The sequence below is a fragment of the Artemia sp. Qi Xiang Cuo genome, chromosome 6 (assembly GCF_049724085.1).
Source record: "Artemia sp. Qi Xiang Cuo chromosome 6, ASM4972408v1, whole genome shotgun sequence".
Lineage (NCBI taxonomy): Eukaryota > Metazoa > Arthropoda > Branchiopoda > Anostraca > Artemiidae > Artemia > Artemia sp. Qi Xiang Cuo.
This window is the reverse complement of record NC_142799.1, coordinates 83,259,167-83,331,255: the sequence shown is the minus strand read 5'-3', so window position 1 is coordinate 83,331,255 and position 72,089 is coordinate 83,259,167. Positions and strand designations below refer to the sequence as shown.

General features: G+C 35.9%; 3 protein-coding genes and 1 long non-coding RNA gene across 4 annotated transcripts in view; 2 read left to right on the top strand and 2 right to left on the bottom strand.

Moving 5' to 3' along the window:
• The window catches only part of LOC148951682 (rap1 GTPase-activating protein 1-like), a 166,674-nt gene extending 163,242 nt beyond the window's left edge, over positions 1-3,432 (bottom strand). The window contains exons 1-2 of the mRNA XM_089091185.1: positions 3,332-3,432; positions 750-807 (exon numbers count right to left, since the gene is read on the bottom strand). Of these exons, the coding sequence (XP_088947311.1) occupies positions 750-807; positions 3,332-3,432 (159 nt within the window). The remainder of the gene's footprint in view (positions 1-749; positions 808-3,331) is intronic.
• A 688-nt stretch (positions 3,433-4,120) lies between these two features.
• Positions 4,121-10,794, bottom strand: LOC148951681 (uncharacterized). The gene is made up of 3 exons (XR_016141880.1): positions 10,704-10,794; positions 6,517-6,650; positions 4,121-5,238 (listed from the first exon to the last, which is right to left on the bottom strand). It is a non-coding gene; the product is annotated as an uncharacterized LOC148951681 (long non-coding RNA).
• A 34,164-nt stretch (positions 10,795-44,958) lies between these two features.
• On the top strand, positions 44,959-45,456 carry LOC148951680 (uncharacterized). The gene has a single exon (XM_089091183.1). It carries the CDS (start codon positions 44,959-44,961, stop codon positions 45,454-45,456), a length of 498 nt encoding a protein of 165 aa, XP_088947309.1.
• Positions 45,457-45,957: 501 nt separating this feature from the next.
• Vps25 (vacuolar protein sorting 25) lies at positions 45,958-71,305 on the top strand. Its single transcript, XM_089091182.1, has 5 exons — positions 45,958-45,986; positions 48,864-49,075; positions 59,430-59,517; positions 66,233-66,363; positions 71,113-71,305. The coding sequence occupies exons 1-5, from the start codon at positions 45,958-45,960 to the stop codon at positions 71,226-71,228; spliced, it is 576 nt and encodes a 191-aa protein (XP_088947308.1). The 3' UTR covers positions 71,229-71,305.
• The last annotated feature ends 784 nt before the right edge of the window (positions 71,306-72,089 follow it).

The window sequence follows — 72,089 nt, the reverse complement described above, 5'->3', positions numbered from 1 at the left end:
TCAGGAGGAATTTAACTGTTGGTTTTTTTTACTGGCTTTAAATTTCACACAGAAAACCAATCGGGAGGAATTTAACTCCTCGTTCTTTTTGCTGGATTAAAACTTCATCCAGGAGATTTTAAAACCAATCAGATTTTAAAAGGTGGGGTTAGTTGTCTCTTCACAAATAAGGAATAATGTCTAACAAAAATATATCACAGACGGGAATTAATTATATTAAAGCACACTTTTTATCATTCCATTAATTGAAATAATCTCTCTTTTTCTTTTTCAGTATTTTCTATATTCCTGCCTAACAACTATTTGCAGGGTTTACAAACAGGCCTGGATTTACCATTAGGCCCGGGCCTAGGATTGCACAATGGCAGGGGCGACATAAATTACAACTGAGTGATTTTTTTTCGTAACAAAAACTGTACTGATGTGATTTATCGTCAAAGTGCCAGGTACACTCCGGCACAGCGCAGCCTATTTACAAAAAAGTGATTTTAAAACAACACTGGAATTCCGTAGCCACTTATAAATTGTCAGATGTCTCTGAAGAATGGCAGCTGAGAGTTCGGTGTCATCTCTCTCTTTCATTACTTATGGCTCATCAGTTGCGTTCTGTTCAGTGCTTCCAATATCCACGAATTTTTGGGGATTTCCCCGAAAATATCACAAAAACGCTTGGGCCTAGAAGTGTCAAAGCTTTAAATCCGGCCCTGCGTTTAAAAGTATTTTTACGCTTATGCTCCAGAATATATTACTCGAGATCCTGAGGGATCGCCATATTTCAAAGCTGTCTTAGCTCGAGATGGCTTCACTCTAATAAATACTTTAATAAATTGAAGCTTACTGCTTCAAACATTGATTAAATTGGAAGAACCTAGGTAAAGGGCAGGGAACAGCAGCACAGACCCTACCGCACAGGCAAAATCCCCTTCACACGCAGAGTAATTTCTGTTCATTAAAAATTTCGTCCTAAATAAGCTAGTGTTGGCTATTCTGTTTTGTGTGTAAAAATACGTTTTTTATGGTTTTAATTTGTCTTCTATGTTTCAACAAAATGAATCAATTGATTAATTTATCTAATAGCCCATTAAAAATACAAGGCAAAATGAGTGATGATATATTGTACATCCTTTGTATGTATAAAATATAGTAATCAAATAAAATATTCAATTTCAAATTTCAAATAAATACAACTACACAGAGTCACTTTTCTTTCTTCGCTTCCTTCATAACTGCCAAACAGGACATCCACGTTTTTTTTTCTTTTTTTTTACAAACCCCTCTGCTCTAAGTACTAAAACAGACATTTTAAAAAATCTTGTTCTAACTCTCTCTCTCTCTCAGCGCCTCTTCTCTATCTCCATGACAGGTGAGAGAGATATTCAAAGCCCCTGGACCTCTATAATGAGGTGAAAAGACACCGCACCCAAATCTGAAAATTCGTCCTTGCATAATCAAAGAAGCGATTATATCACTATTAGATACTATTTCCATCTTCATGAGTCTGCAAAGCTTACGGTTAAACAAATTCCCACGAAATATCTGGACTTCAGATTCCAGGTGCAGCGGTAAACGCCAGATCCTGCTGCAAGTACAAGTATTTCCGCCAAAAACCTCAGAGTCTTACTGGCGAAAATGAACCGTTTTGATTCAAAAACTTTTTTAATCAATGACTCAACTACTAGTCATTGCTCAAGACAACGGTGTCTTTTCTTTTCTTGTTTTTAATATCCCTAAAGCAGTGACTTTAACATTAGCGTGATAAAATGGTTTAATAGCAATTCAAAATTTTAAACTTTTTGCATCATGGAAAACAAATACTTAAATTGTGCTTCTTTGAAAAACTATGTATATCTTTCTTATTACAATTTAATTTTGATAGAAGTTTGTCATGCCTTAATATCTTGGCAGTAATAAACTGATTCATGATAACATATTTTTTTAACACCACCTTTTTTTTATAACTCTTCACAGCAACAATAAATGTGTTTTCGCTCCATTTTTAAGATGTTAGCCAGAATCTTCATGGTAAAAATCTCTAAAGAAATAATAGAGCTCAAATAAAAAGAGAATTAAACATGGGAGAGGAGTCACTCTTTACTAGGTCAACCCCACTGCTCAGAATACGATTCTGGATTTCATTCAATAATAATATAATGATTTGTCACCAAATTACCACTATCTAGTCGGTTCCAGATTTTGTGCGTCCTTGTTTGGCCCTTGTGCGCCTCTTTGTGATTTTGTGCGCTCTTACTTGTTTGGCTCTCATACTGCTCATCAAAGAGGACAACTTGCAAACTACTTGTAAAGGCACAACAAATCATATTCTTGAGACAAGTAAGAGCACATAGCACAAATAAACGAGGGAGCGAGTTATTAACTGGGCCAAGCTAAAGCAAGAGCACAAGTAATAGCACATAGTAAGAGCACATAGCACAAATAAACGAGGAAGCGAGTTAGTAACTGGGCCAAGCTAAAGCAAGAGCACATAGCACAAATAAACGAGGAAGCGAGTTAGTAACTGGGCCAAGCTAAAGCAAGAGCACATAGCACAAATAAACGAGGAAGCGAGTTAGTAACTGGGCCAAGCTAAAACAAGAGCACAAGTAAGAGCACATAGTAAGAGCACATAGCACAAATAAACGAGGAGGCGAGTTAGTAACTGGGCCAAGCTAAAGCAAGCAAGGACAGTATTGCAAACTAACAAACATCCATGAAGCATAATTCACAGGGCACAGAACCAACTACAAGAGTCGTAGCAAGCAATTTGTCGGTGTAAGTTGCTCAAGCCGTAGCAAGCAAGCAATCGTAGCAATTTGTCGTAACAAGCAAGTCGTAGCAAGCACTACCATGGGTTTTTTTGTCTATGAACAAACAATGACACAATGGTGGTCAAGCTTTTTCTTAGAGAGACAAAATTTTTGAAGTGTAGAAATAAACAAAATGGGAAAGTGAATAGAAAATAATTTTCGACATTTTACTGTGGGCTTAATAGAAATTACTCGAGCCAATGGCAAGCCAGTGTTACCAAGCAAACTAAAAAAAATGAAAACAATTTTAAAATAAGTTTATTCAGTTTTGATTCAAATCCAAAATTAAAAGTGAAAACTGAAAATAAACAAAGAAAAATTAGAAACGAAATACATAAGCAGAAAAGCTGCAAAAGTGTAAACAATCTCTCGTGTCCTCGTTTAGCAAATTTAATATTAGTGCTACTGCTATAAGTCGCTGCAGCACCATCCGCCTAGACCAACATAGCTGCACAAGCTCCTCCTCCCCCCAATCTGTTAAAAGCTTCACTCAGTATCCCTTCCTATGAAATTCCAATTTTTCTCACCCAATTTGGAGAAGACCTGCTTTTCGCTTGGCTCCAGACAGATGGCCAAAAAGAACAACCATTGGCCTCCTTCTGTCGTACTTCATCCGTAAGCTAGCCATTTCAACCTTTCTTTCACTTAAAACCTAGAAAGTGGGACAGTACTACGTTTTGTAGAGCTTAGTGTCTGACTAACGATCGGTAAAATTGGTACCTAAGTCAATCCGTAGACAATTCCTAAGGAGAACATAGCACAAATCTTCCTTTGCTTTTCAAAGCGTCAACGTTTCAGAGCTATACTTGACCACTATTGGTACCGTACCTTCCAATACTATAATCTTAGTTCTCAGAACTATCTTCCTATTCTTCCAAGTTTTTTTTTTTCAACCGTGAAAAAAAAACTTGGGACTTGGCTGTTTTACTTTTTGCATCTTCACAGCATCCAACATTTTTACTGATACTACTGCCCAGCAATGACGTAGCTTCGTCAAAATCCTGGGGGAGAGGGGAAAGTTGGAGCCAATTCTTCCAAACCAAGTGAAAATGACAGCGAAAATGAAAAATGAGCCATATAGTACCATAAAGGCAAAGATACTAAAGAAAACTGACCTGTTTCTCTGGATGACTAAATTGTGCAAGCTTATCTTAGTTTTGACAAGATATTTTGCAAAAACTAAATTTCAGCTAGGGGGGGGGGGGGGCAAACTGAGGTCATGAGAAAGAAGTTGGCCCCCCCCCGGCCCCATGAAAAATTAAGCCCCTGCTGCCCAGGTAAGTGTAGCGTTGTGTTATGGCAAATTATGTATTTATTATCATCTCAATACAAAGCAAAAGTAAAAACAAAAAAGAGCACAAAATAAAATGGACGAATATATTGATTTATAATTGATTCTATAATTGCTTTTGCTGTGTCACTAGATTGTGTTGACTGATGTTTTTTCCCAAAATCAAACTGGCGTTTCCTTTGTCATTATTTTCTCATAATTTTTGGAATAAGAAAAAAGAAAATAAGAACTGTGGTCACACTTCAACCAAGCAATAAAAATGTGCCAAAACATCAGAGATGGTAGCATGTCATTTTTCAAATTTATTTTGGAGAAATAATATTATGAAAGAAGCGGACGAACCCTTCCGGACAAGCAGCAATCAGTAGAGTTTTAAGGAATGAATAACAAGGTTTTTATGTTTTTATTAAGCCAGGTTTAACAGAAAAGATTTTAATACACTACAAATTAAGAAACATCTACAAGATGAGAATGAGGGGCAAGGCCTAATGGGCAATCAAATGGTAAGAGCAAACTTTCAAGCACGCTCTTTTTCATCTGACTATACCACTTGCATGAATTCGATTGAACTGCAATAATCTCTTTAAGATCATTTTAGCAAGTACTTCAGAAAAGCCCGACATTAAATTCAAAAGAGATATTAAATATTTCAGTGAAACCTACGATCAACTAACAGGATACTTTCAATTTTGTACAGCCAAGTGCTTTTTAAAGCAATTGTTTCTTCTAGCTACAATTAAAATTATCTGACTGTTTCAATCTTAAGTCTGATTTTTATTTTTTACTATTTAATTCTTTTTTAGATTTTGACTGGCAAATTCCTACGGAATTCAGAAAAGAAAAGCTTTTAGGTCATTTGGCAAACTTTGGTCCACCAATCTTCTGCCTGTTTATCCAGTGGGCTCGCAAAAATAGCAAAATTTGCTCGAAGAACTTCTGTTAGCACAAATATCAAAACAGGGTTGTTTATTCTTCATCGGAACTGTTTTGTTCCCTTATCATTCAGGTCCTATTTTTCTGTTGCTAATTGATATCATCACCCTCAAAGCTTAAAGTTTAGATTCTACTCCAAAGCGGTAAATGTGCCAATGTTGTCTTTTGTAGTTTATCATCTGCGGGTTGAGAGGGTTCCCAAATTCTTGTCTAAAAAAATGATCATAAATTAAATAAAAAACAAGCTTTTTTCAACTGAAAGTAAGGAGCAACATTAAAAATTAAAACGAACAAAAATTATTACGTATCTTAGGGTCGCCCCCTCGTCAATACCTCGCTCTTTCCTCTAAAGTTCAATTGGTACTTTTAAAAGAGCTTTTTTATTCTAATTAAACGGCCTTTGTGATTCAGGTCATTTTAAAGAATTGGAACAAAATTCGAACATTAGCGTAAAGAAAGAGGGGTTGATGAGGGGGCGACCCCCCTCATAAAAGTAATAATTTCTGTTCGTTTTACTTTTTAGTGTTACTCCTTACTTTCAGTTGAAAAAAATAGTTTTCTTTATTTAATCCTACATAAGGCCATATGGGTACATAAAATGTAAATATACGCAAAAAGCAAATATTTTATTTGCTTTTTAAAAATCAAACATTCTGCAAAATCTTGCAAAATTCCACCCTCAATCAATTTATCAAATTGTAACATCTTTATGCACAAGTGACACTAACAATATGCTTTTAAAATTCAAAATTCAGAAAAATCATAAATAAAGCAAAATATGTAATAAAAAAATAAATACATAAGAAAATATTCAATTTTCTTTGCCAAATTCGGACATTTTGCAAAATCTTTCATGATTTGACCCTCAGTTATTTTACAGAATTGGCATAACACCAATAATCATTGTTAACTGGCTCGTCGTCGTTAACCAATAGGCAAGAATAGACTTCATTTTCTTCTTGCAGCAGAACCAGCCGTTTTTCCGCCTCACCTTGCACCACCGACTTGGGAACTTGATTAACCGTAACGTCTCCAGACTCAAGGTGGCTGAACTTGCTAGAGTCACGCCCCTGATCCCCACCTCAAGCCAAAGGGTTTTACACCAAGATTTTTACTCTCATTCCCAAAGAAATACAATTACAAGTCCAGCATGCTATCCCCTCTGTAATACACTCCAGATATAGGTTGAGAAAATTTTCAATTTGCATTGAAAAATTCAAAATTTTACACATTTTCATTCCTGCACAAAGCAATATAGATACATTTAACAGAAATAAACATATCAAGCCAATTTTCTATTTGCTTTGTAAAATTTAAGAATTCCTAAATAAAGCAAATTAAAGAGTAAAATAGGAAATAGATATGTAAAGAAAACACTATTTGGCAAAATTCGAAAATTTCCCATAGATTCACAGAATTTATCACGATTCTGCCCTCAATTTATTTATTAAACTGGCAGGTCTCACAATCATTAATATTCACAATTACCTGAATCGTTGTTTAAACCATCAACAATAATAGGCTTCAGCAACAGGTCAAGCAAATTTTCTATTTGCTCTACAATATGCTAATGCTGAGTCTCTTCATATTTCTACTTACTTCTTTCTTCTTCTGGTAGGACTCTGGAAGAAAAAACATTTTAAAATGAATTAAAAAAAAATCACAGAAGTTTAAAAAGTTTTTAAGAAATTTAAGTAGATATGTTTTTTTTAGTTTTAAGTCCACATTTCTAAATGAAAGAAAGGCACCCTTCTTGGAAAATGTTGTGTAAAAAAATTTAAAGAAAATTGAGCATACATCTTCAAACATTCTTTTATAAAATATATTTGGCAACATATTTTTAATAATTTTTAAGAAAACATTTTTAATATTTTTTAAGAAAATATTTTTCTTGCGAACAAGAAAACTTTTAAGAAAAAGGTAGATAAGTTCGAACAATTGATAAGAAAATATTTTAAAGTGAAGGATAACATTCAAAACTGACACACATGGATTTCTATAAGCTGTGATATACCTACATTACCATGTCTATGGATGTGTCTATTGAAGGAGCAATAAAATAATACAGAAAAAGGAGGCTCAAAGTTTGTTTAAAAACCCAGACATAAGAAACAGAGACTTGCCATATACTGTACACTGTAGCCTTTGAGAAGAGCTTAGAATGAACTTCCCTAAAATCTTGTCCATTGACAGAGCTACTTTCTAACGAACATTGAGAGCCACTCAGCCAATTAGTCTGTCTTTCCAATATCTACCTTTAGAGGAAGCAGAAAATTGGAGTTCACAACAAAAAGTTCTATGTTGAGCTATTTCTCATGAGGCTGGCCCCTTTTCTTTAACCAAGACTATGTCTCCCTGGTTGAATAGCATTTTGAGTCATAGAAATAAATCACACATGGAAATGTGTATTTTTCAGTTTGAGAGGCCTTGTCCTGGTTCAAAAAATGGGCTTTCTCCATGAAAATAGGGCACTGCAATGGGATGGCTTTGCTCTGAGGGTTCATTTTCATGTTCAGTACCCTCCACATTAATGTCAACTGATATTCCATCAGCTCATTAGCTCAAACTATCCCAAATTGTCTTTTCCAAGAGCACCATAGTCAACAAGTTTGCTTGAAGTGTACTGATTTGCTTTGTTTATAATCAATTCTTCAAAGCACTGCCATAGCTCAACTAAAGAACCAAATAAGTCATTGTCTCATGTGATGCTGCTAAGATCCATTCTAATCTTCTTATACATAATTAATAAAGGTCTTCTTGATGTAGTGATTTATTAATCTGACTGTTGTTCTGATATCTATGGTGACATGATCACTGTTATCAATTTGGGGCATGTATGAGGTGGACAGGAGAGTTTCTGGTCTCCTGAGAAATACCAAGTCAAAAAGGCTTGGTTGCTGTCCATCCCTAAAACATGTTGGCTGTTCAAGGTGGAGTAGGACATCATGAATAATGTCTATGATTGGGATTTTAGAAACAGATTGGATATAGGTAAACTGGTATTTCCAGGTGATGTTAGGCAGGTTGAACTTGCCTGCAATTAATATATCACCTTGGCGGGTGTCTGCAATCTTGTGGATGAACTCTGCTAGTTTCCCTGTTTTCTCTGGTAAGTGTACAGATGGACTTATATATTCACAGTCAATTCTGACTGGAGGGTGGCTTTTATCCTCTGTAACTGAAATGTAAAAAAAAAATGGTTTTGGCATTGGGGCATCCAGTAAAGTAGACAATTGGGGTGGTGATAAGAGGATTTGGCCAGTTCCATGGCCACAATAATTAGAATAACAGGTTGGACACAGTATGGTGGCCTTGCAAACTTATATATGAGTCTAGGAGCTGGTTTCTTGAATTCTTGGGACTCACCTCAGTAAGAAGTATAACATCATAATAATTTGCCCAAATCCAGGATTTCAGCTCATTGATTTTGTTTACAATTCATTCTTATCTTTTATTTCTTTTAATTCTCCTTTTTGCATTTTTCGGGGCTGGCAGTTGAGTGATCACAGTAGGTTAAGCTAAAGGTTGAAGAAACTAATTTACTTGCTTTTTTGAAATAAAGTTTTGCTCATCTTATAAACTAAAGACTAGCAGGGTCAATACAAGATACTAGGGTATATAGGAGTGCTGTTATAGATGTTAAGTAAAGATCACCATTTATTAATCTCAAGGTCTAATGTAAAGTTAGAATCTAGGAATGGTAGCTACTTTCCAACAATTTCAATGACAATAATAAACCTAAGAAACCTGGAGAACAAGGATTTGACATGCTACACAAGATTTGACTGTCCTGGGTCACATCCATTTCAAGCTTCTTGAAGTAAACCCCAAAGAGCACCATTCAACTGATGAACAAGCAATTCCTTCCAAGAGCAAAGAAACAACATCTGATGAAAAAGCTAACAAAGTGGGAAAAAGTGTTCATAAGAGCTGATGTATCAGGTTTTGTACATGATTATGAAGTTTATCAAGGGAAGGGCACTCTTGTTGAAGATGACATAGAGTCAGATCTTGGAGTTGAGGCAACAGAGTTCTATATCTGATGAGTACCTTGCCATAGAAATAAACTACAAGATTTACTTTGATGACTGTTTTTGAGCTTAAAGAAAGAAAACAATTAAAAATGGAGATTTCAAAGGCCAAACAAAAATACTGAAGAAAAAACAAAGTGAACATTTCAAGAGAACAAACAACTCTCTTCTTCAGCGCAAATGAAATAATATAATCAAGAAAATTCCAAAGAAAAAAAAACAATAAACAAAGGCAGAAAGTCAACAAAACCAATTAAAACCAATGAAATAAACAGCCAAAAATTAAAAGGTAAATAAGATTCAATAAAAGACAAAGTCAAATACCTGTAATGATATAAGAATTGAAATCAAATACCTAACAACCATAAAGTGAGTCTCATTCACAGTATTTGCAAAAAATCCAAAAATTTTGAACTGCCATCAGCTAGATACTAACAAACAACTAATTAGTTTCAAGCATTTTGGGCTTGAAACTAATGAGTGAAAACAATCTAATATTCATTTGATGTTCATATTTGAGGGATCTTTAAGACCAAAAGGGTCCCAAAACAATGTATGAGCATCCCACTGCTCAAGAATATGGTTTGTATAGTTTCCAAATGAAAGCTAATAGATGGGAGCCAAAGCAAGAAATCTGCATTGCTCCACCCAAGTGAAGACTTAAACTTTTGTTCCTATATATATCTTGTCATTGGCACTGTGTCAAAAATGATTGCAAAAAATCTTCCCTTCTTAGAATTTATTTTAAACATGACTAGCAACCAGGGCACATAATAACCAGCTAAATCTCACAACTGTCACCCATGGACAGTTTTCTTCATCAAGCCATTTTGATTTATTTACATCACAGCACCGGTAGTGCAAATCCAATCCAGTTCTGTAACAGTACACCTGCCTTCTTAACATCACTCCAACCAACTGACTAAAAATACCAGAAGCTGATCAATCACTATACTCTCAGAGCAACTAAATCTACCTGTAAATCCATTATGGCGTCACAGGTACTGACACAAATGGAGAGTTGTTTGGCCACAGCCTGATCTGTTTTCTTGTCAATGTCCACTGAGGAAAGGTTAGTTTTTAGGTTGTTAAGAAGCTTTTCATGAAAATTGGGTGTCAGAGCCTGTTGGACAACGTTGGTTGCTTTTGTTTTGCTCAGTCTGGCATGATTCAGTAAACACAGGCCTGGTATACTTTTCAAAAGCTTCAGCAAGCCTTCAGAGAGTGAATATGGTAGATCATATTCAACCAAAAATGAGACAAGCCTTGCCTCAGCAGAGACCACTCTTTTGTTTTTGGATTTGCCAGAAAAGTTGTAAGCAAGTGGCAGAATCTGAGAAGTCAAAACTTTCTATGTTTTTTCATTTATCCCTTGCAATAAAGGTAATAGATGGACATGGACTACCAAATGGAACCAGAAAACAACCTAGGCCATATGAGAAATTAGTGGTTTATAACTAGCTTTCTTTGGGTAGCATCTCTGCAACTTTCATTTACATCTCAACTGAGTGAATAATATGCTATAAGAAAATAAGCCTTTTTCAGGATTATATTCAACATATCAACAAGTAAAAATGACATCATTCCTGCATTCTGGATTTTACACAGATTAACTAGAACTTTTTTTTTACTGCAAGAGCATACTATTAAGTCTATTGAAATAAAAGCGGAGATATAATGCCGAAAAGAAGCGAGAAAGGCTGAAAATTACTTTCTTTCACGCACCAGCCTACCATGTAAAATACAGGGTTGCCACTCAGCCGGTTTTTTTGGTGCCACTTTGGGTGGCAAAATAATGTCAATTTTGTATAAAAAGTGTCATTTGCCAAAAATTTGCCGCTCTCGACGCTTCGCGTCGCTCGCGCTCACATTAACAAGCTTTTTAAATTGGAAATATTGGCCTATCCCCTTGGGATCACCCCCGCGTGGTTTCCCGCATCTTTAAATTCTCCAACATGAAATGTCGAATCTAATGCCATCTATCAACTATAAAAAAGAAATTTTGATTTTACTCAGTCGGTGCTGATTTCCGGCTTTGCGCAGCACTTCCACTCTTATCAACTTTCCAGCCCCCCTCCTAAAAACCCGCTAAAACACAAATGGTGTTTACTGTATAAAATGGAAACTCGTCCCACAGAGTATTTTCTTCTCTTGTTTTTCTGAACAGTCTTTGTTCATAGCGTGAAAAAGGAACGGAAAAAGAAAAGAGGAAAACCTTTAGTTTTTTTTCTTTTGAGAAAACGGAAAATAAGCGACAGAAATACTCTTCTACTTTGAGGGTTTTTCATCCAGTTTTTTCATAAAATGAACTATCTGGATTGTTGCAGTGCATTCAGGTGCTTGAAATTTATCTTTTCTCCGAAAATGCTGAAAAGAATGGCACGAACATAGATCGTAGCTATTGATGATCCTACGATAAACACAACTAATAATGGTTCAGACACTAACTCTTTCAAATAATTCATTTTGCAAAAACTAGTGGAAAAACAATAAGACAGCTAGATCATCTAATCTGTTTACCACAACCTGAATAGAATAAGTTTCACGAGAACTCTTGCCACTCCCAGTAAATTTTTCTTTACGTTGTCTCCAGGGACTAGGGCATAGAAAAAGTCAACTAGTATTTTAAGTATCAATACGAAAGCACCTTTATAATAAAAAACGAGCATTTAGAGTACTAGCGTAAAAGCACATTTACAATAAGAAATTAGTGGGAATGAAATAACTAAAATGATGAAGTGCGTCCAAATCCAACTTTTCTAATGATGTAACATAAATTTAAGTAAGAAAAAAAAAGTGAAATTAGATGGTGATTTTGCTAATGATTGCATAGGATTTAAGATAATGGAAATTTTGGTATCAAATTTGTTTTCAGTAGGATATCTATGCATGAATTTTTATTGTCGTATTGCCAAGAGGTCAACGAAAAAATATGAAAAGTATGAACAAAATTGTTAGAGCGTAATTTTATGTCACTGGCCCAGTCACTGAAGAGGTCACTAGATATTCTTGTGGGACACCAGTAAGCTCAGTGGATGTTTTTGCATTGCTGAGTCGTTGTTTTATGTCACCAGTGAGCTTTACAGTCACTGGGCTTCAAGAGCTTTAGTGACGAAAATCGATGACAAGTCGCGTAAAGTTAAGCAGCCATTGGCCCAGTGACTGGTTAACATAGTAACAGCTATTAGAATAGTGGCGCAAAAATATACTCTTAACTTTTCTTGCTCTTTTCTTCTTTGAATTGTAGTCAACACTCAACTAATAAAACATAAAAATTGAATTCGGATCAAATCAAGAATTGCAAACTGCTTGACTGACTTATCTTCTATGTGCCTACAAATTATTGCAACAACAGAAAATAGTCGAACTAAACAACTGAAAAAAATTGAAGGCTTCTCCACCACATTTCAGTTAAATGTCTGTCTCTGTCCTCTTCATTACCAAGTATTTCATACCGAAGATCACTGGGTAATCTTCGCTTATCAGTGATAAGAATAAGAATATAAAAATTTCTCACACACAGATAGAGACAAACACGTTTATGTTTTTCACCGGATAGAAAGATTCTTGCATCCAATAATTGCCGCACGCGGAGTTAAGATAAAAATCTTAACTGACGGAAAAAGGATATCGATGCATATCTACATTGACAGTTTCCCTTCCGGTTTTTTGTCTGAAAAAATTCTTTTTTTGTAAAATAGTGCTACTTAGCAAAAAAAAGTGCCACTTTTGCTAAAAAGTGTCCTAATAGTGTCAGGTGTCCCAAAAAGTGCTCTAATAAGAAAAAAGTGTCAAAAGTGACACTAAAGTCTCACCGGTGGCAACACTGGTAAAATATCTGCTCTTGGAAGCAGCGTTGACACTTGGCACGTTTTTGGTGCCACTTTGGGTGGCAAAAGTGTCAATTTTGTGTAAAATGTGTCATCTTCCAAAAATTTGCCGCTCGCCAGGCTTCGTGTCGCTCATGCTGGTACCAACAAGCTTTTCAAATTGATAGTGCATTTATACATCACGAAAATCCGTCCGGATTTAGCAATCCGTGCGGAGATTCCATCCGTTTTTGCGCTTGGTAAATTCTGTAGTTATCCGCAGTGATTTGGTCATATCATGAAAGACTCTTGGCAAGGTTTTTAAATTAATAAAACGATGAGTATGGATTATCAATTGTTTCGTGATCTTATAGTAATGATTCAAGGCTACCCCTGCTTGTATGATACTGCTCACCCAGGCTATAAGAAAACCAAGAAAATGGCGTCATTTGGCACTCTATTGCTCAACAGCTCTCAGAGGAGGGTAATAACATTATATCTTTCTTAGTGTTTCGATGATAACTACAGGCACTACAGCTAGTTCTAATTAATTTTTAGCCAATTAGTGAATAATCATCTTTTAGAACTTGTCCTCACCTTGAAAACTTAGGTCACGATAATACATTTATTTAAAAACCTTGCATTAAAACGTAGCATTTTCTGGGCCATCGTTCAAAAAGATACAGACGGATTTCCGTATGGATTTCCGCAATGTATAATGGTTCGTTTACACATTGCGGAAATTCATGCAAATTTAGCAATCCGTGCGGAAATTCCGTCCGCTTTCTTGCTAGAAAAAATCTCTAGCTTTCCGCAACGTTTTGGTAAAATCAGGACGGAATCTTGGCAAGATTTTTAAATGAATAAAATCATGAGTATGGATTATAAAAACTACACGATCTTATAACTTTGGTTCAAGGCTACATCCAGCTTATATGATCCTGCGCACCCAGGCTATAAGAAAACTACGAAAAACGGTGTCATTTGGCTCTCTATTGCTCAACGGCTTTCAGAAGAGGGTAAGAACATGGGTCATGCTGTTGCAATAATTTGAAATTTTTGCCTTAAAACGCAGCGTTATTTCAGCCATAGTTCGAACAGAAACGGACGGATTTCCGCAATGTGTAAACGAACCATAAATGAACCATGACTATATTGTCCAATCCGCTTTGGATCACCTCCGCACGGATTTCCGCATCTTCAAATTTTTTAACAGGAAAAGTTGGCTCTAGTCCGATCAATATACTATAAAACAGTAATATTTATTTTACTTAGGATACTGATTCTCCGCTCTGTGCAAAACTTCTACTCTTGTTAATTTTCCAGCTCCCCCTCCCTTTTTTAAACCTGCTAAACGCAAATGACGCTTACTGTATAAAATTGGAATTCGTCCTACAGAGAACTTTCTTCTCATTTTTTCTTAATAGTCTTGGCTCATAGCGCAAAAAAGGAATAACAATAGAAAAGAGAATAAGCCGTCCGAACTCTTTTTTTCTTTTCAAAAAACGGAAAAAGGGGACAGCAACGCTCGTCTACATTGAGAGCTTTTCATCCAGTTTTTCCACAAAATGGACTATCTGGATTACTACACTGTGTTCGGATACTTGGAACTTTTCTTTTCTCTGAAAATATTGAACAGAATGCCGCGAACATAGGTCGTAGCAATTGATGACCCTATGATAAATTAATTTAAAAAAGTTTTTCCACAAAATAAGTTTTTCAAAGAAAAGTAAAGAACTCCATTAAACGAAAAATGAGCAAACATAAAATCAAATAATCTAGCAATCTCGAAACTACCACAAATCAGCATCGATAAATAAATGAAACCCAAAACGAACAGGAATTAAACTCAAAAGTCAAACTCAAAACGAGCAGAAATTAACATAAGTTGGGCACAAAACCCCTATGCCTTCCCATGCCCAGAACAAAATTTGCACTTTACTGAAAAAAATATAAATGTTTTATAGCTTTTATAACTTTAATAAATCAAATAATTTTAACATTTTGATTACCAAATATCAGTATATGTATAATAAACTGACAGTGCACATTTATTTGTATTTTTTCAGTAAAGTGCAAATTTTGTTCTGGCCTAAGGAAGGCATAGGGGTTTTGCACCCAACTTATGTTAATTTCTGCTCGTTTTGAGTTTGACTCGGTTATTTATTGTAATTTCTTTTCGTTTTGGGTTTCTTTTATATATCGATGCTGATTTGTGGTAGTTTCAAGCTTGTTGGATTATTTGATTTTATTTTTGCTCATTTTTTGTTTAATGGAGTTGTTTACTTTTCTTTGAAAAACTTATTTTGTGGAAAAAGCTTTTTTTTAATTAATTTCTGTTAGTTTTATATTGACATAGCCTTTTCAAGGAAAAAGAAAATAACACTTTAAATCGTTTCGTTTTTTAAGACCTTATAGTTTGGCCTGCTATTTGTATGCTGGAGAAAAAATTTCAGCAATTTTTAACAACATACACCATTTTAAAAATCTGGACACAAATAGTACTGTTTAACTTAGTTTCATACCTCCTCTAGTTAACCTGAAATGGAAAACTTGATGCCATTCGCAAAAAAATCTGTTTACTCTCTTTGAAAGCTTGGATACACTTACGCTATTTTGATTTGGTTAAATTTTAAGAGCAGAAGTAGCCTCGAAAGTTTGATCATAATACCCTCATTCGTTCTTGGGATACTGCTGAGATGCCTTATTAGGAATTAGAATTATCACAGTGTATATTGATTTAATCTTAAGGCAACAATTATTTTTTAAACATAATGGGCGAATGGGAGGGTGGGAGTGGAAGGGGGATTAGTTGCCCTCCAATCACTTTCGACTATTAGAAAGGGCATCAACCTTTTCTATTTTCAATCAAATGAGCCTCTTTCGAAGTTCCCACGACAACTCCCTCAATACAAAATGCCCTGGTCTAAACAACAACCACAACAAAAAATATTACTAATCACTTTCGACTATTAAAAAGGTCACTAGCCTTTGAATTTCCAATCGAATTAGCCTTTTTTGGAGTTGCTACGACAACGCCTTCTATAAAAACCTTATATGTGCCTAGGGCATAACTTAAAACCCTTGCTCTGAGAATTGTGGGGGAGTTTCCTTCTCAAAAACATATTTTCTGTCTGGAAATCAACTAGCCTACGCTAAAAAATGGCTATCTCAAAATTTTGATTGGCTGTGTTTAGGTGAATGATGGATGTGGGGGGGGGGCTAGTTACCCTCCAATCAGTTTCTACTATCAAAAAGGGCACTAGCCCTTTGAATTTCCAATCAAATGAGCCCCTTTTAAAGTTTCTATGACAACGCCTTCTATAAAAATCTTATATACCGCAGGAAATAACTTAAAACCCTTACCCTGAGGGTTGCTGGGAAGTGTCCTCCTAAAAAACATATTTTCTATCTGGAAATCAACTACGCTGAATAAAATGGCTATATCAAAATTTTGATTTGATGTGTTTGCGGGAATGATGGGCGTGGGGGAGGGGCTAGTTCCCCTCCAATCACTTTCGACTATTAAGAAGGGAACTAGCCCTTTGAATGTCCAATTGAATGAGCCTGTTTTGAAGTTTCGACGAAAACGCCTTCTTATAAATCCTTATATGCCCCCAGGGCATAACTTAAAAACCTTTCCCTGAGGGTTGTCGGGGAGTGTCCTCCTAAAAAATATATTTTCTATCTGGAAATCAACTACACTGAACAAAATGGCTATCCTACAATTTTGATTGGATGTGTTTGGGGGAATGATGGGCGGGGGGGGGGAGGGGGTAGTTGCCCTCTAATCACTTTCGACTATTAAAAATGGCAAACGCCCTTTGAATTTCCAATCGAATGAACCTGTTTTGAAGTTGGGGAGTGTCCTCCTAAAAAACATATTTTCTATCTGGAAATCAACTACGCTGAACAAAATGGCTATATCAAAATTTTGAGGAAAAGATGGGCGTGAGGGGGGGGGGGGCTAGTTGCCCTCAAATCCCTTTGGACTATTAAAAAGGGCACTAGCCCCTTGAATTTCAATCGAATGAGCCTTTTTTGAAGTTTATACGACAACGCCTTCTATAAAAACCTTTTATGCCCCCAGGGCATAACTCAAAACCCTTGCCCTGAGGGTTGTGGGCGAGTGTCCTCCTCAAAAACACATCTTCTATCAGGAAATCAACTACGCTGAACAAAATGGCTATCTCAAAATTTTGATTGGATGTGTTTGGGGGAATGATGGGCAAGGGGGGGGGGGCTAGTTGCCCTTCAATCACTTTCGACCACTAAAAAGGGACCTAGCCCTTTGAATTTCTAATCGAATGAGCCTGTTTTGAAGTTTCCACAACGACGCCTTGAAGAAAAACCTTATATGCCCCCAGGGCATAACTTAAAACCCTTGCCCCGAAGGGTTGTGGGGGAGTTTCGTCCTCAAAAACATTTTTTCTATCTGGAAATCAACTACGCTGGACAAAATGGATATTCAAAAATTTTGATTGGACGTGAGTAGGGGAATGATGGGCGTGGGGGGGGGCTAGTTGCCCTCCAATCACTATCGAATATTATAAAGGGCACTAGCCCTTTGAATTTCCAATCGAATGAGCCTGTTTTAAAGTTTTTACGACAACGCCTTCTATAAAAACCTTATTAGCCCCCAGGGCATAACTTAAAACCCTTGCCCTGAGGGTTGTGGGGAGTGTCCTCCTCAAAAACACATTTTCTGTCTGGAAATCAACTACGCTGAACAAAATGGCTATCTCAAAATTTTGTTTGGATGTGTTTGGGGGAATGATTGCCGTGAGGGGGGGGGGGCTAGTTTCACCCCAATTAATAGTCCTTTCGACTATTAAAAATGGCACTAGTCACTCCAATTTCTAATCGAATGAGCCCTTTTCAACGTTTCTACGACGACTCCTTCGATACGAGGTGCCCGGATATGGAGAAAACACACACACAAAAAAAACAACACATTGTGCCCACATCGTTCTTTACTTAGGCAGCGCTAGCGCGCTGCCTATGAAACAACTTATAGTCAATCAGACGCTAACTCTTTGAGAAATCCACCCGGAAACGTGTGATTCTAAATCTGAAAACAGAGGGATGGAAAAATGAAAGAAAAAAGGATATCGATGCTTTTCTACATGGGCAATTTTTCTTCCCATTTTTTTTTTTATTCCTTCTTTGTAAAATGAAAGATGAAATAAAAAATGAAAAGGATATCGATGCTTTTCTACATTGACAGTTCTTCTTCGCATTTTTTTTAAAATTTCTTTTTTTTTAAAAAGTGCTACTTAAACAGAAGTACCACTTTTGCTGAAAAGTGTAATAATAGTGTCACGCCTCTCGAAAAGTGCCAATTAAAAAAAACTGCCAAAAGTGGCACGAAATTGTAATATGTGGCAACGCTGCTTGAAAACAGGCTACTAGTTTGAATTCTCGCGAGCTCTAGAGTAGCTTATACTGCCATCTATCTGTCAAACAGTTCGTGGTAACAAACAGCAAGCAAGGAGTAACTCGGCCCAATAGTAACCAAAACTCTTAAAAACGGAATTTTTGATATAAAAAGATATATCACAAGAAATGGAGTTTTATACCGATTTCAAATATATAAGTTTCATTAAAATTAATCCTATTCATCAAAGGCTACGAGCCTGAGAAAATTGGTCTTGTTTTTGAAAAAAGGGGAATAGCCCCCCTAAAAGTCATAGAATCTAATGAAAATCACACTATCAAATTCAGCTTATCAGAGAACTCTACTGTAGAGGTTTCAAGTGCATATCTGAAGAAAATGTGGAATTTTGTATTTTTTGCCAGAAGTACGATCAAGGATGCTTGTTGATTATTATTTTATTTTTTCCCGGTAATTTCACCCTTTCTCGCTTTTTTTTCGGCATTATATCTCCGCTTTTATTTCAATAGACGTAATGGTATGCTCTTGCAGAGAAAAAAAGTTCTAGTTAATCTCTGCAAAATTCAGAATGCAGGAATGATATCATTTCCACTTGTTGATATGATGAATACAATCCTGAAAAAGGCTTATTTTCTTATAGCATATTATTCACTCAGTTGAGTTGTAAATGAAAGTTGCAGAGATGCTACCCAAAGGAAACTAGTTATAAACCACTAATTTCTTATATGGCCTAGGTTGTTTTCTGATTCCATTTGGTAGTCCATGTCCATCTATTACCTGTATTGCAAGGGATAAATGAAAAAAACATGGATAGCTTTGACTTCTCAGATTCTGCCACTTGTTTATCACTTTTTTGGCAATTCCAAAAACAAAAGGGTGTTCTCTTCTAAGCCCAGCAAAAGAGTGTTCTCTGCTAAGCTCTCTGCTAAGCAGTAGCTTCAGCATTTTTATTGAGGGGGCAATAAAGTTCCACATCCAGAGAGTCAAAGGGTATGGGCTATATAATAGCTTTTTTCTAATTCTTTTTTTGGGGGGGGGGGCAACTACCCCCCTTGCCATTGCTGCTAAGGCAAGGCTTGTCTCATTTTTGGTTGAACATGATCTACCATATTCACTCTCTGAAGACTTGCTGAAGCTTTTGAAAAGTATACCAGGCCTGTGTTTGCTGAATCAAGCCAGACTGAGTAAAACAAAAGTAACCAACGTTATCCAACAGGCTTTGACACCCCATTTTCACGAAAAGCTTCTTAACAACCTAAAAACTAACCTTTCCTCAGTGGACATTGACAAGAAAACAGATCAGGCTGTAGCCGAACAACTCTCCGTTGGTGTCAGTACCTGTGACGTCATAATGGATTTACAGGTAGATTTAGTTGCTCTGAGAGTATAGCGATTGATCAGCTTCTGGTATTTTTAGTCAGTTGGTTGGAGTGATGTTGAGAAGGCAGGTGTACTGTTACAGAACTTCGGGGAGAAGGGATTTTATCGCGGAGGAGTAACCAGTTTTCCTGGAATTATTTAAAAAATGATCAGAAATTAAATAAAAAAACAAATATTTTCAGCTGAAAGTAAGGAGCAACATTAAAACTTCGTATATGAGGAAGGTTGCTCCACCAAAACACCTCGCTCTTAACTTTAAAGTTTACTCCTGAAATGCTATGTCCCCCCCCCCTATTATTTATCCTTAAAGTTTGCCATTTAATTTTGACCATTACATGTGACAAACAACAATTTCAACTATTGGTAATTTTCAACCAAAATATTGATCAATAATACCTTTGTTGGTCGCTAAAACACGATTGTTAACCAACAATGTCTTGCCAGAACGGATTGTTTATCAGCAACATTGACCAAAATGTCGCAAGAAAAGGTTTAATGCCGTGCAAATTATTATATATATGCCCTATGTTTGCCAATTAATTTTACTTTTTTGGCTTTACCCTGGATTCCCACTTATGTGATTTCACGCAAAAATGGCCGTCTTTGCGTCTTCCGTCAAATTTCATCCGTTTTTTTTGTTGAACGCTTATGCCTCATAACTGTTAAATGACTTTTGTTGAAATATTGCTACTGAGCCGTTGAAAAAGGTATCCTTTACTTTGAAAAAAAGCTTTTTAAAAGCGTACTATGCTTGGTGCTGCTGTGAGTTGTTTGTAGTAGTAGTAGTATTTTTGTCTATATATGAAACTATAAATATATTTAATAGATTACACCCCCAATACTCGGATAATGTCTAATCTTGGAGAATCATTTTAATTAAAAAGTATCTTTCGTAAGCACGTACAGGAGGTTCTTTATCTTGCATATGATGTAGATAGTTTTAAGACGAACAGGATGACGGTTGGGACTGAGCTAATTCGGATTGGCCTAGGAGTTTTTTTTCTCATATTTAAACTTAAACAGAAGTTACCCTTATATCTGAGCCTACATAATTAAAATTATTTTGCTTCACAACACGTGCACAAGATTGAGTGTATCCATGATAGAGATCAATTAGATAATTTTTTCAAAATTAAGGTTCCAATGTACAAGATTGGGGAACATTTTCCAAGGTGTGTATCCATAATTAGGCACCACCGTTGACTATCAATGCCTTTAAAATGGTAGTGTCGTTTATGGTTAAAATACTCAGGCTAAACGTAAAATTAATAAGAATTTTTTTTGCAAATTCAATGGAGAAAATAATCCGCTTTCTAAGCCTTATGATAGAGACTTTATATGAACTGATCGTTCAGTGGTTATTCGCTGTCGCGCTACTCGGTATGTTACCCTAATTTGTAAAGGTAAATTATATAATCTTTTGTTGTGTGCTTACCCATGGGGAAAAAGAATGAACCAAGTTACTAATTGCTTTTGTGAGACGAAATTGACCACAAAACAAAACTGAAAGCGTATTGTTAAGTACAAGTTTTGTTCTTCAAAATTTCAATCAGTGCCCAAAATCTATCTAAAATACTATGCCACAACATTTCAAATTGTATTTGTCAGGCCCTGTCTTCGATTAAGTCTGATACTCTTCTTCAGACTGGTTGACAGTTTCGAATTTAACGTGAAAAATTGGGTTCAACTTTCGTGATCTTTTGACCAACAAGATCCATAAGAATTGTCACATTTTTCAGAACAGGTAGTAAAAAAAACCTCCCTTCGTCTTGGAAGAAATTTGGAATCCAAGGGAATTATTAATGTTGCCTTAGTAAGAGACATATGCCTTCAATATACTATTTTTCCTTTCTTTTCTCCCCATCCACTTTTCAGTGAACGGGTTGTCGTAAAAAACTGGAAGGAAATTCGTTCTGTAATTGTAGTATTTTGAAAGTCTGAGTTCTTTTTTTAACTGTGGGATGTAATTGAAAAGGAACCACTCCCTCACAGTCAACACTACTCTTTTTGGTATCCGGCCACCCATAACCTCCAAAGCAATCTACTTAAACTTCCAAGGTAGCCGTGTCGTTCAGAATAGCCGAAAGGTGCCTTACATATGTCGCCGAGAATGAAATTACCCTTAAAGTCCCTGAGACAAGGGGTGTAAATCGTGTAAATTCGTGGATTCTCACAAAAAGTTTTATAATCGAAAAGAGGGGATTCGGTTATGGGTGTTTAACTGTCTCGCAAATTCCAAGGATTGTTCTCTAGGTCTGTCCCTGATCAGTCTGAAACTTACGCCCATAAGTGTTTGGGCCACCAGGAACCTATTTTACAAAATAAAACTTGGGCACCAGCACCAGTGCCCTAAAAAGAGCAAGAGAACTACTTTTCTGATTAGCTCGAAACATCAGTCTGAAGTTTTTTGGTAAATAGCAACGAAGAGCACACTGTCTTTCCATCATAAAGAACAAGTAGAACAATAGGGAAATTTTTTATATAAGACAGTGGAATGCAATTTTAAATGAATATTTCGACCCTATATCCAAAGGCCGTCTTCAGCAGAACAAATGAAAAAAAAACGAACAAAATAAAAGAACTCACATTAAAACACAATATGTAAACCTAAAATATTTTCTCAAAACAGTCCTAGCATCATTACTTCAGGAAAGTTCAACCAGGACTGGTGTATCAAGCGAAGTGAAAAAGACAATTCATTCAAATAGAATCAAAAACTTTTACAAACAAGCTATTTGAAGCTAATCTTGCCTTTTTGGCAGCCAGCCCAGAATGTCTGTCCATAACAGGTTGAGTGGTATTGTTTACTGGTTTTTTAATATAATTTGCTAAATCATTTTTAATTGAATTTGTAAGGCATTAAGTGAATATTCTCCCAAATCCCTATTTAAAGAAATATTACTATTTATTTTGATTCTAATTTCAATTGCCTCTCGAACAACCTATTTCTTGCCTATTATGTTCATTTAATGTTGCATTCGACTATCTTATTATAAAAATATTTCCCTATTGTTCTATTTGTTGTTTAAGTTTTTCGGCTAAAGAAATCCAAATGCAGAAGGAAAAATAGGAATAAAATATCTCTTTCACCAAATAGGACTGAAGAAAGCGCGAAAAAACTTTTTTTTTCTGTACGGCTTGAAACTTAAAAGGCAAGTACCTTGATCATAGGTACCCGAATTCCCAAAGACAATTTTAATTTCAGGGCATTGGTCCTTCCATAAAAGCAGCACCACAAAGGGCTTATTTGATTGGCTTGAAACCTGCATCCTCAAGTCCTTGAACCATAAGAATCCCCATACATAAGAAAAATTTAAGAGAAAATTTGATCCACCCAAAATTGGTCCGAATAAGGGTCAAAAATCCTTTAATTGTTGGTGAACCAGCCAAAAATGAGGGGTCTGAAAGTGATGTACAAACTTTTATGCCGGTTTGCTAGAAAACTTTTAAGAATCGTTGTCTAAGCTAAAGGGGAAAAAATTTCATCGGGAGAGCAAAGGGTCTAAGGGGTCTTGAAATGGGCCAAAAACTTGTTATCTATGATCAGTTTGGAACTTACAGTCATTACTGTATGAGAAAAGGGGAAACTAATATATAAATAAATGCGTAGGGGCAAGTGGGGAATCAAAAATATCAAAAGACTTTTTCCCTGTGACTGTAGATTTTAGAAACTAAAGTATTCTCAATCGGTCTTTAGGTTACATATAGAAACGGAATAAACAAAAGTTAGTGAAGACGAGGGTATTTAAAAAAAAAGCTTGTATTGAGTCGTACCCTGCAGCAAGGGTGGATCCAGGATTTTTTTCAGGGGGGGGGGTGGTTTCTAATTTTTGACTCAGTCTTCGACTAATTTTACTGATTTTTACCTAGGTTTTACTAATTTTCGACTTATTTTCAACTCGGTCAAAAATTTCGGGGGGGGGGGGGTTCAAACCGGGCAACCCCCCCCCCTGGATACAGCCTGGCCCTGCAGCAAACGGGCACAAGATTTTCTGTATCTCCTATAAAGTATAGCCCGACAAAGCGCATTTCATGTTTGTTCGAATGTGACTTGTTTTTGAAGTAAGCATCTTATTAGGTTGGAAAAAAGGAGAGCTGTAAAATTTCCCATCAGCGCTAAGAAATTACACAAGTTAAAATGCTGCAATTTAAATTTACTAACAAATCAGAACTGATCTTTTTCCTGACCCGCTGTTCTGAGTCTCAACTACTTATAAAGAAGCAATGCAGCAAGTTCTTGAGAAAGAGTTCTATTTTTTAAAGAAAGCAAACTTAATTTAAAGAGCCATAAAGTTGAAGCTAGTTTTGTCTGTATCGGCTAATAATGCCCAAAGATGGGCCTAAACATGTTTTCCCTCTCTTCTCTCTATTTTTTGTCTAGTCTCTCTGAGACTAGAAAGTGTCGGTTAGATCTAGAAAAGATAAAGTATTTTAAAGTTTGGTCGTACCGATATGCCACACTTGAAATGATTTGGTCAAACAATTTTCATCTCTTTGATTGCCTTAAAATTACAAGGCATGTAGAATGAACAACGGGATCTCGATTAAGACAAAACAATTGGAAGCAATTTATTGCGTTGGTTCATGACGCCCAAAATAGACCCAAATACGTTTTGTGTCCGATCGACTTGAGAATTACTGGACATTTGTACAGGGTAAAACGAGACTAAAGGGCTGGGTACACGTAGCTGATTTCGGGAACAGATTTCAGCATCAGTGGGACAAACGATAGCGGTAAGAAAAATTTTTTGAAAGAAAAATTTATTTAGCAAAATTTTCAAAACAAAAAATCATGGATACAAATAGTCAACTGGAGTTTATTATTAATTGCTTGATTGATCTCGGCTTAGTTCTCAGTTTAGTTCTCAGCTCAGTAGTGGGGTCTTTCACCACAGATACCTCTGGCTGACTATTTATTTGTATCCCTGTTTTTTGCGATGATCTTGTGTACCGTGAGTAATATGTGATATATTTAAAATACAAAAAAAAATTCTTTCTTTCTAAAGATAATTCCGACACAAATTAAACTTCTCCTAATTAAGTTCAAATCCCGTTTCCAAGAGTAATCAGCAAAAAGAGAAACTGCGTTTTAGCTTCAGCCAAACAACGACGCTATTCGGTTTCGAATTTCGCTAAGATATTTGGTAATAAAAAAAATGCTAGATACAAAGTTTCTCGGGAAGTTTAAGTTATAAGAGCAGTATCAATGTTTAAATCATCGAAAATATTTAAAACAAATTATTGGATGAACGGTTAACATAATGAAGTGAGTTGGTAAACAGAATAACAAGGTAGCGGCCCCCTCCACAGGACTTGGGCCAATCGTGAAATAACACTCAGAGCGCAGAAGCAGGAATAATTTTAATATAGTGAAGAAAAGTGTTTTTTGGGGCATTCATAGATGAGAATTATTATTATTGGCATTCAGTTGTCATAATCTTTTCGATTCATTTGTCAGAACTATTATTGGACATTCGTTTTGTCAGAATTATCATTATGACGCAGTCATTGTAGAGATTTGGTCATTATTGTTATCTCAGCCACTATTGTCGTCACTTGAAGTGAAGCACTGTTGTACACCTAAATGTAAGTCTCAATAAAACTATTGCTTTTCTATTTGTATTTGTTTTATTTATATATCTGTATCTAATCGCACAGCAGGTAACTAGTTCGTAGGTCTCCATCGGTAATGTTCCCTAAGGAATCTGATTTCTACATAACATTAGAGATAATTGATTTCCAGATATTCAAGAAAAAGAGGTTACATTTACATAGTTACATATTTTATTTTCTCGCGTTCAGCTAGTGGCGCGGTCATAAATTTGGAGGAGAACCATAGCTGTCGTTGTAGCCCTCAACGGCACGAGATAAGCTATAACGCTCAGATGGTGAGATCATAAACTTCCCCGGCAGAACCTTTTGATTTTCTCATTATTTTTATAGCTTACTTAGTTTATCACTTAGCCTAAGAAAAATTCACCCGGCAGACTTGATGAAAATCAGCGCTGATTTTGCAAATCAGCGCCAAAGCTAGAAATATTTTCAAGCTCAAATTGACGCCCATTTCCTTTAAAATCGGTGCTGATTTGGAAATCAGTTCCCGAAATCAGCTGCGTAAGCCCAGCCCTTAAGAGAATTTTTTTTTTTGAAAAAAGTGATTCTTGGCTCCCTGAAATGGGCCAAAACCTTTTTTTTATCGGCATGCAGTATTAAAAAAAAGATTGATTCCTGATACCCCGTAATGGGCCAAAACTTTTTTTTTCGATCGATATGCAGCATTCCATACAATTAGAATTGACCAATGAAAACGTAATGAAGACAACAAATTTTGAAATAAACATTTGGTTGCATCGATTCTTAGCGCGAAAAAAATCGTTTTTTCACTGATCCGGTTGAAAATTCCAATATAATAGAAATGGTTAAAAGGTTTGCTTGATAGCAAATCTGGTTGCACAAATTCATGACTTCTAATTGCTTATTATTATTATTTTTTTAAGGCATCAATATACAGCTCTTTTTTATAGTTGACCTTAACATTGATTTATTTAAACAAACAAAAATTTTAATAAAATAAATCCTGAAAATATACTTCGGAAAATGGTGGATAAAGATACGTGTACATTTTAGGCATATGCGTCATCTGGGGGAGGGGGGATATGCACGCCAGACGCTCAGAATCCGAAGCGAATCTCCACCACCAAACGGGCGCTGAAACTGAGTAAAAAATTAGTAACCCCCCCTCCCCGAAAACAAAATCCTGGATCCGACCTTGATGCCGCTTTTGATTTTTTACGGTTTTGTGTTCGGTATACGTTATAAAATAATTTCCTAAAATAAGTTTTCAGACAACTTATAACAAATTTAGGGTTGGGGTTTTCAAAAACTTTCTAGGGGGTGCCCCCTGGAACCCCCCTTTTCCTGATGGGTATTCCGTATCGCCAGACCCCCTGGATTTGGACCTCCCCCCTATCCCGAAATGCTCAAATTAGACCCGTGATTTAAGGAGATCCACAGGATGACTTCAGCACTATTGAAGATAAAACACTTTTCTGAATCCATACGAAGCTTCTCCCTCTAAATCCATAACCTTATGGTAAAAAGTTTGTTAAAAACGTGTTAGACGAATCTACGAAGGATTGAATATTTTGACTGAATATTCAACTTTTTTTCTAAAATGTCGTTGCAGAAAAACCGAAGACTAATTTAACAAATATTGCTAAAATTAATCAATAGTAAAACAATATCAAATTAAAAATGAATAGAACTTAGTTTTATAAAAACGTTTTCCAAAAACAAAGCTTTTCAAGAAAAACTAAAGAGTAAAGCAAAAAAGCAAAGAGTAACACTATAAACAAGCAAAACTAAAGTTATATGATACTTTAAACTTAAAAATTAATACAAACAGAAGTTACAATGAATTCACTAATGAACCCTAAACAAACAGAAATTGCAATAAATAATCAGATCAAACCTAACTATAACTTATATTTCAACAAACGAATAGATGAGTCCTAAAGCGAACAGAATTTGAAAGGAACAACCAAACTTAAAACAATTACCTAACTAGAAGTAAAGGCACATCCTTGGATTCTCTAAGAACCAGAGTGTCGTTTGTGCTTTACTGAAAACAAAATATAATAAACAGTTTCTTTCTTATCATCTAACATTAAAAATATAAATTACCGAGAATCTCAAGAAGTCATACTAGTATATTTTATGCAATCAATTTCGTTTTTTCAGTCTAATATACAATAATTTGTATCCAAATTGTTTTCCTTTTAAACTTGTCTTTTTTGGCTGAATAAAGAATCAATCGTTCGTTCAAAGTACTAGTTCACAAAATAAGCATGAATATGAGTAAAGCTTTATTGCTTTACTCCATTACTAAATACACACCTTGATGGAGTTTTGGGGCCCTAATTTTGAGTACGCCTAGATTGATTGATTTTTCCAGCTATCCAATCCAGTTTTTTTGAAAACCAAAAATAAACGCGTTCTTAGGGTCTTTTTTTAAGAAAACATTATTCCATTTGATTCCGCATTTTCTGTGTTTTATTACGAAATGATGGTAACTTTCGTCTTATCAAGGAATGATTCCTTTCTGCTTCGTTCAAATTAAGAAATGATGAAGGTCCGTTTTATTAAGAAGGACTCATTCTACTTTACTTCTCGCTTTCGGCGTGTTATTAAGCAATGATGCTAAGTTTAGTTAAGTAAACAGGAATAAACAAACTGTTCTTGTTTTATTAAATAATGATTTAATTACTCAATCTAACCAAGTTAATAATAAGAGCTTTCTGCAGCAGCAAATTTTTATATTGCCACTCTATTAGCAAGTTGCTATGGTAGTACAGTTACCGTAGCAGCTACTTAAAGCGAGAACTTGCTACAGTAGCAAGTTGTCATGAATCCTTAACTCATGAGACAGGGAAGGAATAATTTTCTTTTAATAAAACAAGAGAAGTTTGCCAATTCATTGTTTGTTAAATAAAGTTGGGATCTATCCTTAATAAAACCTACAAAGTGACGAATTAATTGGAATGAGGTTTTCTTAGTAAAGCAGGCCTTAAGGACTTGCTACGGTAGAAATTTCTCATCATTCTTCAACTTCATAGACAGGGAATTATTAATTCCTTAGTAAAAGAAGAAAAAATTGCCTATAACTCTCTTAGATTTTAAACTTCGGGTTAACTTCGGCCCACAATAAAAATACCTCTCTTCTTGTTTTAGCAGCTCCTTCTGGAGAGCTGCTACTCTGCATGTTTTCCAAAAGCAGTTCTTTCCATCTTTGCCAAAAATGGCAGTTATTTTATTGTAATTTCTATTTGTTTTTGGTTTCATTTTGTTATTGATGTTGATTTGCGGTAGTTTTACGCTTGGTAGATTATTTGATTTTATTTTTGCCTATTTTTGGTTTGATGGGTTTCTTTACTTTTCCTTGAAAAACTTATTTTGTGGATTTTTTTTTATTTATTAAGATCTATTCGTTTTTTATTGACATAGTCTTTTTCAGGGAAAAAGAATTGGAAGGCTGATTGCCCTCATTTACTTTTGACTCTTAAAATGGTCACTAGAACTTTTAATTTCCCATCAAATCATGTCCTTTAAAATATCAATGATATTACTAGTTATGACGGAGCACAGCTGCCTATGATATCGTTTTAAAATGCCCTTTTAATACCTGCATGCATACAGATTTTTTCGTTTAATCGAAACTTCCCCTAAACGTTTTCTAAAACTTTCAACGTATTTCCCTTAGTGTCATTATTTACAGTAACCATAGAAGTAGTATTAAAAGTGTACATATAGCGTCTTCTGGCTAGTTCAAAATCCGCCACAACTTACCCTGAAAGGTCTAACTTAAATGTATGCCGTTATTGTGATATTGCTTTGTCTCCCTTTTTACAATCTTCAGCATCATTGTTCTTTTTGATTGAATTCAACATCTGCCTAATTATGTATAATATAATATGTAATAGTTATTTAATATATAATAATTATTTTATATATAGTAATTATATAATATATAACTAGAATATAATAAATTAAAGATTTTTACAGACACAGAATTTTCTGGGAGAGAATATTCTGGTAGGGAATTTTCTGGTAGCGAATATTCTGCAGGGGAGGAGAATGCTGGCCCCGAGTAAATTTGGAAAAGTGTTGATGGGCCTGTTTTAGTAATTTTGTTCTCAGAAGGGAAAATTATAAAATTATGAAAACTACTTTTAAAATGTCTAAATACTTGATTAAATCTTTTCTTAACCTCACTTTTTTCGCCTCCTCGCCCCCTCAAGGTAATAACATACCCTGAATTATGTTTACATATATGACTCCATTAAAGTGATTAGTGCTATGTACGAGAATAACACTGCTGCGGTTAAATTAGGAAATGAGGATAACAGCTAATTTGGTATTAAATCAGGAGTTAAGTAGGATTGTGTTCTATCCCCTTAGATCATTTTGATAGATTCTGTCTTAAGAAGCACAGGAAAAGCAATGGAAGAGCATGGAATCTAATGGGGAGGAAAAACTTTCCTGGATTAGATTATGCTGATAATTTAAGCATCCTGCATGAAAGTATGACCAAAATGAATGAGCTTTTAGAGGTTTCGCAAGTTCAGGGTGCTAGAACAGGTTTGAAAATAAATATTAAGAAGACTAAGTCACTAAGGCTAGGAATAAGTGACGATGAAAAGGTGACGTTGGGTAACGAAAAGGTTGATCAGGATGACAGATTCACTTACTTTGTTAGTATTATTAGTAAAGACGGTGGGAGCAGTGAAGATTTAAAAAGTAGAATAGCCAAGGCTCAGGGTGTTTTTTCACACTTAAAAAAAAGTTTGTAAGAATAGGAAGATACGCCTGCAAACCAAGATTAGAATATTAGAAGCTACAGTGATGACACTGGTAAAATATGGCTCTGCATATTGGGCACTCTGGAAAGCGGATGAAGATTTGTTAGATTTTTTTTCCAGAGAAATTGCCCACGGATTGTTCTGGGTACCCAGCATAACTGACCGTATTTCAAATAGTAGGCTGCACGAAAAGTGTGATTCAATCCCGCTTTCTAGGGATATAATGAGAGAAAGGTTGAGATGGCTAGGACATGTTCTGTGAATGAAAGATGACAGATTGCCAAAGATTGGCCTTTATGGCCAGTCGTCTAGGGCTAAACGGAAAGAAGGTCGTCCGCGGTTGGGGTGGGAGGATGTCATAAAGAAAGCTTTAAAGGAAGTGGGAACTTCCTGGAGGGATGTAAAGAGGGAGCCTTTCAATAGATTGAGCTGAAGGAGGAGCGTGCGTAGCTGTGTTGGTCTCAGCCGGCTTGGTGCTGCGGTGATTTGTTAGTAGTAGTAGCTAATAAAAAACATAAACGGCGAGAAATGACGGCTTCTTAAAGAATAGTTTTTCAGCATTGACGTTTTCTAGCATCAATTTCAAATATTAGAAGCATGGAATGGCCTTGGCAGTACAACTTTCCAGCTTTTTTCACGTTAGTAATGCCAAATCTCTAAGATACGTTGTGTTATCTTGGAACAAAGAGTTAATTTAACTTGCAACGCTAAAACTCGATGTATCCAAAGTAAATCCGAGTCCTTGGACTGTGCCAAATATTCTAATGAAAGCTAGGATAATATCTCTTTTGCTATGCATTGACATGGGCGCCCATTTGGGGGGGCTCTTGCCCCCCCCCCCTGGCTGAATGATGCTGCCTTATTTTTATATTTTTGTTCTGATATTTTTATTATATAGCATTAAAAGTAGCAATTAGGCAAAGTTTGCCCCCCCCTGGAATTCAGCTTATGGGCGCCCATGTGCATTGATAGTAGGTGCCTAATCTTATCTGTAATGTAGATGCTTTCTAGGTAATTGAGATTTGCGAATAGTCTTGTTGGTATTGGGAATGGGCTTGGATTGTTGGAATTGGCTTGCTACAATCTTGGGTAAATTTTTTGGCAGTCCATATTATTGACCTACAAATAGAGCAAACATACAACTCAAGGTAAAGTTCTATGAAATCATATTATTGAGTTAGGACTAAAGTGAATGCATCATTTGATGCCTTTTTTTATGCTGATTACAAATATAATAAGCATTTATATCGTAAATGAATTTCAGCCCCCCCCCCCCTATATAGGCCAATTCAGGGTTAGGTTAGGAAAGGTATAGCCTATATAGGGGGGGGGCTGACATTCATTTCCGATACAAAAGCTTATTATATTTGTAATCAGCATAAAAAAAGGCATCAAATGGTGTATTCACTTTAGTCCTAACTCAATAATATGATTTCATAGAACTTTACCCAACTCAATGCCTTTTTTATAGCCTACTCTTTCCAAATATAACAATCATGTTTGTTGGAAATGAATTTCACCTCACCCTTATATATTCCAATTCAGGGTATATAGGCTATTTGCATATTCAGGGGGTGGGGGTGATGTTAATTTCTGATGCAGATAAGAGGTAAGTTTAAAATTTAGCCCCCTCTAATATGAAAATATATACCCTGAATTGGTATATATAGGAGTGGGGGTGAAATTAATTTCCAACAAAAATGATTATTATATTTGTAAAGAGCATAAAAAAAGGCATCAAGTAGGCTAAGTATGTTCACTTTATTTGTAAGTCAATAATATGAACTTCCAAAAATTTACCCAATCTTGTAAAACTCATTTCTAATATTTAAGCCTAAGCAAAGCTGCCAAACATCAAAGCATATATAGATATAAAATTATAGTAACACTAAAGAGTTACAGGTTTTGTAAAGGAGACTATGTAACTAAACAAAAGTATTGGCATTTAACTCATTAGGCAATTTGATAAATATTTTGCAGTTCATATTTTTGACTTACAAATAGAGTAAACATACCACTTAATGCCTTTTTTAATGCTCTTTCCAAATATAATAATCATTTTTATGGGAATGAATTTTACCCCCACTCCTATATATACCAATTTTGGGGTATACATTTGCACATTAGAGGGGGGAGGGGTGGTGTAAATTTTATTTCTGATGTAAATGTAAGGTAGGTTTAAACTTTACCCCCCCCTAATGTGCAAATATATACCCTGAACTGGTGTATATAAGGGGGGGGGGGTAAAATTCATTTCCCACAAAAATGATTATTATATTTAGAAAGAGCATAAAAAAGGCATCAAGTGGTATGTTTACTTTATTTGCAAGTCAATAACACGAACTGTGAAACATTTACCAGCAATTTTATGTTTTTTTTTCAATATGACAGGTATTACCCTAGCAATGCACCCCACCACTTGAAGTTCCCAGATATAGGTCAATTCAGAATACCTACCTCCAATCCTTCTCCCTCTAGAGGGCCCTGACCTTTCGTGATGTTGTAAAAATTTATGTGTTATAAAAGTGAAGCCTAGCAAAATAGATATAGATATGCAAGTACATTTCCTAAATTTTGGGAAAAAAACATAGATATTGCTTAAAATTCTACTCACATAACAGGAATTGCATTTTCAGAACTAAAGCCAGAGAAAAAGGAACTGATAACTCAAAATTAAGGTAAAATGTACTTCAAAATACCTTCCCAGGACATACTTTAGCCTAAAGACCCATCCCTGAAAGTTTCATTTTCCTAACTTAACCCCTTTCCAAGATAGCCAGAAGTAGCTAAAGTAGAATTTTACCTTTGACATATGAAAGCTGCACTGTTTAAGCAATTTTGTCTAAAATATACAAGATTTTATGACATGACGTTAAGACAAGATGAACACACTGCTCAATTCCTTTTTTTAAATAACAAAATAGGTCAACTTTCCTTTCCAAACCAAATAGGCCTAATCAATTCTGTTGAAATATGCCACTCAACCTAATGGTTAGAACCATAGCCCAATTCATACTAAAAGAAAACACTAAAACAATGAAATTCTTACCCTATAATATGCAGCATGTATTTATTAACTTTTTAAAATGGTTTCAAATAATAGTAATAAATTCCAAATAATAAGCAATAAATTCCAAACTGAGAAGGTAACCAGTTTAATAAAGGAGCCCTATTGTATGACTACATTCAAGTAATGGAAAAATGCATTATTAAGGTTATATATGGGATCATCAGGGAGGGAGGCACATTTGCAAGTGAAATGAATATTATATTCAGAAGGAGTTTAAAAGCAGTATGTTCACCTTGTTCCTATGTCACTTGTGAAATCCTGTATATAATATCCATGATTTTAATAGGATTATTTGATAAAATATAATCTAAAGATATGGATAACATGAGGAAAAACATAACAATGTGTTTAATAATTACATGCTGCATATAATAAAGTAAGAATTTCCAAGTTTTCTTGTAGTGTTGTATACATAGTAGTCCAAGGCCATGCCCAGGGGGGGGGTTTGCCCCCCCCCCAAAAAAAAAATGTTTGTCTGACTGGTAAAAACTTAACAAAAACAGATGTAAACAAATTTTTTGAGGGTTTTTTGTGTATCCCCCCTTCCACCATTTTTTTTTGTAAAAAGACTTGGTATATTTATCTTGATGGATAAATATACAGTCTACTCTATATCTTCAAACTATATTTTTCACAAACAAAATTCTTTTCTTTTTTAATATTTTACAGCAAACTCATTTCTCTCAAAAACTTTATTATTTTACAGCACAGAAAAGAGTTGCTCTGTTCAAAAAAGTGGTGTGAATACCTGTAGTTGGCTGTATATTTATCTGTTAGGGGGAAGGGGTCAAGTTTAGCCATGAACTTTTATTGAGATAAGTAAGTGTTTATGATAGACCCTGGCGCCGCGCTGGCAGATCGACTGAACGCCGCTGACGAGAGGCCTGGTCGAACGCCGCCGAAGTGTCGTAACGCCGCTGGCGCGCTGCGCTGGCAGATCGACTGAACGCCGCCGAAGAGAGGCCCGGTCGAACGCCGCCGAAGAGTCGTAACGGCGCCGGTGTGCCGCAGGCGCGCCGCCGCCGGCAGAGGTGGCGGTATTCGGTTGACTTCAAATCAATTTTGCGGCAATTCTTTATTGCGTCAACCGCTAAGTCGGAGCTTTTCTTTCTTGTGTGGTTTAGTATTTTGATTTTCCTGATTAGAAATCAAGCAGGTCTAGCACTATCCCCGAATTTTCGGGTATTTCCCCGAAAATCTATGCTTCACCCCGAAAAAAAATTTAGTTCCCCAAAAATCACGCAATCACAGTGGCATCCCTAGCAATTTATCACCAGTGACTTTCCATGCCAAACATTACTTTGCATGCCATAATTCTTCACTACTCTCTTGTTCATTAATTTTCGTCTCTTTTGTTACTTTGCATAAAGACCTGACAGATACAGTATGCAATTGCAAATATTATAATATAGACAGTTCTTAATATGTTGATAAAAAAAAGTATTGTCTTTATGAAATGAGTTTAAATCATTTTGAATGTAGTTTTCCAATTGCTATTTCTAACATCGTTTGTAGTCAAGAATTTTATTTTCAAGTTGAATAGAATTATAGAACAAATTCACTACAATACAGCTTCAGCCTTCAGTTGGATTTTGAAATTGACAGCCGGCAGATTGTTTCTACAGCTGAATTGTAAGTTTGCAGATTTTTTTTTTGCTGTTTTAGATAAGGTTTTCTTAATGTTTAATACTCAATTGTTGAACGCCTGAATGTTTAATACTCAATTGTTCAGAAGCTACCCCAAAATATGACTCATAAATAAATTGTAAATTATTGCCTATAGGGGGGATAGGCGTCTATCATGTTTAAGGGATAATACCTTATTTTTTTTTATTGAAAGCAGGGATGCCAAAAGGATAATTATATTTTTCATTTAAAGCGGAGACAGAAGAAAATAATATCAAATTCCCAGGGAAACCATTAAAATATTTTTATAGACCTAGGGCCCCCCATTAAGACTTGTTCATTGTCTTGGATATTTTGCGATTTTTCATAGGCTACTGGCCTAATTTGAATTTTGTGTGTGCTCCCTTTTAGTTAGATTCTTTGGATCTTATTGAATACCGCGGCGAATCTAAAACTCAGTTTTCGAATAATATGAGGTATATCTGAATAATTAAGACATTTTTGTTGCTGTATTTGTGCCCATTTACTCATACCCTCAATTTTTCTTTCCAAGTAATACTAAACTGTTTATTGTCATTTCGTATATTTTTTTTAATCATATATTTGCCTTGTTAATTATTCAGAAACTTATTCCTCTAACGAAAGCTGAGACGGTATCCCATCACGGTGGCATCCAGAGGGAGGGGGCAGGTGGTTATTACATTTAAATGATAATATCTCGAATTTTTTTTATTGAAAACAGGGATCCCAAAAAGTTATTTTTTTTAATTTAAAGCAGAGATAGCATTTTATCAAGGTGGTATCCAGGGAGGGGGGCAGGGAGGTATTGAGCTATCATATTTAAATGATGATAACTTGATTTTTTTTTGAAAGCAGGGGTGCCAATAAGTTAATTATTTTTTTTATTTAAAGCAGAGATGGTGTCCTATCAAGATAGTATCCATAGGGGGGGGGGCAAAGGGAGTTATTAGATTTAAGTTATAATATCTTGATTTTTTTTTATCGAAAGCAGGTATGCAAAAAAGGATAATTTGATAAAAACTAACAATATTTTCGTGATTTATACTTGATACAGCACTTGCATGGTTTTATCATCCAAAAGGAAAGGGACATATGCGTCCAACCCATTTTTTTTGCTTATTGATGAAGCGGGTTTAATTTCAAAAAATTCATTCATAAGTACCAGACACAGTTACACTAAAACGAATTGGTGTAACGAAAGCAATATCGGCATACCCACTTAATGTTGCACTCGAGTGAAAACGGTCCCTTTGATCCAGTGCCCGTTACATTTAAAGCCCAGGTCTCAATAAAAGCTTTCAATTTAGGAGATTCAAGGAAGAATCTTTGACTGTCTTATGACCTCAGGGTACTAGATGTTGCAATGCTCTTACGAATCTACAGTTGTTTAAAAAATTCGATCACCGTACAAATGTTTAACAAAAATATGCAAAATTTTACCAATTGTAACATTTAGAATACTATAACATTTTTTTCAAAGAATTGAAGAAAAGAAAAAAATGCGAAATATCCCTAATTACACCTGAAAGATGTTTTAAAGAGAAACTGCGTAGAGATTTCCATGGAAATGACCAGAGCAGAAGTTTTAAGCCTGGATGGGAATCTAAGAGAAGTCTTTGGAATATTTTGACCACTGGTGACTTATTTTTGCTATTTTCTTAAATTTAGTAATTTTTGTGAGCATTTGGAAATCAAAGCTTAAACTCAATAACTAATACTAAGTGTCCAAACATTTTACTTCGATTAAAAGTGACGAACTAGCAGGAAAACCTCAACATCTTCCTTGTGCTACTTCAATCTGCATATTATTTCATTTAATTACATTTAGAGCAGATGAGCTTTTCATTTTTTACCGGAAAATAGCTGGCATTTAATTTTTCTTTATACCAAATAAACCATTAAATGTTTTTTGGTCCGTTGTAATAGAACTGTTCTCATATAAAGTGTTCATTATATGTTTTCCAAACTCATGAATTTACTCCTTTTAGATGCAGTTTAAAATTAGACTGATATCAAGTGTTTTTCAATTTTTAATTTGGAATGAATCTCCAAAGGAAAACAACCGAATAATATCCAAAAGAGCAGCCAAAAGCAATAAAAATGCAGCAGCTGAGCCTTAGCCTACATGACACATATTCTATAAAGAAGCCAAAAAACTTTGAAATACATTTTTTTTAATTGTAGTTAAAAACCAGTTTTTAATACAAGAAGTCTTTTAAATAATCCAAAAGAGCAAAAAGAACAATAACTATCAAAGTTGACCATTTCAACTGTTTTAAAGTGGAAAAAACAAATTTAGGCAAAGGACATTGTGACGAAACTAAGCTTGTAGGTTCAATGTTGCATTCAAAGCTTTTACCCAGACAAATGAAGAATTTTGTGATACGGTATTTAAATTGCATATGCAGTAATACTTGATTAAAAAACTACTAACTTTGATAATTATTGATGTTAAGATAACATTACTAATAGATAATTCAGCCGCTCTTATTGCGGAAGGGTTTTGAAACGCCACAACCATTTCGTGTCAATTACATTTCTACTTCTCTTGATGAATAACAAAGAAGACTAGTTTCCAGCCAGCAACTTGTGAATTTTTGAACTACATGAATAGGCTCGAATCTGTTGTAAATTTAAGCATGTGATTTGAGAAAGATTGATAAAAACATGACTGTTTGCGGTCAACATTGATCACGCCGGCGGCGCGCGCCGCCGACGTCTTACCGTTGGCGCGGCGCACTGTTTTTGGAACCGCCGCTGCCGGTCTTCCCTCATCGGTGCGGCGCCGGGGTCTAGTTTATGATTGTTTTAAAGCAGTTTCCAAAAAAATTTGGTAAGTGTTTTCTATTGATGGATATTGCTTTTCCACTTGTCACATATTGTCAGCCTGGCAAGTTTGCCAATGACAATTTTTGATGATGGATTTCACAGGGAACCAGCAGCACGCCAGACGCTCAGAATCCGAAGCGAATCTCCACCACCAAACGGGCGCTGAAACTGAGTCAAAAATTAGTAACCCCCCCCCCCCCTCCCCGAAAACAAAATCCTGGATCCGACCTTGATGCCGCTTTTGATTTTTTACGGTTTTGTGTTCGGTATACGTTATAAAATAATTTCCTAAAATAAGTTTTCAGACAACTTATAACAAATTTAGGGTTGGGGTTTTCAAAAACTTTCTAGGGGGTGCCCCCTGGAACCCCCCTTTTCCTGATGGGTATTCCGTATCGCCAGACCCCCTGGATTTGGACCTCCCCCCTATCCCGAAATGCTCAAATTAGACCCGTGATTTAAGGAGATCCACAGGATGACTTCAGCACTATTGAAGATAAAACACTTTTCTGAATCCATACGAAGCTTCTCCCTCTAAATCCATAACCGGCTTGGTGCTGCGGTGATTTGTTAGTAGTAGTAGCTAATAAAAAACATAAACGGCGAGAAATGACGGCTTCTTAAAGAATAGTTTTTCAACATTGACGTTTTCTAGCATCAATTTCAAATATTAGAAGCATGGAATGGCCTTGGCAGTACAACTTTCCAGCTTTTTTCACGTTAGTAATGCCAAATCTCTAAGATACGTTGTGTTATCTTGGAATAAAGAGTTAATTTAACTTGCAACGCTAAAACTCAATGTATCCAAAGTAAATCCGAGTCCTTGGACTGTGCCAAATATTCTAATGAAAGCTAGGATAATATCTCTTATGCTATGCATTGACATGGGCGCCCATATGGGGGCAGGCGGGGGGGGGGGCTCTTGCCCCCCTAGCTGAATGATGCTGCCTTATTTTTATATTTTTGTTCTATCCAAATAATATCCAAAAGAGCAGCCAAAAGCAATAAAAAAGCAGCAGTTCAGCCTTAGCCTACATGACACATATTCTATAAAGAAGCCAAAAAACTTTAAAATGCATTTTTTTTTTAATTGTAGTTAAAAACCAGTTTTTAAGACAAGAAGTCTTTTTAAGAATCCAAAAGAGCAAAAAGAACAATCAATATCAAAGTCGACCATTTCAAATGTTTTAAAGTGGAAAAAACAGATTTAGGCAAAGGGCATTATGAAAAAACTAAGCTTCTAAGTTCAAAGTTACATTCAAAGTTTTTACCCAGATAACTGACGAATTTTGTGATACGGTATTTGAAGTTGTATATGCAGTAATGCTTGATGAAAAAAACTACTGATTTTGATAATTATTTATGTTAAGAATACATAACTAATAGATAATTCAACTACTCGTATTATGCAAGGGTTCTGAAACGTCACAGCCATTTCGTTTCTACTACATTTCTACTTCTCTTGATGAATAACAAAGAAGACTAGTTTCCAGCCAGCAACTTGTGAATTTTTGAACTAATGAATAGGCTCGAATCTGTTGTAAATTTAAGCATGTGATTTGAGAAAGACTGATGAAAACATTAATGTTTGCGGTCAACATTGATCACGCCGGCGGCGCGCGCCGCCGACAACTTACCGTCGGCGCGGCGTACTGTTTTTGGCCCCGCCGCCGCCGGTCTTCCCGCATCGGCGCGGCGCCGGGGTCTAGTTTATGATTGTTTTAAAGCAGTTTCCAAAAAAATTTGGTAAGTGTTTTCTATTGATGGATATTGCTTTTCCACTTGTCACATATTGTCAGCCTGGCAAGTTTGCCAATGACAATTTTTGATGATGGATCTCACAGGGAACCAGCAGCTTGTGATTAAAGAAAGAATTTAATCAGCAGCTCTTGTAGCTAGGGAAAGGGTATTCTCAACCAGGAAGTAATAAGCAGCCAGACAAGAAAATTATTCCCACAGATTTCAGCACAGAGCATAACAAGGATTGAAATCCTTAACTTGCTCCAAGCTGTAATGTAAGGGAAATTAAGGGACACAAGAGACTACTGGTAGAGCTGTGATAAGATTTTTGTTTTATTCACTGTCATGCTGATCAGTAATCAGCCAGGTTCAGATCATTATTTTTCTTTTCACAGAGCTGGTAGATGAAGAAGAAAAAAATAGGACTATTCTGGGCCTTATTTAAATTTCATAGTACATAAGTTTATGATCATGATTTATTCCAAAATTAGATTACTAGTTGAATTTATATAAAAAAAAATCTATCAAAACCAGAACAACAATGTTAATGCAGATCTGCTCATTCCCAATCAATGCATATTAGTCACATGTTAGTCAAGTGTTATTAGAGACATAATGCTTTGAAGCTTCCCCCTTTCCACCTAAAAAAATGTCTTGTAGATTACTGACCCACAATGCACAATTATCATCTAGGAAGGAGAGAAAATGTCTAGAATAGAGCAACTTTCAGGCAGATAAATAAAAAGTAAGAAGAGAATAGAAAGACCACTAGCTCTTGTTGCGTTAAAAATGTATACTCAGTTCACATGTGAAATTCAACAAATCATAAAAAAAACAATAAATACTAAATAAACCTTCATGATCACCTGCATGCTTGGGAATATTTTTACATTATGAAATCTGCTATTTCAGCAGATCTTGCAGCAAGCATAATTTGCCAAATTTTGCATCTAGTTTTGAATAACTAGTAAATTTTTTAAAGTAAAGTAATAGTAAAGTAGTAAAACTGTTACTAGTAAAGTAATAGTTTTGAATAATCAGTATATTGCTTACCAAATCATACTCTGTTTGCATCTTTTTAGTCTTTTCCCTCACCATAAGGCTTAGATAATGTGGGCTTTTATTAGGTGTTTCAATGTAACAGGATTATTTTAATATATCTAATTAATTTTCATCACTATCCAGTGATGAAGTATTGGCCCAGAGGCTAAATTTTTAATAATACAAAATCATTGCTTTTTTGGTGTGACCAAGTATTCTATTTATATATAAAGTTATATCAATGTGTTCAGAAAAGTCTTATCTATCATAAGAAATTGACTGGAAAATAAAATATTTATCCATTGCCCGGATATAGGGTACCTCATTTGCCATAGTGTCCTGCCATCTATTAAACTAGACTTTATTCTAACTGGATAGTTATTCTAACTATTCTAAATGGATAGATAGCGCTCTTTTCTTCAACAGATGATTCATAGTGCCATCATAATCATCATTGTTTACACAAACAACTAGCAACAAAAAATATCAACAATTAGCCTATACTTAATAGCCTACCAAATTGAAGATCTTCTTTCAGGTAGTAGCCTAGCTTTGATAGGCCTAGCATATAGCCTGAACCTGTTTGGTTTGTTCCCTGATTAAGTTGAAAAAAGGATTATAAGCCCAATTTATATGTTAAAGACATTTTCCTACATATTTTGTGATATTTTATAAGTATTTTAACCTACAGTGACATTTAAAGTTGCCCTTCTAAGTGTTTTATTTGACTTACATGGACTTTGAAGTAAGTTAATTTTTTGCTTCATCAGTCAGTTATGACAATGATGCTATACAATGTGGTTGAAAATTAAGTGCAATTGAATAAATTTAATAAATTCTGCAGGCAGAACTTTTAAACACTGTGAAAAGTTGCCAGTCTGTTCAGAAAAAATCAGTGAAAAAAAAGGATACATTAATACTGACCAAATAATGCCGCTGAAACAACCGACTCATAATACGGACACGACACCTAGAGGGGGTTCAAAAAGAATTCATATCAGCCCAAAAAAAGGATGTGATAAGTGTTTGGCGTGTGAGACGGATCTTGATGATGACTCTTCTGCAATTCTCTGTGATGGATGTGAGAGGTCAATATGTATTGACTGTATGGATATGCCTGAGCCCGAATATGTATTGATCACAAAAATCTCTCGACAGGTCGAAGTTTGCATAAAATTTCCGATCTGTAAACACTCCGGTACGACTCCAAGCAGTTCTAGTCAGAACCCTAGCATAGAGAGTATCTTAGAAGCTACAATAAACAATATGAAGAGCAACATCATTGACAAAATCCCGTCCCAGACTGTTATACAAGATATCGTGCAGTCCTCAGTAAGAAAGCTTGAAACTACATTGAAAGCTGAAATTTCAAAGTCAATCATTGATATTAAAGGACAGGTGTCCGCTCTTGAACATCAGGTCACCAATAAATGCTCAATCTCTGATGTGCGTGCTGATATTCAGACCCTTGTTCAACAAGAGACTGCTAGCATAAAAAATGATTTTTCTCAACATCTTGACAGTGAGGTCCAGCGCCTTTTCGCTGAAGAGCAGGATAGGCAGCGCAGAGCTCTTAATAAAGTTGCATATGGTATCCCATCACAGCCGGACAAACAGCTGTATATCCAGTCATACCTCAGCCAGAAGTATAAACTTCAGTACATACGTATTACAAATGTGAGAAGACTACCCACCCCTGCAAACCCACAGTTTGCAAGTGCGCGCCCGCCTCCTATCCTCTTCTCTGTACCAAGTTTTGACATCAAAATGACAATCATCAACCGTTCTCGTGAACTCCGCGAAGACATTCAGTTTCGTGTGATGCTTCAAAGGCAGAGCGTAACAAACATAAAGCTCTTGTAGATGAGCTAAAGAGGCAATAAAACGCTGGCGAAACAGATCTCATCATCTTCAAAGGACAAATAGTGTCAAAAAACGTAGCTGTTCATCACAGTTGGAAAACTCCAAAGCCAGCCTCAGACCAGTCTGCGATGGAAATCTAACAGTTTGTCCCTCACCAGTAAATAGCCCTGTTTTCTTGTAGTTATATTCTTTGTTTCATAATACTTCAAGTGTTGATATAAGCGTATCCTCTACAGAAAATGAACTTAGTCAATTACATAGTGAACTTTTTTTGTCATGTGATAGCTCGAGTAATTCGAGTTTTGTAAGTGCCGTTTCTGAACTTACTTCCATGCCACTTGTGTCTATCGCAGTTGCAGCTCCTGGACCTCTGCTGCTGGACGGCATGTCACAAAAGTCTTGGAAAAATAACACCCTACGTTTCATCTTGAGCAATGTTGACTCTCTTACAAACGAGCTTCTGGGAACCCAAGTGCTCTGAACAGAAGAGGCAGCAGATATTGCTGGTTTGGTGGGGATTCTGCCAAAGTATACCGCAGTTCCTTCTACTGAAAGTTCGCTGCAGGTATCTGGATTTCAGTGCTTCACTAATCTAGGACAGCCAAACTGCAGAAGAGGAGTTGGTGTCTACGTCAGAGAAGGCTTCCAGGTTAGTGTTATCAACCTTCCTATTTTTAATGTGACTTGGGTTGAAAGTGTATGGCTTGATATTAATCTTCATGACAAAAAAGTCTGTATTGGGTGTATTTACAGAAGCCCTAGCACACCCAGTCTTGAAGAATGTGAATCATCACTTGAAAAAGTTATTGATTGAATGGCTTCTTTGGTATCACAAACGATTGCAACTGATTTGATAATAATTGGCGATTTTAATTTTTCCTTGGTTGAGTGGGTGGATGGACTTGGTCATCCAGCATCTGGCGGTGGGGATTCACCATTTGTGTCTTGTTTATCTGACAATTTCCTTCACCAAACGGTTAAAAAACCCACAAGGCACCGTGGTGACCAGAACCCCTCCTTGTTGGATCTTGTAATTCTGAGTGACCCAGACTCTCATCAGAAATAAATTTCTTCCTCCAGTTGGTAACAGCGACCACTCAGTTATCCTCTCTGTGCTGTCTATGAATAGTCGTCTTCAAACTAACTTGCGCCCTCAAACTTTTATTGACTATCATGAAATACAGTGGGAATTGGTATCAATTAATTGGTCAGAGCTCATTGTTTCTGATATCAACACGTCATGGTTGAATGTCAAGGAAACTCTCCTGTCAACAGAAAAGAAGCACTCCTGTGTTATTTATCGAAGACAACCAAAAACACTTCCGTTTCTCACAGACGATACAAAGAGGACTATCAATAGGAAAGCCAGAGCTTGGAAAAGGTACAAAAAGAAAAAAAACACAGGAAAATTGGCTAAGGTATGCAAAGGCTCGGAATCTCGTCTCGGACTCAGTTAGGAAACTGAAGTTTGAATATGAGGAGAAGCTTGCCACTGATATCTAGGCAAACCCCAAATCCTTCTGGAGGCATGTTTCTGCTAAAAGTCCTAACCGTCACACCATTCCTGACCTCAAACATAGCGGGGTAACGCACTCGTCGCCGATAGATAAAGCTAATTTATTAAATGTCCAGTTTGCCTCCGCTTTCACCACCCGGTCTTGTCCAGCCATCCCTGCAGCACCATCACATTCTGCATCAACCCAAATGCCTAGCCTGTTAATTACTGAAGAAATGGTCTTATCTAGCCTCTATAAACTTGATGTTAACAAGTCCAAAGAACCTGACGGGTTACGCCCAAGGCTTCTTCAAGAGTGTAGAAATGTCCTCGCTTCTCCTCTGTGCAGACTCTTCCAGCAGTCCCCAAGAAACGGAGAGCTACCTACAGATTGGAAAACGTCATATGTTACGCCAATCCACAAAAAAGGCCGATTGTGCTGAAAATTACTATCCCATCAGCATCACTTCTGCAGTTGTAAAGGTGCTCGAGAGATTTGTAAATAGAGCTCTCATTCAGCACTTTGAAACTAACAACATACTAACTGCTTCTCAACATGGCTTCAGATCTGGTAGATCCGTGGACAGTAACCTAATACAGACATACAAATATGTAACATGTCTGCTGGATCGAGGATTTCCTGTTGATATGGTGCTCCTGAACCTCTCAAAAGCGTTCGACAGGGTATGTCATGAATTCCTGATCGCCAAACTGAAGGCAGCAGCTGTTGATGGTGTTACTGTGCAGTGGATACAGAGTTTCCTATCAGAAAGAACACAAGCCGTCAGGGTCTATGATTCTCAAGGTGTTCCTCATTTATTGTCATCCATAACTGTGTTAAGTGGCGTCCCCCAGGGGACCATCCTTGGACCGATTCTCTTCAATTTTTATATTAATGATGCACCAAACCTTCTCTCGAACCTCCTCACACTTTATGCTGATGACTCAAAACTTGTTGGCAAAGCTGCTATACCATCTGATCTCCAATCTATACAAACGGACCTTGATATTCTTGGATGATGGGCTGATAAATGGCTCCTCTCCTTTAAAGCCGAAAAAGGTCATGTCATTCAATTTGGGAAACATAATCCACATCAGCAGTGCCATCTCCAAGGTAACCCCCGCTCTGCAGTTACTGGAGAAAGAGATCTTGGAGTCATTGTTGATCATTGGCTGAGGTTCAGTACCCATGCAAAATCTGTATCTTCTTCTGTCTTCCAATCCCTTCGACTTATTAAAAGAACTATCTCTAGCCGGCGTCCTAATGTATTTATGAAGCTCTACAAGGCACTGGTTTGTCAACTTCTTGAGATTGGAATGTCCCTGGCGTCCCACTATTTTAAGAAGGACAGGGAAATACTAGAAAAAGTACAGAGACGAGTAACTAAGATGGTTGATGGCCTCAACCAAGTGCCATATAGAGAGCTTTTGCATCATCTGAAGCTCCCTACTCTCAAATACCAGAGGAAGCAAGGCGACGTGATTCTAACCCACAAAGTCATTTCAAAAAATACTCTTCCTGGTCTCTTTGCTCCCCCAGAACGCCTTGTGACAAGAGGAAATTCAATGAAAATTTTCAAGAAGCACTCTTCTATCCGAGAGAGAAGCCATTTCTTCAGCCAACGAATAACCAACTTGTGGAATCAGCTCTCTGAAGATACAGTGTCTGCAGACTCGACGATTGCCTTCAAGCGAAGACTTGATGAAGATTGGCAACAGCAGGAGTTCCTCTACAACTGGGAAGCTGCTGAGTCTACAACCCAAATGTAGCAAGCGAATCACGACAAAAAAAAAACATTAGATGTCATCACGGAGCATTACAAGGATGGAAAATCCTTAAATTCGCTCCAAGCTGCGATTTAAGGTAATTTAAGGTAATTTCTGTTTCTACATATTTTGATAGTTCTATTTTAAGTCACCTTGGAAATGATAGACAATCAACCTTGTTTTCTTTACTTGTACATCCTATTAACCTACTTTAAAATAATGTTTGAAAGTTCATTCATTAAATTAAAGAATGCTGAATAGTTATATTTAAAAAGAACCTTTTGTAGTTTTTTTGGCATATGCTGTATGCTGTGTTCTGTATGCCTGCATAAAGGGTGAAATTCAATGAATCTAGGGAATTAGAAACAGAGGAGGAATATTTTACAGGCAATTGCATGGGCTTAGCTGGATATTTTTCAAGGGAGGGGGGGGGGGTGTAGAGGGCAAATTTATGGTACTTTGTCAGACTTGAGCTTTACTCTTGAGGAATTTTCTAGGGGTAACATGGGCCCTCTTGCTACACCTATGGGCAGGTAGCAAGAATACAAATTTCCTGAAAGTGAACCATCAAACAATGTTTAGTATAAAGTTAAGTTATTAGGATGAAGAGACAAAGATTATGAAAATAATTGGGTAATCAATGGAATATGGACGCTGTTTTTCTTAAAATTCAGTCAACCTCACATAGCAAGTCAAAGGCCAGAACAGAAAAAAAAACAACTAAGCGTATACCCCTCAGCACTAGAATCTCTAACAGTCACTGAAATGGTGTAACTTTTATTGACAAGACTTTAAAAGTTAGACCACTATTTACTCTAACAGTGTTTGACAATTCATTTAACAATTTCTTTGGATATTGCAAGAACTCATTTATTCTTGTTTGACTTGTGGTTGGATCTTTCAAAAATATTGCTGTAAATAAAGTTCTGGTTCTCATACATGAAGTATGGCTATGCCCCAAAATCAATTGACTACAGTGCCATTCATGGGTGCAAAGTTTTTGCAAGAGTGCTTGTGCTTTTCAGATTGAGCTTAACCTGATTCTAGTATACTAGAAGTGGTTAATTGTTGGCTATTTAGGACCCTTTCCAACTTCTTGTGTGAGAGCTCAGGCCTCCAAGGAACATTCCACAGGTGACTATGGCTCAAATTTTTTCCCAGTGTTTTCTCTAATTTTACTGGGTCAAGAAATATACATGTGACTCTGTAGAGTAAAAAAGAAAAGCCTCACAATATAAGTTTAGGCCTTAAACACAACTAAAATGTACCTTATCTATGTATTTAAAGATAAGAATGATGATTGGGTTCATTATTTGAGCTCATGTCTTAGCTTTCTATATTAAGGAAAAGTATTTTGGGGAATATTGTGTTGCTGCTTCTAGATATTTTGAAGAGTATGCTACCATAATTAATTTGTAGAGTAGCAAGGTGTCTAGAATATATGTTGATTCAAATGAAGTTTTTGTTTAAAAAAATATAATTAAACTATTGTAATAAATAAAAGAGTTTAAAAAGAATATTCTAATTTTGATGTGGTGAAGAATGGTGATATCTGTTGATTTCATTTCTAATGTTCTAAGAGTACATTTTCTCTTTTTTCGGTTTTAATCCATACTATTTTATATTTTATCACAACTATTCTCTAGTTGTTGGTATCAAGTTGTATCTCTGGCATGGGGCCTAAAATGTTAGGTAGTCAACCTTTTTTTTATATTTTGACCATAATTCTGTGGAAAAAGACACTAGATCTAAATCCCAGAACCCTGCCAGTACTTGTCAGAACCTAAATATATATGAACTTGTATAGTATAGACAACCATAGTATAGAATATTTTGTTAGGACTGGAAATTATAGGTTGCCCCTTTCTGCAAAATTCCAAATCCCCCCCCCACCTATAAAAGATAGTTATCCTGAAAATTCCAACTTGATCCCTTTGACAAATCAGGCTATGCTTTCCAAACTACATATAAAACTTGTCAAATTCAATACTTGACAAGTTGCTTGCCTTTAGGAAAAAAAAATTAGTATGATCTCTTCTGAGTATTCAAAAATTAATTGACTGAAACACTCATCACTAGCCAGGAAAACTGTTTTACTAAACTTACTGCATCATGTCATAGTTTTCAGGTTAAATCTTACCAGTATTTGTCTTTTATAGATTGTCAACTCAGAAAACTAAATAGCATTTTACTATCTTCTTGTGCACTATTTGTAAAAAAAGACATGTGATATTATAACAATATATTAATAGTAATACACAATGTTCTTAATTGACTGTCATTATTTGTTTTACCTTACAGGCTCCTATGCTTTGGCCTACTTTATCATGGTCTAGAACAATGTGAAGCTTTAAACCCCTCCTTGACTATAACCCTCAAGATTAAATTTATTTTAAGGCCAATTTTTGGAACTTGATGAAATCAAAGTTTTTTTTTTTTTATCAAATTTCCCACACACCATTTATTTTAACTTAAGCATGGAATTTAAGGAGTTTTTGAAGTGACAACTATTTCTGGAGATATTCACATATAACATTTTTAAAATAATGAAGACCCAAAACCCAAGGATCAAAAAGAGTTATGCCCATAAATGGACTTAATCATGCATGTCTTTTCCAGCTTATCATGGCCATATTTCACATTCTTCCTGCACAGACAAAGCAAGAGGGCCCAAAAGTAATGGTAGGGGGCAACTTATCATTCTCTCTTTATTTAAAGGCGGTCAAATTGTTTGACAAAACTTTGTGCGTTTTGTCTGTCTAACACCCAATTCATCCACTTAACTCAGCCTTTTGATGTAGCCTATTTTATGCTTACGAAATTTAAGAGGAGGGAATGTTTAATTTGATAAAAACAGTCAAAACCTGTTTTCCCAACTAGCGTCAACGTTAACTGGAAGCTCCATTGGGACTCAGTTACATATCACCAGTGAGAAATCTACAGGGATCTATCACCACCTTGCTTTGCTGGCAACTGTTATTTAAGGTAAATGACGGACTGCTGATGTTACAATTTGTTCTAGCAATGTTCTGCCTTCAATCAAATAAAGAAAAAAGACATAGGCAATTAGAAGCATAGAGAAACTTAGTTCTTTTATGCTATAATCTGTATAGAATGTCTACTTTCTTCAATAAGCTCATGATTTTATGATTTCCTAAGGGCTAAAACAGGCATGTCTAACATTATGCTAAACATTTAAAGTGTATGTATAATAGCTATACATATTCTCAATTGAATGTTGGTTTTCTATTCCATTGAGGCTTTTGTGCTTTACCGTGTACTAATACTGAGTTTTCGGGTTTTTGGGAAGGGGATGTCTCCACGCTCATCCTCCTCATAGTGTCACAAAAGTGTGCACCCATGCTGAGGATGAAAACAAGATATTCATATTAATATACTTAATGATCTAGGGGTATTCCAGCCTATCAAAAGTGCATCTTTGTCTATGTTTTGGCTAAAGTCATGTTCTTTTTCAGACTCCAGCCAAATGAAGATACAAGAAATAAGCAATTAGAAGCATGGAGAAACTTAGCACTTGAATATTGTAAAGGAAACAAAATATTTATTTTAGACATCAATGAAGCCTATTCGTGTCCACTGTTTAACAATAAGTCAATAAACAGTGAGTTTGTTTCTGTTTTTTCTGGGACTATCCTTCACTGTGAATAGTTCAAGTTCTTTATTAATCAATAAATAATGTTTTGACAAAAACATCAAATTAATGACCCACAGTGAGAATAACTCGTGTGTGGGTTTATATACATTCAACAATAAATAAGTAATAATATCTCCAGATACTGGAATAAAAAGATTACTCTTCAACTCTCCATTTGGTAACAACAAACAAAATCCGAATAAAATCAAAATAACCAAATAAATAAAGTGAAATGAGGAGCATCCACCCCAGAAAAAAAATCAAATTAATAAATAGTGATAAAGTGATTCATTAATCTAATTTTATTATTAACCAACGAATCATTCAAATCTACAAAACTATGATATTTATTCCAATTATTTATAATACTATGCCTTGGTGAAAAACGGGACCTTTCAGATTTTATTAAAGCCTGACGGACTACAGAACTGCCACGGGTCCAATATGCATGCAAAACCGGATTATCATCCTGATCAAAAAATTATTGTACGAATAAAAATAATCAAGCAAAAGACATTGAACATGTAATATCGTATAAAGAATAGATTGGAAAGAAAGAAAAAAATCCATTTGAAGAATGTTTAAAATGTGACACATACTTTTTGTTGACGATTTACCAGGGTAAGAAAACGGGCTAGGCAGGCAATATTTTAATAGACGCAGTGTTTTATTTTGTTGCCTCTGAAAAGGAAGAATATGAGTTTTAAAAGTATCCAAAAAATAATGGGAAAGTAATTTATATATCAAAGTACTAGAGAATGCTAAAGGGATTTCAGGGCTAAAAACGGTATAATAAATTTCAAAGAATTCATCATTCCAATATTTCTCGACAGTTTCATTCGAACATAAATTGCATGACCTTTAAATGATAAACTTGAATCCAGTATTATTCCGAGATATTTAATATCATCAACTCTTTCAATTTCAATGGGTAGGCCTTGAATATTAATCATCATAATTTCCGGTGCTGTTTTCCCAGTACGAGAGAAGATGATAAATTTTGTCTTAGTACAATTCATAGTCAATTTATTTCTCGAAAACCATAAGATAAGCCTCTTCAGTGCTGATTCCAACCTAAACTTCAAAGATCTAGAGTCGTGGCTGCTGACATTGCATGCCGTGATATAATAGAAGTACCCTTACTACTGCAAGCTATTATTACCACTGCTACTAAACTACTACTAGTGCTTACTACTGCTGCTTTTAGGCTTTTTTATTGTTCATTTTACACTTGCGTTATATTTTATTAATGTTGCATTAAGTACCAAGGACATCAAAATAAAACATTTTTTTTCCTGGGCCCATCTTAGGACTAAGCCTATTCATAACTGAAACCACAACCTCCTAACATTTTTCTTTTGGATATCTAAAAATTATGAGGCTTATAAAGTAGTACCATATTTTCGTCAGTGCTGTCACGTTGAAAATAAGTTAGCAGTGCAAAGCTAAATAGTTAAATATGAGAATGCTTTTTGTCCCTGAAAATTCGATCATTAAGAATCTATTGATTACCAATGACAACTCAACCTTAAAAAGAATGCTACACCTTCTTTAACTGTTTGGCGGCGTATGTTTTAATTTGTTTTTTGCTGATTTTTCACCCGTTTTCTTTTTCCTAATTTTGATTCCTGTTGCTCCCAATGACTGCATATGGTAGCCTTTTTAATTAATTATTGAAGTCTTTGTTTTCCTAATCTGTCAAAAAATTGATTATGTAACTTTCCACTTCGCCAATTTAAAAACAAATTATATTTCATGTTCACTGTTCTTTTTGTTTAAACGTATGTTAATTCCCTTTTGATGACTTTTTACATTTAGTTAATCTTACATTTTGTTAATGTTAATCCAAAAAATATTCAGTTGCTATTTCATTTTTTACATTTAGAACACATTTTGTCATGTCTTTAACAGCTGACTATTTTTTTTATCGTCCATATCTCCTGAAGATATTATAGTGAAAGGCAATTTCTAATCCTGCTTAGTTAATTCACTGAAAAATTTCATAATGCACCCACCAGAAGTAAATAAATCTCGAAAGAAGGTTTGTCGAAGAAAATTATTTATAAGAGCGCTAGAAGGGATCCTTGAATAGATCAAGATATCTGAAAATTTATTTTCATGTATTTTTCAAGTTTCAGCAATAATTAATATTCCTTTAGCATTTTTTTCCCTTGTTGGTGTTTATAGAGATTTTACATTTTTTTTTATCTTAGGAAAGTTAAGTTTAAGTTGGTACTGGTTCTGTTTCATTATTTGTTTGTTAAGTGAATTTTAATACTTGCATTATGTTTTGTTTGCTATTGATTGTTAGACAACTGACATGTTTATATTATAGTATTGATGTGCAACAAACGCTAATTTAGGCCATTTTGGCATGAACAATTACTACTACTAGTTCTAAAAATCACCGCAGGACCAAGTCGTCCAATGCCAACACAGTCCAGCACATGAAGTATTATGATTTTTCAATTCTTTTTGTACTGGCTGTAATCCCTCCTTGCAAAATAAATTCTCCCTTACTTCGACATTGACTAAAAATTTTCATTCTTATCTACACCAATTCCTAAAAATTTGTCACAGTCTAACACGTTCTCTGAATGTTTTGCCTGTCTCTCTTTGGTACTTTCCTTATCGCTGATTGACTTTATCACTAACCGATTGAAAATCTAGGGGAATTTTTTCTATTTTTTGAAAGAAAATAAAAAAAAGGTAATTTTCAATAAAAACACCAAAAAAAGGTATTTCTTAGGAACTATGGAGGGAAAGGGGAGATCTAGGAAGTCAATTGCTCCTCCTCTGTCACTATCTCAATTGGCGTGCTTCCCCTGTTCCTATTTTGAACTGGGAGAAGTCCAAAGCAGATTGACTACTTCGTCTCAATATCTTAGCATACCAATATGATATCTTACTATTATGCCATCTGGCTGCACATTCCGGATCTTTGGCAATTTTATCCATGGCCTCTCATTCATAATTCCTTAATTCACACTTTAATATCTTTTTTTCTTCCCATTCTCTGCGTTTATTTTCACTCAGAAACTACTTGTCCTCTTCTCTGTTCTTCCATGATTAAAGTATTTTTCGCTATTCGCGTATCTTACTTTCCTTCTCGAGGCATCTTCTGCTGCTTTGCAAACTATTGCCCTAAAATTATTCCACATTTTTCTAGCAATTAGCCAGTTGTATATTGAAATTTTATCACTCCAAAAAAGGTAGAGATTTATCTCAGTGTAGTTCGTATCGACCAATTACTGTTTGTGATAGTTCTAAAGGTAGCAGTAGAGAACGTGTGCATCACTTTATTTATAATCTCCTCGAGTATGATCAGACAGGAGATTTTTGTTATTACGGTTTTAGATGTACGTCGGGCGTTCCGACCTGTCCTTCATAGCCAGCTGTTGTTGAATGCGTATAATTTTGGTCTTGATAAGTTGGTAGTTTTTTTTTTCATAGCCTGGATCGGAAACATAAATTGATAATTAAGATTAGCGTGCTGATTGAGATGAAAATTGTGTCAGATTATCCCACTACGTAAAGGGATCTGCCAAGGAGCATTCCTATTCTTTGCCGTCTTTTTACAAGAAAAGTATTGTTGAAATTAAGCATGGGGTTAACTTTGGTTTTCTACAAATTGACCTTGATTTAATAGTGCTTAATTATGCTGACGATTAAGTCACTCTTTTTCCCATTTCGAAAAGGTTTTCGCAGCGATTAAAAATTCATATGGGAAAATGCTGAGTTTATATTTTTTGACAATAATTGGAACAATCCTGTCCCCTAAGTATAACTCGGTGACAACATTATAAAACGTATACTGGTACGTTAAGATACGCATTACATATCTTGACCCACCTATTGGTTGTGACGTTAAATCAACATGTTCTCCATTAATCGATGATTGAAATGTACAAAACGCCTTTTATGTTCGAAGAACATTTCGGGGCAACAGGTTTTGCCCGTAACAGGAGTGATCCTACCTCCAGAGTAATACTTAAAAAGTTGTAAGCCTGTCATTCAACAATAATGTCAAATCCTATTCATTAATTGTTGTTTTCCTAGAAATGCCCGAAAAGCTTACAGTATGCTTTTATCAGTAAAGCTTACAGTATACTTTTTTTGAAGAATTCTTTGGGTCGGTAGACTTGAGTCCACTTTTTCGTGGTAACAATAGCACCATATGTGTTAACGCTTTCCCCGTTTTAACCTCTTCTGTCAGATAAAAATAAGTGTATGATGCGCTCTTCATTCTGCTGATTCAGAGATTTCCACTGCCATAATTCGCTGGAAGCGTAGCTCAGTTAATAGTCATCATGGTTGCAGCGGCAGCTGCAACCTAGTGAAGAGCGAACCACGGCCCATAGTGACCAAAAGTTAAATAATGCGTTTAGAAAAAAACTGCCAAGTGAAAAAAAAATTACCATCTAACACTGATTCAGGAATTGTAACTATTATTTCCGTTTGTATTATAAAATAAAAGTTTATTGCCAAAAGAAATTTATGGTAATTTCGTAATAAGCCTGAAACCCATCGAAAATGGCGTCAGATCAAAATGAAAAGTGTACCATTGGAATCAGCATAGTCTAAAAGCTCATTCAGGGAAATAACAGTCCACAAACTTAAAAAATAAGAAAATCACTTTTTTGTATGGGTAGCACTGGTCTGTCTCCTTTTTTTCCATTTTTTCCCCAGGGCTAGCGGTTTACCAGAACATCATAGAGAGATGCCTAGTGGCTCATTCAAAAGCTATTTCTCACATCTACGTGCTTTTCATAAATTACACCATCTTGATATGCCATATGGCAAAAAAATAGCACTTTATGTGCCGTTTTTAAAGGGGTGGGGCTAGCGAGCTACCAAAAATCTGCTAACAGAAGTTTCATTGATAACATAAAAGCTTTTTCTCAAATCTACCTTTTCTTAATAAATTCCACCACCTGCAACTGCCAAATGGCACTAAAAATGTTACTACTGATGCCATGTCTTAAGTGGAAAAGCTAGGGGCTAGTGGACTGCCAGAACTTCTTAAAAAGATGTTTAATGGCTGATTTGAATGCTATTGCTCATATCTACGTGAGTTTAATCAGTTTTGCCATCCGTAAGTGCCAAATAGCACAAAAACGGCATCTTTTGTGCCACTTCTTAAGTTGAAAAGGTTCGAAGTATAAAACGTTACCATTGTAATAATTATGATCCAAAACTCTTAATTGGAGATTTACAAGGGACCCTCATCGTATACTCCCCCTCCCAGTCCCCTTAGTAAGTTTCATTAGTCCGTTGGAAGAATTCACTATGAAATCTTTAAGATGGTCAGAACCAAAAGTAAAAAAACATGTTTAGGAAAAAACTGCTTGGTGGAAACGAATTGCCATCCAACACTAATTGAGGAATGGTAACTATTATTTTGGTTCGTCTTAAAAGTAAAAGTCTATTGCGAAAAGAAATTTATGGTGATTTCAAAAAACTGTGAAACCCCTCGAAAATGGCGTCAGATCAAAATGAAAAGTGTACAATTGGAATCAGCATGGTCGAAAACCATGGAACGGCATGGAATCACTTTTTTTTGCATTAGTATCACTTATCTGACTCCCTTTTTTTCTTCTTTTTTTCCAGGCCTAGTGGGTTACCAGGACATCATAGAGAGATACTTAATGCATTCTTTAAAAGCTATTCATCATATCTACGTGCTTTTTGTAAATTCTGCTATCTACAAGTGCCACATGGCACTAAAATTGGCACTATTTGTGCCATTTCTCAAGGATTGGGGCTGTCGGGCTACGAGAACATCGTAGACTTATATTTAATAGCTAATATTGCTCACGTCTACGTTCTTCCTATAAATTCCACCCTCTGCAACTGTCAAATGGCACTTTTGGGGGCATGTCTAAAGTGCAAAAGCTGGAGCCCGTGGGCTATGGGAACTTCTTATAGAGGTATTTAATGGCTCATTTTAAAGTTATTACTCATCTACGAGCTTTCGTCACCATCGGTAAGTGCTATATAGCACTAAAAACAGCCTTTTTTGTGCCACTTCTAAAGTGGAAAAACCTGGAAGCACAAAATGGTAATATTGTAATAATTATGTTCCAAAACTCTTCACTGGAGGTTTACAAGAAGCCCCCCCCCCCTTTTATACCCCTCCCATCCCCATTAATAAGTTTCATAAATCGTCTGCTCATCAGGAAGCTACTGCAACCTTAGCAGGCTACCACACCATTGTAGAGAGGTGTTTAATTGCTCATTTAAAAGCTATTGATCATATCTACTAGGTTTTTACAAATTCTACCATCTATTAGATTTCAATGTTAGCTAGTTCCTTGGTAGAATTTGCAATGAAAATTTTGTCTTTAACACGGTCAGCAGACATGAAGCTCGCAAAATGATTTCGAAGAGAAAGAAATTCACCGAATGCCAAATATTTAGATTATGAAATTAGTATAACATAATTGAATTGTCCGATCTTCAATTCGCTAGAGGTGTCTTATCTCCCCTAGATCGGTGATGATTAGAAATTATATAAAAAAAAGAAGGTTTCAATTGAAAGTAAGGAGATGCATTAAAACTCAAAACGAACAGAAATTATTTCGTGTAAATAAAAAGATCATACAAGTATTGTTTCTACATTACATTTTAATAAAAAAACGAGCAAAGATCATGGTTGCAGCGGTAGCTGCAACCTAGAACGGTACCATTGTAATAATTATGTTCCAAAGCCCTTAACTGGAGGCTTATAAAACCCCTCACATATGCTTCGCCTCTAGACCCTCCTAGAAAGTTTCATAGATCGCCCACTCATTTTAAAAGAAAAAATTATTGCGAAAAAAAACTAAAACTAAGACTTTTCAACCGAAAATCTAACAAAAATTGTGCTTGAATGATCAACAGTTTTGAATTGAACCTTCAAACTTCACTCTACGATGGGGCCTGTGTGCTAGTTCTAACGGCGGTAATTGAGGGAAAGTGGCGTCCTTGCCCCTGAGTTTTTTGCTCCTGCCTATGTTTTGAAAAACATCATTTTTTGGTCATTTCATTGGAAAAGGCACTTTTTTCATTTAAAAAAATGGGGGAAACAACCGAAAGCGCACTTTATGGGAATGTGCTATCAAGTCAAATTTACAAAAAGTGATTAGGTATAAATATAAGCTTTTAAATGAACCCTCAAAGAGCTCTCTGTTGTTATGGTAGCCTTCTAGTTTCTGCTAGTCAGTAGGTAATTTATAAAATCTTGTCTTCATTATGACCTTTTCAAGCAAGGTCGACCGACTGTAAACAGCTTTTTGCTAATCGAAAACCAAACTTTTCTAAAAAACATGTATTGTTTTGTGAAGTATTGATACTGAACATCGTATTAAAGATTGAAAGTTTTTCGTAGCAGTCAAGGTTGTTTGCAGTTTTTTCTAGGTGTCTTATCTCTCCTAGATCGGGGATAATTAGAAATTATATTAAAAATAAGTTTTCAACTGAAACTAAAGAGTGACATTAAAACATAAAGCAAACATACATTATTCCGTATAAATAAAAAAGATCATGGCAGCATTGTTTCTACATTAAATTTTAATCAAAAACAAACAAAGATTAATAAAAAAAAACAAGGTTTTTCCTAGGGAAGTAAAGAGCGAAGTTGAAACTTAAAACGAACAAAAATTATTACTTCACAGCCTAACTATAACATATATCAATGAAATTGGTACAGATAAACCAACTAATTATGTTTCCCTATGTTTCTAGAATTGTAGAAAACTAGCGCTTTACTGAAAACAAAAAATAATATACGGGTTTTTGTATAGTAAAAGCAAACCAATTAAGGACACTTTTTACGGAATAAAAATAAAGTATTTTAGGATGGTTGATTTATTTTGTCTTCGTTTAACTTGGTATCACTTCTGCACAATAGCTCAGTTCAATGACTGGCTCTTGTTTTGGTTCTGAAAATGACATATCATGATTAGCTTGTTGACAAGTTCGAAGTAAAGCCATCTTGATAGTATTAGGACTATAGACTAGCATTAGAATTTGTATCATAGCTTGAAATTTAGTGTTGTATATAAAGAAATAACTGGATTTCTAGGGTTCATTTGATACCTTATTTCATCTTCATTTCAAATAATACTTAAGCATACTTCTTACAATTTAAGATTGTATATTACTCACTTTTGGTACTATAGCTGACAAGACAAAAATTTAACCTGATAAATCAATCCAATATTTCTATATACTGAAAGTTACTGATGTCACAACTGGTGTAAGACTATAAAAAAAATTTAAAGATTAGTCTATTGTTGTCAGGCTACATACTCACTTTGACTCCCAAATCAATATTCCTGTTTTTTATGCTTGACTTTGGTGTTTTCAGTAAAGAGCTAGTTTTATACAATCCTAGAAACATAGGGAACATAATTAGATGGTTTATTTGTACTATTTTTATTGATATATGTTAGATAGGCTGTGAAGTAATAATTTTTGTTCGTTTTAAGTTTCAACTTCGCTCTTTACCTCCCGCGAAAAAAATTAGTTTTTAAATTAATTATTACAGTATCCCCGCTCCGTGCATGATTAAGGAGAAGAGAACTCAAAAACTTTGTAAAAATTTAATAGGAAACGAATGCTAGGTCGCTTTCTTGTATCAGTTATCTAGTTGTTGTTTTCTTCGTTGTTATTTGTGTGTCTCTCCTTTGTCGTGTCTTGTATTTAGTTTAGTCTTGATTTGTTCGTTTAAATTTATACACTCTCATCTGCTTTTATTTTTGTTTGTTTTTGTACTTAATTTTCACTTCGCTAGGGACATGTCTTTTTTTTCTTTTTTCTTTTTTTAGCTTGAAATGCATTCACTCATTCATAATTTTCTGGTTGAAATTATATATTAAATTTGCGAATTTATTCTCAAGGTCTCAAGGCATTTTATAAATTAATAATTTATTTCCTATCCACTTACAAAAAGGGAAAAAGTGGAGTACAAAAGTAAAAAAAACGAAAAACTAAAATTAACACAAAACAAAAGACAATGGAATAAAGCACAAACAATTAAACACAAAAACACACCGAATCATCACTTCGCTCGTTTTTGTATTGAGTCAGGACTGAGCTAATTTGCACCGAGTTCGGACTTAGCTTGTGTTTGAACCGAATCCAGATTTCATTTATTTCCTCACCGAATCAGTCTACAGCCATGATGTAAAGTCCATCGAAACCTGGGACGATGTGAGAGTTTGACATGGGATGAAATGAACGCCTCCTTCCCCCTGTACTCCAGTCTATTTTTACTTGCATAAAAGCAAGCATTTATTGGTATTTTCGAATTTTTTCAATGATGAAGTCTTTGAACATGTATAGCATTCTCAGAGACCAGGTACTACCTATTTGACGTGTGTCACATTTGATATGTCTTCACTAACTATTTCTTACAAGCACCTCCAATTATCTCCTTCTGAGGTGCTTTGTGCCCTTCTGTCACCAATTGTCAAGATGACCAACACGCAGGAACACAGCTCACTCTGATTACTTAAAAGAAAGAAATGCACTGTCGTGAGTATTTGAAACAAACTTTGTCGGGTAACAGACTTAGACCTAGTGACCCACAGAGATCTAGTTGCAGCTGACAAACACCTAGACATATGACTACGAGCGTTGCCATATCTGGCAAGCATAACTGGGCCCATTATAAATAAAATGTACAATGCTGTTTTGTCAAGGTAGTAGGCCTAAATATATATTTTATTTATTCTGATTTCAGTTAATCCTACCAAAGGTGTAGCGCTGAGTTGCAGTATATCATCGTGTATACTGGCAGCATAATGTAATTGTATGCGAGTGTATGTTTTTGATGTATGTGCAGCATTGAGTCATATATTACCCTTAATGTAAAAATGGGGTGGAGAAGAAGCAACGGCTCTGGGCTGGTATTTTTGGCCTCCGACAGCTTTGTGCTACAATGAGTTGAGTGGTTATAGCTCCGACATCCAAATTCGTAGAAGCCCCCCCCCCATCCCACAGCGCACATTGGGAAATTGGGGTTGGACCTGCCTTGCTAAGTTAATGTGGATCACTTAGAAAAAATTTTGAGGTATTAGGGCAAAAATCTAGACAGTTTTCAACACAAAGGAGTGAAAACTCGCTTTTTTTAAAATGAGTTCATTTGAAAAAATCGTTGGCTGTATATAACAATGCTTGATAGATCTATTTGGTTCCTCAGCCCTCATGGGTGGATATTGTCAAAAGCTTAAGGGATAATCTCCTTATAAAGAAAAAAGAATAGCTTCGATTCCTAACACTAAGACAAAACCCAACTTTTGTATATTATAAAACCTGACCCAATTCTTACTTTCAGGAAAACTTTCAGAAGAAGCCATTAGAACTGTAGTAGAAAGTCTTAGAGACAGAAAAGCAGCAAATTGGGTTGACACACAAAAGAGTAAGTAAGTAATTCCTTCATTACATCCTGAAACTGAAGACATTTTCCTAATTACAACATGAGAATTCCAAACATTCAGAATGTCTGCAAATCTGATAGTGTGCATTTCCTGGAAACTGTTAGTCTCCACTGTTCTATTTCCAGCTATGTTGCACAAAAGCTACATCTGGTGGCATTTTTTTTTACCAATCCGCAAACTGAATAAGTAAAAACCAATCTCCATTTGCCATATTTCGCAAAACCGGAATGGAGAAAATGCTAATCTAGTGTGAATTGGAGGTTGGAATTACGGTTTTAGTTTGGAGGATTGACAGAAGTAGCAACCAAAGAAGTTGCTGTTTCCGGATCATCGCAGAGAATGGAACAGAAGAGACTTGCTGGTTCTAAAAAATTCACGTTTTCAAAATTGTAGAAAATGCCAAATTGAGAATGCCCTCAACTGTTTTAGCAGAAATAAGATTAAGACCTTAAGGATTTCATTTGAATTTATTTTATGTTTAAATTATCAACATGTAATTTATCAACACATGATAACCCTCGGCATTGGTGTGGCTAGTAATTTATCTTGATCTAACCCCATTTCCGTTATATAGCTATGATTTCAACCAGTCCTGGTTGAACTGGTTGAAGTAAAGATGCTGGGACTGTTTAAAAACAAAATCGTTTTAAGTTTTATCGGTCGCATGTTGTTGTAAGTCTTTCTTCTTTTACATATTTTTGTTTTGCTGAGGACGGCCCTTGGACATAGGGCCGAAATATTCATTCATTCAAATTAGAATTCCCCTGTCTTACGAAAAGAATTCCCTATTGTTCTTCTTGTTGTTGATGGCTTTAAGTTCAATAATTAAAGTGTTAAAAATCAATAGATTAAATTGAGTTAACAGAGTTGGTAGTTTCAGTCGTTTGACGGTCGTACTTTTAGTAAGAGAGTCAAGGGTTCAACTCTCTTACAAGGCGTTTTTTTTAATTATGGTTTTGTCTCTTCTATTTGATTATATATAGAACCTGTATTTGTTAAGGCTGATTATGATAATTCTTAACCAATACTGTTTTTCCTACCACGCCGAAAAGTCACGATTAACTGCCAAAATTTGAGCGATTTTGAGCTTGTTTGTTTTCCATGGGAAGGAAAGTTTCTGGGGAAACTTTCCAGGAGCAATTTTACACGGGAGGGGGACAGGCAGTGGCGTAATTTCGTCAAAACTCCTGGGGGAGAGGAAGTTGGTGTCGATTTTCCCCAGTAAAGTGAAAATGACAGCGAAAACTGAAAAGTAAGCCATTTAGAACCATAAAGACAAAGATATACTACAGAAAACTGACCCGTTTCTGTGGATGCTTGAATTATGTAAGTATATCTTAGGTATGAGAAGATTTTCAAAGACATTAAACTTCAACTGGGGGGGGGGGCTGTTGTCTGAGCGGCATTCATCCTCCTGCCTCATAGCAAATTACACCCCTGGTGGAGGGGATTTCAGAGCATTATTTGAAAAGCCGTCACAAATTAATTTAAAAAAATCAACTGGAAGTAAGGAGCAACATTAAAACTTAAAACGAGCAGAAATAATTCGGTATATGAGGAAGGCTGCCCCCCCCTGCTCCCCCCAAAAATAAAAAAGTTTATGTCAGTGTTGCTTCTGCATGAAATTTAAATTAAAAAGGGGCAAAGATTTCTCTTAATACTATATTCCTAATTAATATTAATTAATATCCTCCTAAGTAATACTATAGTCCTAATACTATCAAGAAACTTCACTTCGAACTTGTCTACCAAACAAGATAAGGTAAAGAATACGGCATTGGACTTTACAGTCCCTACCCGCGGTGCTGATCTCCGTTTCTTTGCCCTTCAACCAGGAAGTGCAATGGGGGGGGGGGCAACCATCCTGTGCTGTCGCACACCCTTCCTATTTACCTTCCCCATATTTCTCCAGGTACCCAATTAGAGCTAGTTTGACTTTCGCTGAGCTTACAGAGTCGCTCGACTGATCCCCGTCCCAAACCAAATAATTGGGTATACTAGGATTCGAACCTTCGTCCTCTCGGAGAAAGGATTCTAAATCCAGCGCATCAATCCACTCGGCTAGGACGATCATGATTAGTTGTCTACCAACTAATCATGAAATGTCTTTTTCAGAACCAAACGAGAGTCAATCATTGGACTGAGCTCATTGTGCAAAAGTGATACTGAACTAAACGGTAAAAAATTCGACAATAATCCAAAATTCGAGTACTTTATTTTTATACCGTGAAAAGTGTCCTTAATCGGTTTGCTTTTACTGTACCAAAACTCCTATATCGTATTGCGTTTTATGTAATGCGCTAATTTTCTATAATTATACAAACGTAGGGAAATATCATCCGTTGGTTGAAACCATGAAACTACTCTCTCAAATATTGCCACCAAGTTAGACCTGATATCACATTCCGTCTTCCCTAGAGTCCCAAAAATACTTTCATCAGCAAAAACAACGAGGCAATCTTCATTAGAAGTAGCATTGGGACACGAAGGAACATCCGGGTGACACAGATTGCAGCATACTAGAGGACTGGTGTAAAAGTGATACTAAACTAAATGGTAAAAAATTCAACAATAATCCAAAATACTTTATTTTTATACCCTGAAAATTGTCCTTAATCGGTTTGCTTTTACTGTACCAAAACTATATTGTTTTGTATTTTCAGTAAAGCGCTAATTTTCTATAATCATACATACATAGGGAAATATCATCCGTTGGTTTATTTGCACTAGTTTTATCGATATACGTATGTTAGATAGACTTGTGAAGCAATAATTTTTGTTCGTTTTAAGTTTCAACTTCGCCCTTTATTTCCCTCAGATTTTTTTTTTTTTTTTTTTTTTTTTAATAATCAGGACACATAAAAAACGGAGCTCGTTATAAAAGGGCCTCGTTAGCTCGTTTTCCTTAGCTCGTTGGCTAAGGAAAATTTCTTTCTACAGCTAAATCGTCCTTACCATCAACAACATCGAAAGCAAATAATAGGTTTTATTTTTCGGATATTAATCGGTTGTTAGACCACGGTCATCTTTAGTGAATACGGCTTTGCAAATTTTACTAGTTTGTGCATCTTTCATTGGCTTCCTATAGGCCTATGCATTTGAGAAAAATTCGTTTTCATCTCTGTCATCGAGAGTAACTTGTAAGCAAGAATTGCACAGCACGTTGAAACCCAGGGGAGAGGTCTAGCTGCTTGTGCTAATTACATACCACTGCTTTTTAATGCGTATTTGATGTTAAGATCCGGAACCAAATTGTTTACCGTCAATAGAATCCTAAACAAATGATAAGTTTAATGTTTTGGGGCAAAGTAACAAAGTGTTAGCTTGAATAAACAGACCATTTAAAAGCAACTACATTGATTGGGTGTTTGTAAATAATGAATGGAATCAGTTTTTAGCAGGGGCGTAATTTTATCAAAATCCTGGGAGGGGGGGCAAAGTTTGAGCCATTTTCCCAAATCATGTGAAAATGACAAAGAAAACTTAAAATTGATTCATATGTTACCATAAAGGCAAAGGTATACTAAAGAAAACTGACCTGTTTCTTTGGATACTTGAATTGCGCAGGCTTATCTTAATTTTGACAACATTTTTTGCAGAAACTAAATTTCAGCTGGGAAGGGGCAAACTGAAGTTTGGGGGCAAACTTGGTTCTGGAGGGGGCAGTCTCCTCCTCCCTGCCCCATAGCAAATTACGCCCCTGGTTTTAAGCAGAAACAGTGCATCTTGAAATTCTCTTTAAGGAGCGTGTCATCAGTTTTTAAGAGCAAATTTTTCTTGAGACATCCCGTTTCAAAGGTTTCGACGTGTCGGCAATTTGAAACGTTTAATTGATGATGACGATACCCATCCGTAATGTTGCTCGTGCAACACTTTTTGGCAAAGCTGACGAAAAATTGAAATATCTTTAGTTTTCCGCACAATTTCTGTGTAATTTGTCTGTTATAACGAATCTAGCCTCCACCTGAAATAAATTACTACGTAGGGAGTGGAGGATGTTTGGTATTGCACAAGCCACTGGTTACCTGTTGGCTAGGGGACGCACTAGAGTAATGTGTATACTTTAATTTGCCATTTGATCAGTGCTAATAGAATGATGAGCGGTGTTTGCACATGTAAGGACCGACGCCCACGAAATCTGATGATTTGTGCGGATCTTTCTATTATTCCCTAAAATTGTCACATAATTTACCTGTTCCTTCCTGTTGTGACCGTTTCGGTCGGTGAAGCAAATTTGGTTGATTTGTGGGTTTCAGGAAATTTTTCAGAAAGAAGATTGTATTTTCTTTGATCTATTAGGCGTTCAATAATTGTGTATTAAACATTAAGAAAATGCATATAAAAATAGTAAAAGAAAGCAAAATTCTACAAACTTACGATTCAGCTGTCGCAAAAATGTGTTGACTATCAATTTCAAAATCCAACTGAACCTGTATAGTGTATGCGTCCAATCTCAACATTCCGTTACACATTGGAAGAATGGGATAATGCAATTGGCAGTTTGGGTCAGAGCTATTGGAATCATGGGCGGTGTTTGCACATGTAAGACTCAGGTGTCAAGAAGCCTAACTACTTGTTCGGTTTTGTCATAATTTTCGAAATGGGGCCGGTATATAACTAAACTTATATACCACTGGACCAGTAATAATGCAATAATAAACAACCTTTGCATTATTCAGGTCATGAATCCCTCCAAGTCCAGTCCCATCATTTTTTCAGTATGGTTCCAATGAGCCTTCCCAATTCTCACATTTTTCTGACAATTCCTATATGATTTGGCTCTTTTGCCAAATTAGGCACCCACTTAAAGTACATTCCTGCGTAAGTGACTAGAGGATCCTACTTTACTTACTTTACTTTCAGCGGGAACCAGACGATGGTCCATACTGCCCGGAACCAATGGACGATGGGATGACTGACGTAGTCCAACACGATCTGTCAGCATCAGCCTCTTCTGCAATCTTCAGCCAGTTTTTATCCCAACGACGTCCGTGTCGTCGAAAGCCACCCCAAGGATCCAGGTCATTCTTGAATGTCTGCCAGAGATTCTTCCTTTGGCCGCCTGGTCTCTGTTTCCAAGTTGAAAGGGGGTCGCAGATGAGGACATCGCGGGATATAGTTCCAGCTGGTCGTTGTAGTGTGTGTCCCAAGAATTTCAGTCGTCGTTGTTTTATGATTGCCGAGAGGGGGGCCTTCTGGGCACAACGCCTTCGAACCTCAGCGTTTGAGATATGAAACCATCGGCTGACCCGTAGTATGTGTCTCATACAGCGATGGTCTAATACTTCTAGTGAACGTGTTTCTTCGGCCTTTAAAGGCCAAGTTTCACAGGCGTACAGCAGGATCGATTGAACAGTTGCCTTGTAGACGTTCATCTTCGTTTAGTTTTTATTTGGGTCAGTGTTATTGTAATGATGAACAGTGTTCATCATTACAGTGTTCCTGGTTCCGCTTAAAGAACCAGGTTTCACAAACTCTAATAATGCATACGGTTTTTTAACTTCTTCTAAAATTGTCACGTAATTCAGTCATTTTTAAGAATTCGTCTAATGACTTCCAATGTTAGTTGGATGATGGTGAGCGTTTATACATGCAAGGATCCAGGCTCTGCGAACTCTTATAACTGTGCAATTTAAGCTCCTCGGTCTCTCTTTATGTTTTCATTCTCCCATAGTTCTTGTATTTTTTCTGACTTATTTTTATAATTTTGGCCACAAATGAGGCCACATCTTGCATATGTTTCTGGAGGATTTTAGGCCCTATGTATACCCGGGGAAACTCGCAACAGAGGAAGATTTGTCTATACCCACAAAAATAATGTGATAATCTAAAACATAAATGTTAATTTAAAAGCCCATTGGTAACAAAATGATGAGCAGCGTAGGGACATGTCTAGGAAGGGCGTCACATAAAGTTTAATGATTTTATGTTTTTTTTTTAAATTTTCGAAAAAATTTTGTATAGTTCACCATTTGCTTGCATGACGATTTCGTTTAAGTCTTTTTGACATTCTAGTGTCAATAGAATTTATGAATAGAGCTTGTATCAAGCTCCAAGTCCCATGAAGTTTTCAAGTTTTTTCTTAAAATATCAACGTTTTCACATTTTCGCAACGTTTTCACAACGCTCACCCGTTTTTACTGCTTTGCTCGTCTCTAATGATAAGGTCCAATTGTAAGATCATGACAATTTTACGTTTGGAAGCATTTTATAGCGCTAAATGATTTCTGCATTACTTAGTTTGGTATATTAAAATTTCAAAATGTTTGAAAATCAAACAAACTAAATAATTTGATAAATATAGGAAATGATGGGAGAGGTCTAAAAAATCTTGGCCACTTCATGGGTACATAACAAATATTATTGCTAAAGTCAATAAATGCAACACGACTATAAGTCGAGTTGCATCCTTTTATTATGCAACATAGCGTCATAGTATGCAACATAGCGTCATTTTATTGTGGCGGCAGGCGTAACAAAATGACGCTATCTCGCTGTTTTTGGGTCTATGCAACTTGTCAGTAATAGTGTTGGTGTTTAAAGGTTTTTCGAAGAAAAAATGGTTCTCTGCAAAATTTACGAAGCTCATCCCACAGTGAAAAGTAGTTAGGGATGTCCCTGGTCCAGCATTCGCTCGTGGAAATAAATTACAAAAGCTATTGATGTTAATGAGTTTCTGTTAATTAATTTTTTGTTTCAGATTTTACGTCTTTTGGCATACACCGGAAGAATGGGGTAATTTGATATACAATTGGGCCAATGCAAATGGAATGATGAACAGTGTTTGCACATTCTTTGAGCTCTCTCAAGGGGAAGATACTGCCAATGAAGGTAATAACTAAAACTATACTGCAGTTCATAAGCACGGCCTTATTGAGGAGGATAAGATAAGATTTATTGCTGAAAAATGGCTATCACAAGCCCAAAAGGGCCGAATTCGCACTTTAGCGTCAAATACAGCGAAAAAAGAACTACAAAAACAAACAATCAAAAAACAACAGAAAATTATAAAAGGGGCAATGTCAAATACGTAAAATATTAAAAACGAAAACAAAGTAAACTCATTAAATTAGAAGGCCAATGTCAAGTCAGCAAAAATACCCCCCCCCCAAAAAAAAAAACTCGTAAAATTAACAAGGGGATAAAGTAAAATTAAAATAAAAACAAAAGTTAGTTGGTGACTAACAAACATAAATATAAAACCTCCAAATTTGCAAAATGGGCATTATAATTAATAACTATGAGATAAAGAGTGATTGCGGGGGGGGGGAGGCAGCGGAGATTCACTGGTTGAAAATGTCAACTGTGTAAGGGATAAAAGTTCTTCTATATCTTTCAGTGCAAACTCTTATTGGGGCGAGGAGGATTTTTGTTGACACAGAACGTGGGAGGGGGGGTCGAAGGGGTGAATATTGACCAGGGAAAAGGGGAGTTGTTCGAGGGTTATGAAGGGCATTGTTAGCAAAACGCAAGGTAATTTTTGCTCTCCTTTCCTTAAGGGTGACAAGATTAGCTCTCCTAAGAAGGGAAATATAAGGTACTTTACCCCCCATTGAAAATAATTCTTAAGCACCTTTTTTTTACTGCCTCTATTCTGTCCGACAATTCAATGGAAATGCCAGGATGCCAAACAGGACAGGCGTACTCAAGGGTTGGGCGTACCAATGACAGGAAAATCCTCAAACAGTGCGATTTTGGGCATTTAAAATTTTTAATGAGTTTAAGTAGGGAAAATGCGGCATTTGCACGTTTTAAGATGTCATTAATATGACAATCCCATTTTAAGTCGCTTGAGATGGTAACGCCCAGTAATTTCATAGTGGTAACGGACATTTCAGGGGAAATTGGAAAGGAGAAAGAAGGAGGAGTTTTAAGAAAATTAATAGTAAGAACAGTTGACTTTAAAGGGTTGACTTTCATATCATCAGTAAGAGCTTCGGCTGATATCGATTCCAAAATGTACATTGGGTTTCTTTTGGAAGTTTTGGAACATGTCTCTAAGACAGTTAGATCATCAACGAATTTCCATCTATCCGGGAAATAAACACCAAGGTTGTTTATCATTGTAAGAAATAAAATTGGACCTAAGAGGGTTCCTTGGGGCACACCATTATAAATTGGGAGGGGATCAGAATATACATTCAGATATTTCACGACTTGCGTTCTGTTAGAAAGGAAAGACGCAATTATTCTAATTAAATAAGGGTCAACTTGAAAGTCATTAGATAGCATTTCTATATTGTGGTTGGTTAAATCAAAAGCTTTTTGCAAGTCCACTGCAATAACATTGAGCCAGGTATTCGATTTTTCAAGAGTGCTACATGTTGTATCCAAAAGGTGAACGATATAGTGGGTAGTAGATGTAGAGCGTAGGTTTCCAAATTGTCTTTGGTCATCATTTGTGATTATCTTTACTTTCAACCATTCAGCTAAAAAGCTTTCATATAACTTCGAAAAAACCGGAGTAAGAGTAATGGGACGGACACCATCAAAATCTTGATTATTACCTTTCTTTTTTACGGGAGTAATAAAATGTAGGGGGTTTGACCCCCTCGAAATGTTTGCCCTACTCATAAGAACCGAACAAAATGCATATAAACACATTTTATATGCGTTTTTTAAAGTTTTTTCTGTACCCCCCCCCCCCAAAAAAAAAAATATATACTGGATACGGCTTTGTTCAGAAACCAAATTGATTAAATCTAATTTACAATTGAAGTTCAGATTCTAGGGTCACAGCACTTAATCAACTCAATCAGCTTCGGGGATGGATTTTCTGATCAAAATTCTCATAGCCATTTTGTTCAGAATTTTCAAGCGGTCCGATAAACTTGCATTCAGAGACGAGGTGACCCCCTCAGCTCCTGGAACAAGGGCCATAATTAATGAATGAAGAATCTAATGTAAAATAGATGCGAGACAATGGGCCAAAAAAAAAAATACAAAAAACTGTTTTTTATCGGTTCAAAACTTACATCCTCTGGGCCTTGCGCTAAGAGGACCCAGGTGCCGAAGGATAAATAGAAAAATAACAGTTTTCGACGTAACACCTTCAAATTAGGTGTTGTTTTCTTAGACCACACTGCCGTTCTAGGACGAACAAATAAACTCTTAAATGAGGATAAATCCACTTATTTAGACAATGAAAAAACAGGTAAAAAGTCCAGATATTTCGATCACATACACAGCGACCGTCTTCAGTAGAAATACTAAAATAATAAAATTGAAACTAGCATATTTATATACAACAAAATAAACAACTTTATGGACCATTCACAAAATAATGAACTTTGTCAATGAACTCTCTCTGGAAATAATCTAGTGAATAATCCGGAAGTTCATTATTTTGTCAATGACCCGAAAAGTTATTTATTTTGCTGTATATAAATATGCTAGTTGACATATACTAGTTGCTTTTGACTCAATTCCCAATTGAATGAGCCCTTTTTGAAGTTTCTACGACAACGCTTTCTATAAAAACCTTATATGGTCCTAGGACATAACTTACAACCTTTGCCCTGGGGGCTGTGGGGTGTTTTCATCCTCAAAGACATAATTTGTGGACCTTTGAACAACGTTGAACAAAATGGCACGCTCAAAATTTTGGTTGAATGTGTTTGGGAAAATGGTGGGTGTGAGAGGGTGTTAGTTGCCCTCCAATCACTTTCGACTATTAAATAGGGCACTAGCGCTTTCAATTTCCAATCGAATGAACCCTTATTGAAGTTTCTACAACAACACTTTCTATAAAAGCCTTATATGCTCCCAGGGCATAACTTACAGCCCTTACCCTGAGGGTTATGGGGAGGGGGCTGTTATCCTCAAAGACGTAATTTCCAGAACTTTAAACTACGTTGAACAAAATGGTTATCTCAAAATTTTGATTGGATGGGTCTGGGGAAATTATGGGCTTGAGAGGGAGGTTAGTTGCCTTCAATTACTTTCGAATATCGAGAAGAGCAGCACCTCTCTCAATTTCCAATCGATGGAGCCCTTTTTTAAGTTTCTACAAAACCGCTTTATGTAAAAACCTTGTATTTCCTTACAAGTCTTACCCTAAGGGCTGTGGGGGGGGGGGGGTTATCATCCTTAAAGACCTAATTTCCTTAGCTCTCAACTACGTTGAAAAAATGCCTCTCTCAAAATTTTGATTGGATGTGTTTGGGGAAGTTGTGGGTGTGAGAGGGGGATTAGTTACCCTGCAATAACTTTCAACTATTAAATAGGATACTATCCTGTTCAATTTCTAATCGAATTAGCCCTTTTTGAAGTTTCTACGACAAAGCTTTTTATAAAAACCTTATATGCTTCAAGGGCATAATTTACAACCCTTGCCCTGAAGAGTGTTGGAGGGGGGGGGGGTCACCCTCAAAGACGTAATTTCCAGAACTTTCAACTGCGTTGAACAAAATGGATATCTCAAAATTCTGATTGTATGTGTTTGGGGAAATGGTGGGCATGAGAGGGGGGTTAGTCGCCCTATAATCACTTTCGACTATTAAAAAGGGCAATAGCCATTTCAATTTCCAATTGAATGAGCCCTTTTTAAGTTTTACGACAACGCTTTCTATAAAAACCTTATATGCCCCCAAGGCATTACTTATAACCCTTGCCTGAGGGCTGTGGGGGGTTTGTCATCCTCATTGACCTAATTACCAGAACTTTCAACTACGCTAAACAAAATGGCTATCTGAAAATTTTGATTGGATGTGTTTTGGGAAACGGTGGGCGTGAGAGGGGGGTTAGTTGCTCTCCAATCACTTTCGACCATTGAAAACTAGCCCTTTGAATTTCCAATTGAATGAGCCTTTTGAAGTTTCTACGACAACGCTTTCAATAAATACCTTATATGCCCCCAGGCCATAAATTACAACCCTTGCCCTGAGGACTGTGGGGGAGTGCCCTCCTCAAAGACATAATTTCTAGATCTTTCAACTACGTTGAACAAAATGGCTATCTCAAAATTTCAATTGGATGTGCTTGGTGAAATGGTGGGCGTGGAAGGGTGTTAGTTGCCTTCCAATCACTTTTACTATTAAAAAGGGCATAAGCCCTTCCAATTTTCAATCGAATGAGCCCTTTTCCAAGTTTCTACGACAACTCCTTTGATAGGAAGTGGCGTGGTCTAAATTCACCCCTCCCCCCCCCCAAAAAAAAATAATACATTGTGCCAACATCGTTCTTTTACTTAGGCAGCGCTGCCTATGATATAGTTTATTAAATGTGAGTTTCTTTCATTTTCCCTTTTGTTTCTTTTTTTTATCTCTCTTTGCTATACTCTTCTATTTGTTGTGCTGTTATGCTTTTTTTGTTACATATATGCATATTAAAAAAAAACACTTTCTTAGTTTAAATTTTACTTGTTACTGTATATTTTAATTTAATTTTAATTATGACATCATAAATCTTCGAAATCCTAATTGTTTTCTGCCGCCACAGTAGAAAACTCACAAGAACTTTGCTGTCAGACGTTGTATGTTTGACTCTTTTCGTTCTCAATGTTTAAATTTTTCACTTTACATGTGTTTCACAGTCTTTCTCATATTATACTGTAATCTATAATATTTTCCCTTTTTTTAGAGTTCCATAATTTAGACGAAGGATTACTGATGCTAGCGTTGAAATCACTGGAATCGAAACGCAAAGCGGAAATAATTCAGCTAGACGAAGAAACTCAGGGTGTGAAATTTTTTTAAAAACCAATGTTCTTCTGATTTGCTTTTATCATTTTTACTATTACTTCCAAGAATACATCTTTTCTTTTGAAATTGTAGATAGATGTTTTACGATAACATATAATTACCTCGAGAAGAATTGAATAAATAGATTTGTTATGCAAAACTTTTTTTTTCGCTATTAAATTGAGGTATACGTTAGGGTAAACCCCTTTGCTACTACGTTTACTACACATCCGCAGAGTATGGACAACTTATAGGAGTCGAAATTGACCCCAGTGACTAAAAAAAAAAAAATCACCGACGCCATCTAGCTATCAGCGTTTCTTGGTATTTTTTCCAAGCTTTGTAATTTTATTTTTTCCAGAAACTGAGATCAGACATTCAATATTACACTAATTTTATCAATTCCACTAATTTGCCTCATTATTAACACTGAAAAAAGTGCCCAGAAACACCAAATGTTAGCTGGCGTTGGTGACTTTTTATAGACATTAGGCACCAGTTCCTACTCTTGTGAATAACCCATATTCTTTGCACACACTGTTTAAGCTACCACAGATCGGCAAAATAGCAAATATGGGTCTACCATCCCAGCCTGTTTAAAGCTCATACTGTAATCTTATAAAGAAAAGCTAAAGATTTTAGCTCCTTTGTTTAAAATTGTTATCCCAACCAGCCTGATCTGTGACGGGCTGCATTATTTTTATTTCTGTGTTTTAAAGATTCAATCTTTGTGCATCAAAGTCACCCTATCATGGTATACTGAATGGTCTCGAACCACTTTGAAGAGCCTACCTTTTTTTTCTATGTGGCCACAAGCGAATATAGAGTTCTGGGTTGGCGGCCTGCTAAAAGAAAAATCCTGTTTAACCAAGACAT

Coding starts and splice junctions, on each gene's coding strand:
- LOC148951680 (XM_089091183.1), top strand. CDS start 44,959: ATGAAGCTCTACAAGGCACTGGTTTGTCAACTTCTTGAGATTGGAATG.
- Vps25 (XM_089091182.1), top strand. CDS start 45,958: ATGGGCCCTCTTGCTACACCTATGGGCAG. Junction 49,076..59,429: donor TAACAATAAGTCAATAAACA/GTGAGTTTGTTT, acceptor TCTTACTTTCAG/GAAAACTTTCAGAAGAAGCC. Junction 66,364..71,112: donor GGAAGATACTGCCAATGAAG/GTAATAACTAAA, acceptor CCCTTTTTTTAG/AGTTCCATAATTTAGACGAA.